Source organism: Delphinus delphis, chromosome 15, assembly GCF_949987515.2.
Source record: "Delphinus delphis chromosome 15, mDelDel1.2, whole genome shotgun sequence".
NCBI classification, from domain to species: domain Eukaryota; kingdom Metazoa; phylum Chordata; class Mammalia; order Artiodactyla; family Delphinidae; genus Delphinus; species Delphinus delphis.
The window spans coordinates 26,777,253-26,849,341 of NC_082697.1; the positions used below are offsets into that span (position 1 = coordinate 26,777,253).

Sequence of the window (72,089 nt, forward strand, 5' to 3'; positions counted from 1 at the left end):
GGACATATATACACTACCAAATGTAAAATAGATAGCTAGTGGGAAGCAGCCACATAGCACAGGGAGATCAGCTTGGTGCTTTGTGACCACCTAGAGGGCTGGGAAACGGAGGGTGGGAGGGAGAGTCAAGAGGGACAATATATGGTGATGTATGTATATGTATGGCTGAATCACTTTGTTATAAAGCACAAACTAACAAACCTTTGTAAAGCAATTATACTTCAATAAAGATGTTAAAAATCAATTAATTAATTAACTATTTTTAAAAAGCTAATGGGTACACATGACTTGAATCTTTGCCCCCTCCCATTTAAAGTATCTTACCAGATACTCCACCAAAAATTTTCTGCTTAATATCATTGGCCATAATCACATCACATTCCACTGCCGTGTGTTTGCAAGGGTTGGAAAAGAAGTTTACGTGGCCATATTGTTGCACTGAGCTATGATTCAGACACAATATGATGTAATAAGGAGCAAATAAATGGAAATGCCCAGAGAACACTCACTCCTCATCAGATCTCAGGTAGCACACTCAGTTCTCCAAGAATGTTGGCACAACCTGCAGGGCCAAACTAATGATCCCTTTCTTCGAACATCAAGATCTAATTGAGCTGATAGCTTGCAGGCATACCACGAGTTTTGTGGAACATCACAGAGGGTCAGGGGAGGAACTGCATGTGCAGACCACAACCTATGAAAGGAGCAGGCTAGAGATGGGGCAAATAGAAGAGCTCAGTTGACAGGTGACCAGTGCCAGTATATTGTTCTAAATCAGTGGACAAAATAAAAAACAGAGAGAGAGAGAAATTTAAAGATATATACAGAGAAATGAGTTCTGTAATTGAAGGTGACCACAAAGAGTGTGATAGGAAAAAGCGAAAAAATAAATAAATAAATAAAATTGACTTCCAATTCAACCAAGCTGGAGTATCCCATTCCTCCCTCTTTCATCCAAAACCTCTGGACTTAATATAACAACCACGCCTCACCAGAGTCTGGGGTGGTGAGGGGACCTTCAAGATGGCAGAGGAGTAACACGTGGAGATCACCTTCCTTCCCACAAATACATCAGAAAGACATCTACATGTGGAACAACTCCTACAGAACACTTACTGAACATGGGCAGAAGACCCCAGACTTCCCAAAAGGCAAGAGACTCCCCACGTACCCAGGTAGAGCAAAAAATAAATAAAGAATAAACAGAGACAAAAGGATAGGGATGGGACCTGCACCTCAGGGAGGGAGCTGTGAAGGAGGAAAAGTTTCCACACACTAAGAAGCCCCTTCACTGGTGGAGATGGGGGCCGGGTGTGGGGGGGAAGCTTCAGCGCCATGGAGGAGAGCACAGCAACAGGGATGAAGAGGGCAAAGTGGAGAGATTCCCACAAAGACGATCAGTGCCGACCAGCAATCACCAGCCTGAGAGGCTTGTCTGCTCACCCACTGGGGTGGGTGGGGGCTGTGAACTGAAGCTCGGTCTTTGGAGGTCAGATCCCAGGGAGACGACTGTGTGAACACAGCCTAAAGGGAGCTAGTGCATCACAGATAGCTTGGAGGGAGTCCAGGAAGAAGTCTGGAACTGCCTAAGAGGCAAGAGACCATTGTTTTGGGGTGCACGAGGAGAGGGGATTCAGAGCACCACCTAAACTAGCTCCAGAGATGGGCGTTAGCAGCGGCTATCAGTGCGGACAACAGAGATGCGCATGAGACACTAAGGCTGGTACTGCAGCCAACAAGAAGCCTGTGTACAAGCGCAAGTCACTATCCACACCTCCCCTCCCAGGAGCCTGTGCAGCCTGCCACTGCCAGGGTCCCGTGATTCAGGGACAACTTCCCCAGAAGGACACATGGCGCACCTTAGGCTGTTGCACTATCATGCCGGCCTCTGCCACTGCGTGACCGCCATTCATTCCATACCCCTCCCTTCCCCCAGCCTGAGTCAGCCAGAACCCCCTAATCAGCTGCTGCTTTGACTCTGTCCTGTCTGGGCGGGGAACAGATGCCATCAGGCGACCTACACGCAGAGGCAGGGCCAAATCTAAACCAGAGCCCCAGGAGCTGTGCGAACAAAGAAGAGAAAGGGAAATTTCTCTGCGGAGCTTCAGGAGCAGCGGATTAAATCTCCACAATAAACTTGATGTGCCCTCCATCTGTGGAATGCCTGAATAGACAACGAGTCATCCCAAAATTGAGGAGGTGGGCTTTGGGAGCAACTATAGACTTGGGGTATCCCTTCTGCATCTAATTTGTTTCTGGTTTTATGTTTATCTTAGTTTAATGTTTAGAACTTATTATCATTGGTAGATTTGTTTATTGATTTGGTTGCTGTCTTCCTTTATATATCTTTATATCTATATATATATAGATTGGGCTTCCCTGGTGGCACAGTGGTTGAGAGTCCGCCTGCCAATGCAGGGGACACAGGTTCATGCCCCGCTCCGGGAAGATCCCACATGCCGCGGAGCAGCTAGGCCCGTGAGCCATGGCCGCTGAGCCTGCGCGTCCAAAGCCTGTGCTCCGCAACGGGAGAGGCCACAACAGTGAGAGGCCCGCGTACCGCAAAAAAAAAAAAGAAAAAAATCGGCAGAAGAGCTAAATAGACACTTCTCTCCATAGAAGATATACAGATTGCCAACAAACATATGAAAGGATGCTTAACATCACTAATCATAAGAGAAATGCAAATCAAAACTACGAGATATCACCTCACACGGGTGAGAATGGCCATCATAAAAAATCTGCAAACAATAAATGCTGGAGAGGTTGTGGATAAAAGGGAAACCTCCTGCACTGTTGGTGGGAATGTAAATTGATACAGCAACTATGGAGAACAGTATGGAGGTCCCTTAAAAATCTAAAAATAGAACTACGATATGAAGCAGCAATCCCACTACTGGGCATATACCCTGAGAAAAGCATAATTCAAAAAGAGACATGTATCACAATGTTCACTGCAGCACTATTTACAGTAGCCAGGACATGGAAGCAACCTAAGTGTCCATCGAGAGATGAATGGACAAAGAAGATGTGGCACATATATACAATGGAATATTAGTCATAAAAAGAAACGAAATTGAGTTATTTATAGGGAGCTAGATGGACTTAGAGTCTGTCATAAGTAAGTCATAAAGAGAAAAACTAATACCGTATGCTAACATATATATATGGAATCAAAAAAAAATGTTCTGATGAATCTTGGGGTAGGACAGGAATAAAGACACAGACATAGAGAATGGACTTGAGGACACGAGGAGGGGGAAGGGTAAACTGGGACGAAGTGAGAGAGTAGAATTGACATATATACACTACCAAATGTAAAATAGCTAGCTAGTGGGAAGCAGCTGCATAGCACAGGGAGATCACCTCAGTGCTTTGTGACCACCTAGATGGGTCGGATAGGAGGGTGAGAGGGAGACGCTAGTGGGAGGGGATATGGAGATATATGTATACATATAGTTGGTTCACTTCGTTATACAGTAGAAACTAAAACAACATTTTAAAGCAATTATACTCCATTAAAGATGTTAAAATAAAAAATATCCGGCACAAAGTGACAAACTAGATTTTGAGAAAGAACTTCCTAACAGAAAGAGAGCTGTTCAATAACCTACAGCCTGCATCTAGAGATCGATTTTGTTCTCTTATAATAGAAGGCTGTTCAGATTGATGGATAAGAGAAAATTAATAATAGTATGAAAGTTGCCTCAGAATATGCTTCTGGTCTACAGTATCTTTGAAATTCTATAAGTTTAGATTACATGATTTCTCTCTCTGCCTCTGGGACATTGATGACATACATCACATACACACAGGGTGTTCTACTTCTAAACTGAAGGCCCTGAGAACACTCAGGTTCCCTTACTAGACAAATACAAGCAATTCACAATTATTCTCTGAGATTAACCAATCCATCCAAGATCTGGTAGCGTTAGAAATGGAATGCTGGGACTTCCCTGGTGGTCCTGTGGCTAAGACTCAACACTCCCAATGCAGAGGGTGTGGGTTTCATCCCTCGTCAGGGAACTAGATCCCACATACAGCAACTAAAAGATCCCACCTGCCACAACTAAAGATCCTACATGCCACAACAAAGATTCCCGCATGCGGCAAAGAAGACCCGGCACAGCTAAATAAATAAATATTAAAATAAATAAATGAACCTTTTAAGAAAAATAAATGGAATGCTTAGGAAGGATATATGGGAGAAAAAAACTCAACAAAACCCAAAAAAATGTGGAACATTAGGAGTGGAAAGGGCAAATATAGACTTGATCTTAGATCTCCATCCAGATTTCCCAGCTGAGGAAAGACACTTGAGTGTCACGTTCATAGAGATGTTTGTGACAGTGAGAAAAAAGTGGATAATAGATGGAGCAGCTGGAAAGGAACTTTTAAGTCCAAGGACCACTGTGGGGAGCCTTGAAGCGTGCAGAAGAATATGAAGAGGAAGAAGAAGAGTCATTAAAACAACAGTTCAACAAATACGTCAAGCTTTTCACCAGCTCATGGCCTTGCAAATACAAAATCCCTTTGTTTTTAACAATTTTCTTCTAACTCTTCACATAGCTGGATCGTTTTCATCTCTCAAGTCTAACCTTGAATGTCACTCCCTCAGGGATAATTTCCTATATCACCCTGTCAGTAGTAGCTCTACTCAGTTACTCTGTGTTACATCACATTATTTCTTTCCATAATTATATTTATATCAATCTGTAGTTATTTATTTTCTTCTTTATTTTCTTTCTCCTCCTTTCTAATGTAAGTGCCTGGCCTTGTCTGTCCTGCTCAGTAGGGACTGATTTCATATATATATATTGAATAAAACAATAAATGGACTCAACATAGAGAAAGGCAAGAAGAGCTCCAACATCTCTTGAAGCCCTTCTATATGTCAAGCCAAGTGATGGGAGATTTTATATATGTATATAGTATATCTATATATTTACAGGCACACCCTGAAGAGTGTCTCTCTGATTAATATATTCCTAGTAAAATGCCTCTTGTATATTTTATTCCTAAAATTACCAAAAATGTGCATATATCTCAACATTATATATAATCCATGTTTATACATAAAAAGTTTATATGTACTTGTCTATCATTCAATACATTTTAATATAATATATAAGGCAAGCATAGAGTTACATTCCAAATGTAATTTGTAAGACCTCACGAACATGTAAAGACCTTTTGAAACTCCCACCAAGTGTCAAAATAAGCCATGTGTGTTTTGGATAATGCTAAGAATCATTACAACAATAATTTAAACATTTTATATTTTAAGATGATAGCTTGTGAGTTCTATCTAGATGTATAAGTGTGTTTTGGTTACAGTTTAGGAAATTGGTTGGGGATTTTGTGTTGATGTGTAATGATGTGTTATATTTTTCCCATGTGGTTAAAAAAAAAAAAAGAGAGAGAAATAGGATTCTGGTGAAAGCTGGCATGCAGAATTCTGATTTCAGGAGTGGTAAGTCCATACATATATCTACATATTTATGTGTGGGTGAAATCTCATTTATTCCTCAGAGGAGGTTTTCACTATTAGAACAAATATAAGAAAGCAACTGGTAAAGACTTGAATAGTCAATGCTCAGAAAAGCTTGTTGGGCTTCCCTGGTGGTGCAGTGGTTGAGGGTCCGCCTGCCGATGCAGGGGGCGCGGGTTCGTGCCCCGGTTCGGGAAGATCCCACATACCGCGGAGAGGCCCGTGAGCCACGGCCGCGGAGCCTATGCTTCGCAACGGGAAAGGCCACAACAGTGAGAGGCCCGCGGACCGCAAAAAAAAAAAAAAGCTTGCTGTTTTAAATTTATTTTGATAAATATCTTTGGCTTAATGATTTATATAATTCCTTCATGCAGAGAATTTACTTTTGAGAAAGTGTGAAAACAAAATCAGATATTGCAAGAAGAAATGCAAAAGTGGAGAGTTTCAGAAAGATCATTTTAAAGGGAAATGTGGCAAGCAGAAGGTGAGCTCTGTTCTGGCTATCAACCACAACTTTAAACCCTGAGCTTCCAGTAATAAAACATCTACCCCACTGTTAGAATCAATTATCAACTAGGAAATGAACCAAAGTAACGATGATCACTGCTTATACTGCTTATATGCCTGGTTCATTAAAGCAAAGGAACTTAATCTGGGGTCAGTCTTCTCTCTATAACCTCTTTCCCATTGTCTCTCCATTCAACAATGTTTGGAAGAGCATCATATTTCCATAGCACCAGCAGTTCCAGGGTAGGGATGAAAATAAAATAGAGGCCAGGCACAAGTGAAGGTTAATCCGAAACACTCATTAAGACTAATGGACAGAAATGGTGTCAACCTTGAAAACAGTTCCCAGCCCATAGGCTCCCAACCTGCCTTAGCAGTATTACCAAACTTTAAAATGCATCAGAAACATCTGTAGGGCCTGCTTTAAAATAAATTTAAAAAAAAGATTTCTGGTCCTCATTTCCAGTTTCTGATTCCATGGTGGAGCCTGAGAATTAGCATTACTCACTAGCTCCCAGGTGATGCTGATGTTGCTGATCAAAGGACCACACTTTGAGAACCGCTGATCTGTAATATAGAATGAGTGAAGGTCTCCTCCTACAGATTGAAGGCATTCGCTACATACTTTTGAAGCGGCTAGTAATACAAAAGCATTTCTACAGAGTGCCTTCATATCCATTCTCTTATTGGATTTCCTACAACAAACTTACCATGTAGATATTGGGACCTCCACTTCAGAGGAGAGAAATATTGATTTTTAGCTATTAGAACTGAGACAGACTTAATTGACGATTAAGAGTACTTTGATATTATGCAATTCTCTTTCCTCCCTGGAAATCTACATTCATATAAATTGCAAACTTAAAGAGGATAGAAGGGAGATCAAGAGTTCTGTACTGTGACTTAAAAGCCGTAGGACTTTTCTCGTAAGAACTCTCCCAACATAAGTCAGAGAAGGTAATCAGAATGAAATATCACCTTCATTTATTCTATCTTCACCAGGAAACAAGCCCTACAGATGTTTCTGATGCATCTCCTTCAAGAGATACATCTATGATATATCATTATCTAGTAGAAGAGATTTGAGGAATGGATTATCTCAACTAGTAGGACATCATGGTCTTTTATACTCATGTCTATCACTGTAGGTAGAACTCCTGAACTCACACAGGAAGGTGGGAGGACAGAGGCAGGTCATTTCAGCAAAGGAGGGTAGTAGAAAAAACCATGAGCTTTTTGGTCAGACATATATGAGGTTATTCATGGTCTCACCATGTATTCAGTCTTGAACTATGGACAATTGATTTCTCATCTTTGAGCCTAAGTTTATGAACTTGAAGAATAGAGAAAACATTTACTCCCACTCAGGGTACTTTGAGATACTAAGGTAGTATATTCAAATTTACTCACATTATAGGGATTTTGGCTGTAACAAGTTGATGATTCCTGGGTGTAAAGCAAAAAGGCAAGTTTCCTGAGGGCCCTGCCCATCTTTGCTCTGCATGGTTATGGGTGATTATAAGCCATTTTTCACCTGTGGGAAAGTTCATTACTATGCAGAGAAGAGTGTGACAGAGGTTTGGCTCATAGGATCTCTTTGAACAGCCAGATGGTGTTTTAAAGGTTCCTGGTAGAACTCACTGTGCTTTCTCCTCAGTAATCACCTTGATCACTACCTTGAAATCATCATAGAACTATGATCACTGAGATTATAGAAGAAGAATATAATCTTAGAGCTATATCTTTACTCTCCTGTCTTCTTGTCTTGTACCATTCTTCTTCATCTCATCCTTGAACTTAGGTGGGAATAACCTTTCCCTGATTTACAGTTTGGGGGAGAAAAGGAAACTACATTGTATTAGAACCCACAATGTGCCAAGCAAATTGACGCACAATCTCTTTATACAAAAGCATTATATAATAATTATGATCACATGATTAAGTCTGACAAAACTGGGCAAAACATATCTAGGTTCTCTCTCTACTACTTTTACTTATGATGTGGTCTCTACTGCAATTTCTTCAATGGTGAAAAAGGTATAATCACACACATACCTCCTAGAATGATTCTAACAATTAAATAAAATAAGGCATATTGAACACCGAGCACAGTCTCTGGCACCTGTGAAACGCTAAGAAATGTAGGCTTTAAAAAGGTATGTGAGGGACTTCCCTGGTGGTGCAGTAGTTAAGAATCCGCCTGCCAATGCAGGGGACACGGGTTCGAGCCCTGGGCCAGGAAGGTCCCACATGCCACAGAGCAACTAAGCCCGTGCGCCACAACTACTGAAGCCCAGCGCCTAGAACCCGTGCTCCACAACAGGAGAAGCCACCGCAACGAGAAGCTCACACACCGCAATGAAGAGTAGCCCCCGCTCTCTGCAACTAGAGAAAGCCTGTGCGCAGCAACGAAGACCCGACGCAGCCAAAACTAAAAAATAAAATAAAAAGGTATGTGAGGTATAGGTTATTACCATTTAAAATATCTAAAATCTGAGTTCGTGGAGGAAAGGATTTTGAACAAGAAGGGACAACCACATTTGGAAGTGGTTCTGCCTGCTCCAAGGCCACATATCTCTAATTCATCTCATGCTAATCCTGAAGATATCTTCAAAGCTGACTTCTAGCTGTTAGCTTTTCATCTTGCATAGCCATACAGTCCTCAAGAATAAGTTCTGCAAACAGAGAGTAGAGGACAGTTACCCAGGGTGGGAGGATGGGGGAGGGGGCAGGAGTCGAATTGGGAAATGTTGGTGAAGGGTACAAACTTCCAGTTATAAGATGGACAAGTTCTGGGGATGTAATGTACAGCATGGTGACTTTAGTTAAGAATACTGTATTGTACACTTGAAAGTTGCTAAGAAAGTAAATATTAAAAAGTTCTCACCACAAAGAAAAGGAGCTGTGAGGTGATGGATGTGGTAAGTAACATTATTGTGGTAATTCTTTTGCAATATATGCATATATCAAATTATCACATTGTACAACTTAAACTTATACAATGTTATATGTCAATTATATCTCAATAAACTTGGAAAAAGGAAGAAAAGAATGAGCTCTGCAAATGGGCATTCATATCTGTGTGCATGCAGGCTCTAGTGCCTTTGAATAGGTTTTGCCTTAAATAAATTAAATGAGAATTCAATTTCAGTGTTCATTGGTATTTGATCCTAATATGATATTTAAAAGTTTGACTCCAAGCCTCATGACAACCACAAAGCAAAAACCTATAGTAGAAAATACACAAAATATAAAGAGAAAGGAATCAAAGGATACCACTAGAGAAAATCATCAAATCACGAAAGAGGAAAAAAGGAACAAAAGATCTTCAAAACACCCAGAAAACAATGAACAAAAAGGGCAATAGTAAGAACCTAATATTCAGCCTTTAAAAAGAAGGAAATTCTACCATTTGCAACAATCTGAATGAAACTGGAGGACATTATGATAAGTGAAATAAGCCAGACACAGAAAGGCAAATATCACATGATCTCACTTACATGTGGAATCTTAAAAAAAAAAAAAAAAAGTTGAATGCTGTAGAATAGAATAGTGGTTGCCAGAGGCTGGGTGTGGGGGGAAAGGAAAATAATCAAAGGGTACAAATCTTCTGTTATAAGATTAATAAGTTCTGGAGGCCTAATGTACAGCATGGTAACTATAGTTAATAATAGTACATTTTATACTTGAAACTTGTTAATAGAGTAGATCTCAAGTGTTCTCATCAGACACACACACACAAATGGTAAGTATGTGTAGTGATGGGTTTGTTAATTAATTTGATTTTGGTAATCACTGCACAGTGTATATATGTATCAAAACATCATGTTTTATACCTTAATAAGAGCAATTTTTATTTATCAATCATACCCAACAAAGCTGATAAGATAAAATCTTCTGAACTAAATTATATTAGAGATATAACATATCAACTAGAGTTCTTTTTTAATTAATTAATTAATTTTTGGCTGCGTTGGGTCTTTTGCTGCTGTGCGTGGGCTTTCTCTAGTTGCAGCAAGCGGGGGCTACTCTTTGTTGCGATGTGAGGGCTTCTCATTGCAGTGGCTTCTTTTGTTGCAGAGCACAGGCTCTAGGTGTGCAGGCTTCACTAGTTGTGGCGTACAGTCTTTTCTAGTTGTGGCACACTGGCTCAGTAGTTGTGGCTTAGTTGCTCCACAGCACATGAGATCTTCCCAGACCAGGGCTTGAACCCATGTCCCCTGCATTGGCAGGTGGATTCTTAACCACTGCGCAACCAGGTAAGTCCCTCAACCAGAGTTCTTAGAGGAAAATTTATACCGTTCAATCCATATATTAGACAAGGACATAAGTTTAAAATAAATTTTTAGAAATTCATATTGAAAGAGTAGAGAAAATTTGGTACATCAAACTTAAATACAGCAAATAAGATAAATAGTAAAAATAAAGAGAAGAAATCAAAATACAACACAAATTTTCAATAAAGCAAGTTTTTTATTAAGAAAGAGATGAGGGACTTCCCTCGTGGTGCAGTGGTTAAGAATCCACCTGCCAATGCAGGGAACATGGGCTTGATCCCTGGTTGGGGAAAATCCCACATGCTACAGAGCAACTAAGCCTGTGTGTCACAACTACTGAGCCCACACTACACAACTCCTGAAGCCCGCATGCCCTAGAGCCTGCGTGCTGCAACTACTGAGCCTGTGTGTTGCAACTACTGAAGCCCTTGCACCTAGAGCCTGTGCTCCACAACCAGAGAAGCCACGGCAATGAGAAGCCCACGCACTAAAACGAAAAGTAGCCTTCGCTTGCCGCAACTAGAGAAAGCCCGAGTGCAGCAATGAAGACCCAACACAGCCAAAATAATAATAATAATGATAAAGTTTTAAAAAGAAAGAGATGAGACGAGAATAGAATATCTAAGCAAACAGAAATTACAGAGACAAAAAAATGGTCCATACACAAGTTAATTCACAATGGCTAATAGAAAAGCAGGACAAGTATATAAAAATACATGAATATATATATGGTCTTTATTCAACTAAACTATAAGTTATATAATATCCCTTATGTCACTCTGTCTTGCTACAATGTCACATTCAAAGAAAAACAGACTGGTAATCAAAAGTAAACAAAATCCAATCTAGTCTTAACTGAGCCTGTGTTGGCCAAATACTTTATCCCATTACATTTCATTATGTAACTATTTCACAAAAAGTTATTAATTCTAAGCCATAGATGTATGTGATGAAACATTTTCAAATATTATTGAATGAAATAAAATATGAAGTAAAAATCCCCTGAAACATCCCTCAAAAGGAAGATTTCCGAAGTTTGATATTCTAATGGTTCTCTTCATGTCTGAATAGTATAAAACCTTTTCTTTACTTACGAAGTTAAAATTGTACCTAGAGCTCCTTGTTTTCACTTATGTAGGAGGTTTTAACTTAGCCCCACTTTTTGTTAGTAATATTATTCTTTAGTTCTCCTATTAGTTAGCTTTATAATATGAAATTAGATATGCAAATATTTTATTACCATCTATTAACTTTAGACGTCACTTTGGATTCCTCATGATGTTAAATACACCTCATCTCCTCAACCCAACATCTCTACCTACATTGTCAATTATTCATTATGCTTACATGGTCAGGGCTGTCATTTCTGTTGTAATGTTAGAAGACGTGTCTCAAGGGATTCTTGGAAGTTGGTGACCTGACTTTCATTTCTTGCTCCTCTACTCTGAATTTCAATGTATCTAATTCTCCTGTGTCAAGGAGCTGTTAATACTTCTGGGCAGGTGCACAGGTAAAGACTTAGCTCTACTGGGCTACAGGCAAAGAGAAATGCTGTGAGGTTTTTCCCCTTGACTGAGGTAGAGAAATTCCTGGCAGTCCTTAAGAATTTCCCAGTTTTCAGAGACCTTTGAAGGCTGTGGAGAGTCAACTTTGTTCCCACATGAGTGTATGAGGCTTATGTCCACCAAAGAGACTAAAAAAGGAGTTGAATGAGTATACCGACCTCTCCCTGATTTTAGTTTGAGAATGCATAGGTTCAGGTAAGCTGTAAAGGTTTCTAACAACAAAAAAAAAATCCACAAAAAACTGGCAGACAGTTTACTCATACATTGCCAAATGGAGTAGAAGGCTGCTTCAAATTCACATGCAGAGAAAAGATTAACTTAATTTTAAAACCATGATTTCCCAAATGAAATATTCAAGGCAAAAATGTATGACCACTACTCAGACCCAATTTAGTAAACTGGATAACAAAGTACTAAAAATGCCTTAAAGCATCAACAAAACCCAAAGGATGGAAATAATGAGGGAGTAGATGAGAACCTGGAGGAGTCATCCAAAAAACGTCAACAGTTTCAGAAGAATGCATAAAGGATAAAAAATTAAATTGAGAAAAAAATTTTAACAAAATAATTCCAAAATTTAAAAATAAGACAAGTCTTGAGATTTAAATGTCATTGGATCCAGGATAGGTTGATGATATGTCACTTTCCTAAGCAAATCCAGGTAAAATTCCTGAAGTCTAGGGTAAGAGAAGAACGTCCAAGCCTCTAATTAGAAAAAACAAATTATTAACAAAGGAAAAAAGTAATTAGATCAACATCTCACACCTTATAGCTAAAATATAGGAGAATACACAGACTTCTGTGAGGAAGTGTTGCACCCAATTATTATATGCCAAGCCAGATTTCCTATTTCAGCCTTAACATGAAAGGAGCTTGGAGGTTGTCACTCCAACATTAAAACAAGAAAAGGAACTTTTCTGGGCATGTGTCCTTCCCTCTGCATGTGTGTAGCTTCCTGAATTCCCAGTATACACATGGATTTTTGAACTCCTTAATTTGTCAAAGCAACTTTTCCTGCTAGGCTTTCAACACCTAAATAAAGGTAGCCTCAACTGTAACTTCTGCCACCAGGAGGCAGCAAATTGTTCATTTTCCTTTCAAAGTTTTCAGCGAGTGCCGGCAGTTTCTGCCTTGAGTGGGTTCTGAGTTAAGTAAAATAATGGTGAATACATTGTGCCAGTCGAAGTATACCCCTGATCGGTTAGAACAAATAAACATAATGCTTTGAGAAGGAGGTCTGCCCTGCTCTCTCTGGAACCAGACACTGGCTGACACACTACAAATCCAGGCTGCCATCTTTCAGACCACTGCTGAGTAAGGAGTTACTGGAAAGACAAGTAAACATGCTGCAAAGTTTTCCTAATATGTTAACATTTCCTTTTTCTTGATTCAGTGTTCACTTGGTTGCTGTTAACCTTTGACTATGTTCCAGAGTTCTGACAAAGTTAATTCTGACACTTTTTGCTTGATTTTTCAATGTGTCGATGTAGGGATGGGCACTTGGAACTACCCACTCCATTATTTTCACTGATAAGACCCATCTTTCCTTTTTCATGAGTGATGCATATATTTACTGCTGAGTAATTTTATCACCTTGTTCTCTGCCAATAGAATTTTGGGAGTCCAAAGGTCTTCTTTCATTTGTTTCTGTCTCTGTTACTTTCAGTACAATACATACATACATATGTATATGTATAACTGATTCACTTTGTTATAAAGCAGAAACTGACACACCATTCTAAAGCAATTATACTCCATTAAAGATGTTAAAAAAAAGAAATTAATGGCAGAAAGCAAATTGTTAAAGTCATGAATTTGTGAAAATTAAACAACACACTCTTGAACAAGGGGTCAAAGAGGAAATCAAAAGAAAAATTAGAAAATATATTGAGGCAAATGAAAACAAAAACACAACACACCAAAACTTATGAGACATAGCTAAAGCCATACTAAGAGGGAAGTTTAGAACGATAGACACTTACATTTAAAAAGAAGAAAGGTCTCAAATAAACACTTAACTTTACACCTCAAGAAACTAGAAAATAAGTACACACTAAGCCCAAATTTAGCAGAAGGAAAGAAATAACAAAGATCAAGCAGAAATAAATGAACAAGAAAACAGAAAAAAAAAAAAACCAATTTAAAAATCAATGAAATTAAGAGATGATTTTTGAAAAGACTCATATTTTTTAAAATGAAAGAAAAGGGATTACATCTGATGCCAGAGAAATAAAAATGATCAGAAGAGACTACTATGAACAATTATATGTCAGTAAACGAATAACCTGGAGGAAATGGATAATATTCCTAGAAACATAAACCTACAAACTGAATCATGAAAAAATAAAAAGTCTGAGTGGACCTATAACTTGTGTAGAGATTGACTCAGTAACTGAGAAACTCTTAACAAAGAAAAGCTCAGGACCAACTGGCTTCACTGGTGAAGTCTACCAAATTTTCAAGAAGAATAAATACTAATCATTCTCAAACTCTTCCAAAAAAATTGAAGAAAAGGAAACCATTCCAAACTCATTTTACAAGGCCAGCATTACCTTGATACCAAAGCCAGTAAAAGAAAAAGTACAGGCCAATATCCCTAACAAACATGGATGCAGAGATCTTCAACAATACTGCCAAACTAAGTTCAACAGCACAATAAAGAGTTGTGCAACATGACAAAGTGGAATTTATCACTGAGATGCAAGGATGGCCCAACATACAAAAATCAATCAATGGGATACACCACATTAACAAATAAAAGATAAAATCACATGATTCATGGGGCTTCCCTGGTGGCGCAGTGGTTGAGAGTCCGCCTGCCGATGCAGGGGACACGGGTTCGTGCCCCAGTCCAGAAGGATCCCATGTGCCGCAGAGCGGCTGGACCCGTGAGCCATGGCCGCTGATTCTGCGCGTCCAGAGCCTGTGCTCCGCAACGGGAGAGCCCACGGTGGTGAGAGGCCCGCGTACGGCAAAAAAAAAAATCACATGTTTCTATCTCTAGATGCATAAAATTCATCTAACAAAATACAACAAACTTTCATGATTAAAATCACTCCACAAAATAGAAATAGAAGGAAATTATCTCAGTAAAATACAGGGATTTGTGACAAAGTAAGACTATTGGAAATCAGGACTTTCACTACCTCTCAGTGATAATGAAACCACTCACACCATGGTATCAGTAGACAATGTTAAGAGCCTGAACTTTCACCCTTATCTGACAGTAAGGGGGCACCCTTCCTACCCACTGCTGTCAAAAAATTTTAGTCATTACTTTCACCACTACTCAGGGGTAATGAGACGAACACACACAGACAAACACACACACAGAGTCAAAGTCAGTTAAATCAGGCCATGTTTGAATAAGTAATGAGATATTTGTCCCCCTCTTAGCCAGAGTTGTATCAGTGGAAGCTTTGTGGGAAGCCTGAAATCCCTCTGTTTCCCAACAGTAATGAGGAGTTCCTCCTGTCCTTCATGTTGACAGAGACCAAGTGAAGAACCTGGACTTCCACCCCCACCAGGTAGAAATGAGACTATGCCAATGCAGTTGTATCAGAGGAGGCCTGATTTGAAAAAAAGATATAATTAAGATCCAGGACCTCATGATATAATACCCAAATTGTCCAAGTTTCAAACTAAAAAATTATTCAAAATACTAATAATCAGGCAGATCTCAACTTGAATGAAAATAGAATCAATGAATACCAACACAGAGATGAACAGATGTTTGAATTATTTGACAAGAATTTTAAAGTAGCCATCATAAAAATGCTTCAACATACAATTACTAACACATTAAAAGGAAAGAAAGACTGTAAACAAATAGAAAGCTTCAGCAAAGAAATAGAAAATATAGGCAATCCACTTTTTATTGCAGTTCACTTTATTGCATTTTGCAGACACTGAATTTTTTTTTTTTTTCCCGGTATGTGGACCTCTCACTGTTGTGGTCTCTCCCATTGCGGAGCACAGGCTCTGGACGCACAGGCTCAGCGGCCATGGCTCACGGGCCCAGCCACTCCGCGGCATGTGGGATCTTCCCGGACCGGAGCATGAACCCGTGTCCCCTGCATCGGCAGGCGGACTCACAATCACTGCGCCACCAGGGAAGCCCAGACACTGATTTTTTTTTATAATTTAAAGGTTTGTATCAACCCTGCATCAAGCAAGACTATTGGCACCATTTTTTTCCAACAGCATTTGTTCATTTTGTATCTCTGTATCACATTTTGGTAATTCTCATAATATTTCAAACTTTTAATAATTATTATATTTTTTATGGTGATCTGTGATCAGTGATCATTGATGTTACTATTGTCATTATTTGGGGGCACCAAAAATCATGCCCATATAAGACAGCAAATTTAAACAGTAAATATTATGTGTATGTTCTGACTGCTTCACTAATTGGTCATTCCCCCATCTCTCTCCTTCTCCTTGGGCCTCCCTACTCCTTGAGACACAACAATATGGAAATTAGGCCAACAAATCACCTTACAATGGACTCTAAGTGTTCTAATGAAAAGAAGTGTCAATCAATGCCTCAAACTTTATTGTTGTCTTATTTTTAAAAATCGCCACAGCCACCCCAACCTTCAGCAACCACCACCCTGTTCAGTCAGCAGCCATAAACACTGAGGCAAGACTCTCAACCAGCAAAAAGATCATGACTTGCTGAAGCTTCAGATGAGGGTTAACATTTTTTAGCAATAAAATATTTTTTAATTAAGGTACATATGTTGTTTTTTAAATGTAATGCTACTGAACATTTAGTAGGCTATAGTATAGTATAAACATAACTTTTATGTATACTGGGAAACAAAAAAAAATTGTATGATTCACTTTATTGCAATATTCATTTTATTGCAGTGTTCTGGATCCAAACCCAGAATATCTTTTATGTGTGCCTGTATAAAGAATCAAATGGAAATTTTAGAACTGAAAAAAATCAATATGTATCCAAAATAAATAACTCAATAGACAGTTTCAATAGCAGAATGAAGGGAACAGAGGAAAAACTCAATAAACTTGAAGATAGAACAGAAGAGAGAAAATAGACTGAAAAATAAATGAACTAAGCCTCAGTAGCCTATGAGATTATAACAAGAGATATAACATTTGTGTCATGGAAATTCCAGAAAAAAAAAAGTGGAAAAGTGTGGGGCTATAAAATGATTCAAGGATATGGTCAAAAGTCTTCCAGTTTGAAAAAAGATAAACCTACAGATTCAAGAAGATGACTAAAATAGTTATCTTAAAAATATGCACCTCAAGACTTATCAAATTAACTTTTCTGAAACTGAAAACAAAGAAAAAGTCTTTAAAACTGCTGGAGAGAAAACACTCATACCGAAAGAAGAAAAGCAATTCAAAGGACAGAAGATTTCTCACATGAAACTACGGAGGCCAGAAGGAAGTGAAACAACATTTTTAAAGTGCTGAAAGAACATTGTCAACCCAGATATCTATATCTAAGAAAATATCATTCAAGAATAAAGAGCAAATAAATACATTCTCAATTGAAGAAAAAAATGATCACAAGTAGACCAACCTAAAAGAATGACTAGAGGAAGTTCTCCACCCAGAAAGGAAGTAAAAAAAGGAAATCTTGGTATATCAGTAAGGAAGATAGAACAGAAAGAACAAAAATATTGGTAAATACCATAGACTTTCCTTCTACTTTGCAGTTTTCCTAATTATGTTTGAGAGTTGAAGCAAAAATTCTAACACTCTATTGTAGTTCTCAACGTATGTAGAGAAGTATTTGTAGATTGTTTTAAATGGGGAAGATCAAAGAGACATAAGGGATATAATGTTTTAAAATTCACCTGAACTGGTAAAATGATGCACCAGTAGGCTGATTAACTGTGGATATAAACGTAATACTGAGAGCAAACCCTATAAAACCTATGTTAAGATGTACACTAAAAAATACTTTAGATATATCAAAATGATATTATAAATAATGTCCAAGTAACTCACAGGAAAAAGAAGACAGAGGAAAAAAGGGAAACAAAATAATACAAAAATATTTAATCCTTAACATATAAGTAATTACATTTAAATTATTATATTTAAATTTAAATGATCTAAATACACAGAAATGGAGATTGTCAGAGAGTATTTAAAAATAACACCAAATATAAGTTGTCTACAAGATACTCACATCAAATATAATGATATAAGTAGGTTGTAAGTAAAAGAATGGGGAAAATAGACCATGCAGACATTAATCAAAATATAGCAGGAGTGACTGTATTAATATCAGATAAAGTAGACTTCAGAGCAAAGAAAATTATCAGGATTATAGATGTCATTACTTAATGATAAAAGGGCAAATACACCAAGAAGACAGAGCAATCCTAATGTGTGTGCTCCAAACAGCAAAGTTGCAAGTGCCTTTATAGGGCACTCTACCCAACTACAGCAGAATAAGAATTTCTTTCAAGTTCCCATGAACCTTATACCAAGACAGACTATATCCTAGGCCATAAAACAAGCCTCAACTAATTAGAAAGAATTGAAAATCATACAGAGTTTGTTCCCTGTATGATTGACCATAATGGAATCTGACTAGAAATCAATAACAGAAACAAAACAGGAAAATCTCCAAACACTTAGAAACTACACAACACACTTCTAGGAAAAGAGAAAATCTCAAGGGAAATAAAATACACACTTAAGTGAACAAAAATGAAAATTCAACTTGTTCAGAATTTGTTCTAAATAGGTGCTCAAGGGGAAATTTAGAGTATGAAATGCTTATATTACAAAAGAGGAAATGTGTCAAATCATTCATCTACGCTCTCATCTGAAGAGATTAGGAAAAGTAGAGCAAATTAAACCTAGAGCAAGGAGAATAAAGGATGTAATAAAGACAGGAGTAGAAATGAATGAAACTGAAAACAGAAAAACTGTAAAGAAAATCAATGGAACAAAAAGCTGCTTTTTTGAAAAGATCAATACAATTGGCAAACTTCTAGCAATTTCAACACAAATTTTCAATATGAGGAATGGAACAAGAGATAGCACTGTAGAAACTGCAGAGAGCAAAATGAGAAGGAAATGCTATAAACAATTCTATATCCTTTCCTTCCCAGCAAAAAACCTACTAAGCATTGGTGCATTGTATTATTTCCATATTGCTTGAATTTATTTACTAATACCAGTTTAAGATGACTGTCTATGATTATAAGGGATATTTATCGGTAGTTTTCATGTTGTCTTTGTCAGATTTTGGTATATGTTATGATGGCTACATGAAACAAGTTAAGAAGTGTTTCCTCTTCTTATCTTTTCTTTAAAATTTCATGAGAAAATCTTCCTTAAATGTTTGATATGAATCACTAGTTGAATTATCTGGGGCTAGAGTTTTATTTTTGAGATTTTGGAAAATTTACTCATATTCTTAAACAGATATGAACTGTTCTGATTTTCTATTTAATCTTTTTTCTGGTCATATTTGTCTTTCAAACAACTTGACATTTCATCTCATGTCAAATGTATTGACATAAAGTGATTAATAATACTTTCAGTATCCTTTTAATGTTGATATGATCTATAATAATAACCTTTCTTTAATTCCTGAAACAAGAAATTTTTCTTGATCAGTCTTGCTAGGGCAATGTTAATTTTCTTAATTTGCTCAAAGCAAATTAAGCTTAATTTTCTTAATTTCTCTTTTGCTAATTTTCTTATTTTTCTGTTTTCTATTTCATTGATTTATGGCCATGTATTTATTAGTTCCTTCTTTCAACTTACCTTGAATGTAATTTGGTTGTCTTTTTTCTTCATTCTTTAGGTAGAAAAATTAGATCTTTGTTTTTAAACCGTTCTTTGATGATACATGCATCTACAGTTATAAATTTCCCTCTAAGCACAGTAATAGCTATATTCTACACATTTTAATAAGTTGTTTATGTTTGATATTTCATTATCATTTAGTTCAAAACATATGTAAATTATCCTTATGATAATTTATATTATATTTATATAAATATAAAATATATTAATATTATATTTATTATGATATATTTAACACATGGCTTACTTAGAAGTATGTTTTTTTGGGTTTTGTTTTGTTTTGTTTTTTATTATTTATTTGTTTATTTACCTTGGCTGCGTTGGGTTTTTTGTTGCTGTGCACGGGCTTTCTCTAGTTGCGGTGAGCAGAGGCTACTCTTCGTTGCAGTGCACGGGCTTCTCATTGCGATGACTTCTCTTGTTGCAGAGCACAGGCTCTAGGCACACGGGCTTCAGTAGTTGTGGCACGCAGGCTCTACAGCACAGGCTCAGTAGTTGTGGCGCATGGGCTTAGCTGCTCCGCAGCATGTGGGATCTTCCCGGACCAGGGCTCGAACCCATGTCCCCTGCATTGGCAGGTGGATTCTTAACCACTGCGCCACCAGGGAAGCCCAGAAGTATGTTGTTTTGTTTCAAAATATTTTGTGTTTTTCTTACCTTATTTTTATTGATTTCCAACTTAATTATGAAATTTTTTCTGGATAACATTTTTAACTTATTTCTACTGCAATACATTGCAATATTTCAATATTTTTACACTTAAAGAACTTAGTTTAAGGATCACCATCTGTCTCCGTGAAGATTCCATGTGTACATGAAAAGAATGTGTATTCTGCAGCTGTTTGATGTAAAGTTCAATAAATATTAATTAAGTTGAGGTGGCTAATAGTATTATTCAGATTTGTTATGTTCTTATTGAATTTTTATCTAATTATTCTATCAGTAATTGTCAGTGAATGATAAAATTTCCAACCATGAACTTGGATTTGTCTATTTTCAATTTAGTTTTGTCAATTTTTACTTCATGTATTTTTCGGATCTGTTATCAGCTACTTCATGTCTGTCTGATGGATTTCATCATTAGTAAATGGTTTTCATTATCTCTAGTAAACACTCGTTGTCTTAGAGTCAATTATGTCTGATATTAATATAGCCACTCCAGCTTTCTAATTCTTACTCTTTGCATAGTATAGCTTTTTCCATGCAAAACTGTTTGTCTCCAATTGTTATCTATCTTGATAAGATATATCTATGTTCTTTTAGACAGTACATACTAGGATCATGCCTTTTTATGAAATTCAAATATTTACTTTTCAGGTGGAGTGCTTAATCCACTAAAATGTAATGTAAATATTAATATTACTGAAATTATGGTCACCACTTGCTATTTGTTTTTGTGTAATATTGATTTTTATTTATTTATTTTTATATTTAAATATAAATAAAAATATTTATATTTTATAAATAAAAATAAATAAAAATATTTATTTTTCTATTTCTCTTTATTCCTGAACAACCATTTTCCCTCTCTCTCTCTCTCTCCCCCCGCAATGTCTTTCACACACACACACACACAGGAACACACACACACACACACACAAATACACACACACGATTAGACAAGTCCATTTGAATAACTTATCTTTGCAATACTGAATGCTTTAATTCATGAACAAATTATATACCCCATTTTGGGGGGTTTTTTATATTCCTCTCAAAATAATTGTTGTTTTCAGTATATAAATTTAGAACACATCTTGTTAGATTTGTTCTTGGGAATTTCATGGTTTTGAAGCCATTATAAATTGTGTTTTTATAAAAAATTCATTTTCTATTTTTTGTTGCTGATACGTAAAACAGGTTGATTATTTTATAATGATCTTATATCTAGCAACCTTACAAAATTCACTTTTAAATTCTAATAATTTCAAATTCTTTTGTATTTTCTGTATATATAACCATGTTGTTAAAGAAACTATGAAAGATTTGTCTCTATCTTTCCAAACATATGCTTTTAAATTATTTTTATTGTATTATTACATAACATAGTATCCCCAATATAATTCTTGAATGATCTTGATATCAAGGAAAAACTTTGAGTAGTTAACCATGAAGTATTATGCCTTACATTATTTTAAGCTATTCCTTACCAGACTAAAAAGTTCCCCTTCTATTCTTACTTTAAGAGATATTTCATCATGAATTGCTATTGAAATTTTTTAATGCTTGAGCTACATCTTTTGAGATAATCACAACATATTTCTCTTTTTTCATTTAAAGTATTGAATTGCATTAATTAATTTTTAAATATTAAGTGATATACTCAAGGAATAAACCCTTTTTAATGATGATGTATTATTCTTTTTATATACAGGTTGTTTTGATTTGTCAATATTTTGTTTACAACCTTTGGTCCTAGGTTGATAAAAAATGAGTTTTAAATGGCCTATTCTTATAATATTATTGACAGGTTTTAGTATTAATATTATGCTGTCCTCATAAAGAAGTTAGAGAATACTTCCTCTTTTCATAGTCTGTGAAACTCTTTGTGTGAGATTAGCAATATTGCTTCCTTAAAGATTTTTAAAAAATTAACTGGCCGGGCTTCCCTGGTGGCACAGTGGTTGAGAGTCTGCCTGCCGATGCAGGGGACATGGGTTCGTGACCCAGTCTGGGAGGATCCCACATGCCGCGGAGTGGCTGGACCCGTGAGCCATGGCCGCTGAGCCTGTGCGTCCGGAGCCTGTGCTCTGCAACGGAAGAGGCCACAACAGTGAGAGGCCCGCGTACCACAAAAAAAAAAAAAAAAAAAAAATTAACTGGCCATCTTGGATTAGGTTATCTCTTTGGAAAAGGTCTCAATAATGCATTTAATTTATGTAAAATACATTGGAGTATTAAGATTTTATATTTTCCTTCTCACAGTTTTCTTAAATTGTTTTTTTGAAGAAATTACCTATTTCATCTAAATTGTCAGTTTCTTAATGTAAAATTTTTCTTAAATTTGTTTTAAATCTTCAAATGTTTGAAGTATCTTTACTGAGACCCTAATTTTCATTATACTTATTTGAAATTTTATCCCTGTTTTATAATCAGTCTTACTAAGGAACTATCAATTTTATTCTTTGTTTAAAAAATTGACTTTATTGATTATTCTCAGTTGTGTTTCTGCTATTCCTTCATTTCTAATTTTATCTTTTATTTCCCCCCACATTTCGTGAATTTAATTTGCTGCAGTTGTTTTTTTTGTTTGTTTGTTTGTTTTGTTTTTTTTTTTCTGGCCCCTTGAAAAGGAAACTCAGATTATTGATTTTTCCACCTTTTCCCCAGGATTTGCATTTAATAAAAACTTTTAATTTCCCTCTAAGGTACTCTTTTAGCTGTGTTCTGCACGTTTTTATGTGTTGTGGATTCATTAGTATTCAGTACAAAATGTTTATTTTATCAATTGTAACTTCTTTAGCACATGAATTATGTAGAAATAAATTTTTCATTTCCAGGTAATTGGGTATTTTCTAGTTATTTTCTTATTTTTTATTTCAAACATCATTCCATTTTGATCAGAGAATACACAGATGATGTACATCCTTTAAACCAATTAGCTTTTTATTTAATTTTTTTTTTTTTTTTTTTTGCGGTACACGAGCCTCTCACTGTTGTGGCCTCTCCCGTTGTGGAGCACAGGCTCCAGACGCGCAGGCTCAGTGGCCATGGCTCATGGGCCTAGCCGCTCCACAGCATGTGGGATCTTCCTGGACCGGGGCACGAACCCGTGTCCCCTGCATCGGTAGGCGGACTCTCAACCACTGTGCCACCAGGGAAGCCCGCTTTTTATTTAATTTTAATCACTGGAAATTGTTGAGATTGGCTTAATGTATGGCCAAGCATATGGTCACTTGATAATGTACCATATGTCCTTCAATAAAAGATTAATTATATCATTACTGAGTGTTTTATATGCCGGTTAGGTAAAGTTTCTTAATCACATTGTTCAGATCTACTGTGCTTTTCTACCTTAATTATTCTATCAACTGTAGAGAGATGTACTAAAAACTCATTATAATTTTGAATTTTCTACTTCTCCTTTTGGTCCTTGTGGGGTTTTCTATAGATATTTTACAGCCATATTGTTAGATACATATGGACTTTAAATTGTGATAGAGTCTAGTTTATTTTCCCCATTTATATTAATGTTTTTTCCTCTTTTTATCACAAGTAATGTTTTGTGGCTTAAAGTGTACTTTGTTCTGGCATTAACATAGATACACCAGAATATTGTTTTCTTTTGTTTCACTTTCAAAGTTTTCTTTAAAGTATGTCTCTTAAGCAGTATGGAGTTTTGTCTTTATTCAACCTTATAGACATAGCCTCTTTATAGGAATATTTATTCTACTTACCTTTGATGTAAGAATTGATACAGTTGATTTATAACTACTATACTACTGGTTTTTTCTATTTGACTTACTTGTTTTTATTCCTCTTATCTTCTTACTTCTTTTAGATTACTCTTTTAAGACATTTTTCCATTTTCCCTTGTATTAACTAATTAGTTATATAACCTTTTAGTATTCTTTAAATATTTACCCTGTGAGTATAACATGTATCCATGACTTATAAGCAACTGATAAAATATCTTTACACCTTCCCATATAATACAACATTAGGACACCTTAATTGTAGTCTTATTGTTATTCTATATTGTAAGTTTAATATACTTAAACACTAGTATTCTTGTACATACTATATTTATTAACACAGTATTCTTATTCTTTCCTGCATTTCTATGTCTCTTTTTTCTCTATTTCTTACTACCTAAAGAATTCCCTTAAATATTTCTTTTTATGCAGGGTCACAGGTAATGAATTCTCTCATTTTTTGTTGATATAAAAATTCATGAATTCACACTCACTTTTAATTCTTTGTTGAAGTATAATACATGTACAGACAAGTGAAGTATGATTACTTGATATTTTACTAAATTTTGACACACTAGATGCTAACAGCTATAAAGGGAAAGTTGACAGTAACACAATAATAGTGGGGGACCTTAACTCCCCAGTTACACCAACAGACAGATCATCCAGACAGAAAAGCAATAAGGAAACACAAGTCTTAAATGACACACTAGCCAGATAGACTTAATTGATATTTATAGGACATTCCCTCTGAAAGCAGCAGAATACACATTCTTCTCAAGTGTGCATGGAACGTTCTCCAAAATAGATCACATCTTGGACCACTAATCAAGTCTTTGTAAATTTAAGAAAACTTAAATACTATCAAACATCTTTTCCAACAACAATGATATGACATTAAAAAACAATTACAGGAAAAAAACTATGTAAAAAAACCAAACACATGGAGGCTACAAAATATGTTACTAAACAACCAATGGAACAGAGAAGAAATCAAAAAATACATAGAGACAAATAAAAATGAGAACACAATGATCCAAAATCTATGGGATGCAACAAAAGCAGTTCTAAGAGGGAAGTTTATAGCTATAAAATATTGCCTCAGGAAACAAGAAAAATTTCAAATAAACAACCTAACCTTATACCTAAAGCAACTAGAGAAACAAAAACAAACAAAACCCAAAGTTATTAGAAGGAAAGAAATCATAAAGATCAGAGCAGAAATAAAAGAAATAGAGATGAAGAAAGCATTAGCAAAAAACAATGAAATTAAAAGTTGGTTCTTTGAGAAGATAAACAAAATTGGTAAACATTTAGCCAGACTCATCAAGAAAAAAAAGGAAGAGGACTCAACTCAATAAAATTAGAAATGAAAAAGGAGAAGTTACAACTGACAAAACAGAGATTCAGTGGACCATAAGAGACTATTGCAAGCAAATATTCGCTAATAAAATGGACCACCTAGAAAATGGACAAATCCTTAGAAAGGTACAATCTTCCAAGACTGAACCGAGAAGAAATAGAAAATATGAACAGACCAATCACAAGAACTGAAATTAAAACTGTAATTAAGAAACTTCCGGGCTTCCCTGGTGGCGCAGTCGTTGAGAGTCTGCCTGCCGATGCAGGGGACACGGGTTCATGCCCTGGTCCGGGAGGATCCCACATGCCGCGGAGCGGCTGGGCCCATGAGCCATGGCCGCTGAGCCTGTGCGTCCGGAGCCTGTGCACCGCAACGGGAGGGGCCACAACAGTGAGAGGCCCGCGTACAGCAAAAAAAAAAAAAAAAAAAAAACAAAGAAACTTCCAACAAACAAAAGTCCAGGAACAGATGGCTTCACAGGCAAATTCTATCAAACATTTAAAAGTTAACACCTATCCTTCTGAAACTATTCCAAAAAATTTCAGAGGAAGAAACACTCACAAGTGCATTCTATGAGGCTACCATCACCCAGATACCAAAACCAGAAAAAGACATTACAAAAAAAGAAAATTACAGACCAATATCACTGATGAAAATAGAAGCAAAAATCCTCAACAAAATACTAGCAAAACGAATCCAACAACATGTTAAAAAGATCATACACTGGGCTTCCCTGGTGGTGCACTGGTTGAGAGTCCGCCTACTGATGCAGGGGACACAGGTTCGTGCTCTGGTCTGGGAAGATCACACATACTGCGGAGCGGCTGGCCCTGTGAGCCATGGCCGCTGAGCCTGCGTGTCCCGAGCCTGTGCTCCGCAACGGGAGAGGCCACAACAGTGAGATGCTCGCGTACTGCAAAAAAAAAAAAAAAAAAAAAGATCATACACTTTACTTTGGTAAAGTAGGAGGATACAAAATTAGTGCACAGAAAACTTTTGCATTCCTATACACTAATGATGAAAAGCCTGAAAGAGAAATTATGGAAACACTCTCATTTACCATTGCAACAAAAAGAATAAAATACCTAGGAATAAACCTACTGCAAGGAGGTAAAAGACCTGCACTCAGAAAACTATAAGACACTGATGAAAGAAATTAAAGATGATACAAACAGATGGAGAGATATAAAATGTTCTTGGATTGGGGGGTTCAACATTGTGAAAATGACTATACTATTCAAAGCAATCTACAGATTCAATGCAATCCCTATCAAATTACTAATTGCATTTTTCACAGAATTAGAACAAAAAAATTTTACAATTTGTATGGAAACACAAAAGACCCTGAATAGCCAAAGCAATCTTGAGAAACAAAAATGTATCTGGAGGAATCAGGCTCCTGGACTTCAGACAATACTACAAAGCTACAGTAATCAAGACAGTACGGTACTGGCACAAAAACAGAAATATAGATCAATGGAACAGGTTAGAAAGCCCAGAGATAAACCCATGCACATATGGTCACCTTATTTTTCATAAAGGAGGCAACCATATACAATGGAGAAAAGACAACCTCTTCAAAAAGTGGTGCCGGGAAAACTGACAGCTACATGTAAAAGAATGAAATTAGAATACTCCCTAACACCATACACAAAAATAAATTCAAAATGGATTAAAAACCTAAATGTAAGGTCAGACACTATAAAACTATTAGAGGAAAATATAGGCAGAACACTCTATGACATAAATCACAGCAAGATCCTTTTTGACCCACCTCCTAGAGAAATGGAAATAAAAACAAAAATAAACAAATGGGACCTAATGAAACTTAAAAGCTTTTGCACAGCAATGGAAAACATAAACAAGATGAAAAGACAATCCTCAGAAAGGGAGAAAATATTTGCAAATGAAACAACTGACAAAGGATTAATCTCCAAAATTTACAAGCAGCTCATACAGCTCAATATCAAAAAACAAACAACCCAATCCACAAATGGGCAGAAGACCTAAATAGACATTTCTCCAAAGAAGATATACAGATTGCCAATAAACACATGAAAGAATGCTCAACATCATTAATCATTAGAGAAAAGCAAGTCAAAACTACAGTGAGATATCATCTCACACCAGTCAGAATGGCCATCATCAAAAAATCTACAGGGCTTCCCTGGTGGCACAGTGGTTAAGAATCCACCTGCCAGTGCAGGGGACATGGGTTCAAGCCCTGGTCTGGGAGGATCCCACATGCCGCAGAGCAGCTGGGCCCGTGCGCCACAGCTACTGAGCCTGCACTCTGGAGCCCATGAGCCACAACTACTGAGCCCATGGGCCATGACTGCTGAGCCTGCATGCCTAGAGCCCATTCTCTGCGGCGGGAGAGGCCACTGCAATGAGAAGCCTGTTGCACTTGCCCCCGCTTGCCGCAACTGGAGGGAGCCTGCATGCAGCAGCAAAGACCCAATGCAGCCAAAAATAAATAAATTTTAAAATCTACAAACAATAAATGCTGGAGAGGGTGTGGAGAAAAGGGAACGCTCTTGCACTGTTGGTGGGAATGTCAATTTATACAGTCACTATGGAGAACAGTATGGAAGTTCCTTAAAAACCTAAAAATAGAATTACCATATGATCCAGCAATCCCACTACTGGACATATACCCTGAGAACACCATAATTCAAAAAGAATCATGTACCGCAATATTCATTGCAGCTCTATTTACAATAGCCAGGATATGGAAGCAACCTAAGTGTCCACCAACAGATGAATGGATAAAGAAGATATGGCACATATATGCAATGGAATATTACTCAGCCATAAAAAGACATGAAATTGAATTATTTGTAGTGAGGTGGATGGACCTAGAGTCTGTCATACAGAGTGAAGTAAGTCAGAAAGAGAAAAACAAACACCATATGCTAACACATATATATGGAATCTAAAAAAATAAATAAAAAGCTTATGAAGAACCTAGGGGCAGGACAGGAATAAAGACGCACATGTAAGAACGGGCTTGAGGACACAGGGAGGGGTAAGGGTAAGCTGGGACGAAGTGAGAGAGTGGCATGAACATATATACACTACCAAATGTAAAATAGATAGCTAGTGGGAAGTAGCTGCATAGCACAGGGAGATCAGCTCGGTGCTTTTTGTCCACCTAGATGGGTGTGATAGGGAGGTTGGGAGGGTGATGCAAGAGGGAGGAGAAATTGGAATATATGTATATGTATAGCTGATTCACTTTGTTATACAGCAGAAACTAACACACCATTGTAAACCAATTATATTCCAATAAAGATGTTTAAAAAATAAAAATAAAAACAAAATTGAAACCTAAAAAAAAAAGATATTGTTGAAAGAAATTAAGAGGACAAAAATAAATGAAAAGATATTGTTGAAAGAAATTAAGAGGACAAAAATAAATTAAAATATATTCCATGCTCATGGATGGGAAGAGTTAACAGGATAAGAATGTCCATATTACCTAAAGCAATCTACAGATTCAATGAAATCCCTATCAAAATCCCAAGGACTTTTTTCACAGAAATAGGACAAAAAATTCTAGAATGTATATGGAACCACAGTAGTCCCCCAAAGCAAAAGCAATCCTGAGAAAAAAGAACAAAGCTGAAGGTATTCCACTTCCTGATTTAAAATTCCTATATTACAAAGTTATAGTAATCAAAACAGCATGGTAGAGCTTCCCTGGTGGCACAGTGGTTGAGAGTCCACCTGCTGATGCAGGGGACGCGGGTTTGTGCCCCGGGTCTGGGAAGATCCCACATGCCGTGGAGTGGCTGGGCCTGTGAGCCATGGCTGCTGAGCCTGTGCGTCTGGAGCCTGTGCTCTGCAACGGGAGAGGCCACAACAGTGAGAGGCCCGTGTACCGCAAAAAAAAAGTTTAAAAAAAAAAAAAAAAACCAGCATGGTATTGGCAGAGAGAAATATAGATGCCTAGATCAATGGAACTGAGTTGTTATCCCATAAATAAATCCACAAATATATGGACAATTTATGACAAAGGAGCACAGAACATACCGTGGAGCAAGAATAGTCTCTTCAACAAATGGTGTTTGGAAAACTGGACAGTCACAAAAGAATGAAACTATAGAAACGCTATCTCACACCATATTTTAAAAATGTACTCAAAATGAATGTTTGGATGTAAACCTGAAACCATGAAACTCCTAGAAGAAAACATAGGCGGTACTCTCTTTGGTATTGGTCTTAGCAATAATTTCTGGATATGTCTCCTCAGGCAAGGGAAACAAAAGTAAAAATAAACAGATGGGACTACATCAAACTAAAAATCTCCTGCACTGCAAAGGAAGCTATCAACAAAACAAAAGGACAACCTACCTATTGGATAAGATATTTACAAATCATATATCCAATAAGGGATTAACTTTCAAAATATATAAAGAACTCATACAACTCAACCAAAAAAAAAAGAAAACCTGATTAAAAATTGAGCAGAGGACCTGAATAGACACTTTCCCAAAGAAAACATACAGATGGCCAACAGACACAGGAAAAGATGCTCAACAATGCTATCATCAGGGAAATGCAAATTGAAACCACAATAAGACACCAGATGTCAGAAAGGGTATTATCAAATAGATAATAATGAGTGTTGGCTAAGATATGGAGTAAAGGGAACCTTTGTTTCCTATTGGTGGGAATATAAATTTGTGTAGCCACTATGGAAAACAGTATGGAGATTCCTCAAAAATTAAAAATAGAATTACCATACAATCCAGCAATTCCACTTCTGGGCATTTTTAAAAGGAAAAAAAAAACACTAATTCAAAAAGATATATGCACCCCTATTTTCATTATTTACAGGATTATTTGCAAAATTATTTACGATAGCCAAGATATAGAAGCAACTTAAGTGTTTATTAATAAATCGATGGATAAAGAAGAAGTGGTATATCTATACAAAGGAATATTACTCAGCCATAATAAGCAATGAAATCTTACCATTTGCAACAAGCCAGATGGGCCTAGAGGGTATTATGCTAAGTGAAATAAATCAGACAGAGAAAGACAAATACCTATGATTTTGCTCATATGTGGAATCTAAAAACAAAACAAATGAACAAACCTAACAAAACAGAAACAAACTCAGATACAAAGAACAAACTATTGGTTGCCAGAGGGGGAGAGAGTTGAGGTGATTAGTGAAATCAGTGAGGGAGATTAAGAGGTAAAAACTTCCGGGCTTCCCTGGTGGCGCAGTGGTTGAGAGTCTGCCTGCCGATGCAGGGGACGCAGGTTCGTGCCCCAGTCCAGGAAAATCCCACATGCCGCGGAGCGGCTGGGCCCGTGAGCCATGGCCGCTGAGCCTGCACGTTCGGAGCCTGTGCTCCGCAGCGGGAGAGGCCACAGCAGTGAGAGGCCCGCGTACCACACACAAAAAAAAGAGGTACAAACTTCCAATTATAAAATAAGTAAGTCACAGGGATGTAATGTACAGACTAGAGAATAATATGGTAATAACTTTGGTGCCAAATGGTAACTAAACTTATCACAGTGATCATTTTGTAATGTACAAAAATATCAAATCACTATGTTGTACACCTGAAACTAATATAATATTGTAAGTCAATTATACTTCAATAAGAAAGAAGGAAAAGAAAGAAAGAAAGAGGAAGGAAGGAAGGAAGAGGGAGGGAGGAGGAAGGAAGGAATGAAAGAAGGAAGGAAGGAAGGATGGAGGAAGGAAGGAAGGAAGGAAGAGCTTCATAAATTTTTTTAAATTAAAAAATGGCAATAAAGCTGTCAGGTTAAAAAAATAGTTCAATGATGTCTTCTGGTCCTATTGAAAGTTATTTGTGTTACTGCCAAGTGATCACCTTCTCAGTAGCCCTGCTTCCTAGAGTCTTGTATAAATTCTGCTAAATTCCAAAATGCTTAGTATATGATTTGATTTTTGTTAGAAGTTAAAGAAGAGTTTTGCATCAGGGAGGGTGGACATTGTGCAAATCAGAGTTAACCTATGAAGACAGAGAATTCTGAAGGCCAGTGTATCCCTGACAATGTAAACATCTCTGGAATTAGCAAAGGTTTGAAAGACCCTAGTCTTTCAAAAGTCATGCAATTGGTGGAAGTTTGAGACAGTTTTACTACAACTTTCCTATGAATCAGGAAAATCCCATAAGCGGATATCTGGGATAAACAATAAAGCAATTTTAATTCAGCTAAAGAAAAAATTTAGAATAGTATACAACGTGTTCCCAGATGTTTTCTTTAGATAGTAGTAATGCTACTCGTTATTTTGTTCCTTCTCTTTTGTTTTGTATTTCCAGATTCTTGTTAATAGTGTACAAGTTACATGATAAAACTATTTTTAAATACCGTTTTTAGTTGACATTAAAAGGAAAATAAAACAAAAAACTTTCAAATAAACATGCTTCCTGGCTGACCCACTTAAATAAATAATTTGCTCTCAACTCCTCAACTCAATAGAGCCTGGTGGGTGAGTTATCCAGAAATTTATCTCACTTACATCCTTTTATAAGTAGTATACTAAAACAATCTGTACTTTTAAAACTCCCGGTGGACTTTGAGGTCCTTAGATTTAGCAATAAGTACTGATTAGTGATTTCTTCCTCTTTAAGAAACATCATGTTCTTTATTCATCCATCTTACTCATGGGAACACCTACTCCCTACTTTATGGGATCAATCTAGGAGATTTTCCAGGCTCAGAGACTCTATGGCAGCAGGGGATAGAATAGACATACACGTATACGTATGCATGCACACATGCAAGCACACACACATTACTGAAGTGGGAGCAACTAGACACAATTTTTTCTAAGATGTTCTTTTAATGTTATCTGTGGGACAAGGAATGTGAGTTTTCTAATCAAAGAGTTGGTGAAGAAGACAGTGCAGGTTAGATATAGAATGTTCTCCTCATTGTAGAGGCAATACATTTTGTTAATATAAATAAACTCTTTCATCTTCAAAACTCAAAGATCAATTTTTCAGCCCTACCCTCTTTGTATTTCTTATCCTATCTAGAATAGAGTCCATGATTTACTTCAATAACTAGAACTCTTTTGTTCCTCTTCTTTTAGTCATTTAAGTCCTTGGGCACACCACAAACCTGTATTGACCTGACTATCTGTTGTGTACATTTCTGTATTTAGATAGACAAGTGTTGCTGGTGGCATTACACATAAAATACATTGATACTATGTAAATTTATGGTAATCAATCTCAACTAGTTCATCTACACTGTCCAGAGGCTATTGTATTGAACTGCTCACAGCCAGAGCCAGAGTGAGAGGTTGTTAAACTAAGATGATAGAGACAGTATAATCTCCAAAAGCTTATTCCATAGATGATATTAGTGTCCTTGTTTGGATCTAAAATGAACTGCCTTGATTCAAATGGATTTCTGGATTGGTCTTAGACATGAAAATGACTGAAAGCAATTCAAAGGAAAGTCTATTAGTCTTCCGTTAATCTTTCAAAAGGAATATAATGCCATAGAAATCAAAGCCTGAGTAACAAAATCATTCACATAGTTTCCTAAACCTGCATTAATAAGAAATGTGTTGTCAAAGTAGAACAATCCCCAGAAGAATTTTCTCCCAACCTTCTCCAAGATATGTCCACTGAAATCAATGGACAAGCAAATCTTCCCAGAGAGCAGACCAGAAAGATACAAACTAACTAAAGAATTCTCTACACTGGCAGGAAATAAACCATTGCTATTTTGGTCCATCAGGATGATGCTTTATGCTATGTTATCTCTGTATTTTCTCCCCTTTTTGCTATTTCTAAATGAAAATTTTATTGTAGTCATCCTTTTAATCTTCCATCATTGTATATTGCTTGTCTGTAAATTTAGCTAGGATATAAGAATAAAAATCGGCTACCATTTGGACTGGCTGAAGTGATAGACACAATACCTAGAGACCTAGACTTAGCCGAATGCAGTCAATGGAATAGGCTTCATTTATTCTATTTCCTTATTCATTCCTAGAAGTGAGTACATGTCTACCTTGGTCTATCTGGGCAGACAGCCAAAGTAGAGAAAGCACAGAGTTTTCTCACCAGCAGTCTACAGCCTACAGAATGGCATCAGGTGTGATGGGATGGAACACACTGTGTCTCTGAATTCCATGTATGGGTAAAGTGGGTAAACATATTTCCTGTGCCTGCCCACGTGATCAGAAGTCCACAGTTCAGAAGTTTAGGGGCACGCTTCGTATCATAGCATCTGTTCTGGTTCAGTGCATAAGAATCTAAGTCTCTGAGGGAGATGACATAGTGGACAAAGAGCCTTGGCTGTCACCTCCTCTTGGAAGCCTGGCCATGAGGCTCCTCCTGATCATTGCAATTCTGCTGTTCCAAAACTTCACAGGTAATCCAGAGATTTCCAAGGGCTGACTCAGACCACGTTGGTTTTATAGAGGTGAGCGTAGCTGCCTTCCAGGGGCTCACTCAAATCAACAATGGATGGAGTACTTTCAAGAACCCAAGAGAATTTTATAATTCACAGTAGGAAGAGATAGGACCCTAAGGATGGCTGAAGTCCATCCAATGTCATCAGAAATTCCCTCTTCCTGAGCCCTTCTCCTATGCTACTGTTTTTAAAAAAGGAGTATTCATAGAGCTGAAATAGGTCATAATTTCCTCTGAGAAGGACTCATTACAGAAAGACATAAGACCAATATCTGGGGATGCCCTTATTTCTTTGGATACAGATTTTACTCTGGCACCCAGCCATATTTTCTTCCAATCTCATACTGTAGATATATTTTAATCTATTTTACTACAGTGTGTGAACAGTGGAAGGAGAACAAACTTTGGATTCAGGTTTTAGAAACATGCCTTCAACATCTACTAGTTTATCGACTTTGGATAAAAGATGAAGACTGGCTGAGCCTTAATTTCCTCATTTGTGGGGATAATGACACCTGGCTCATAGGGGATTTATTAAATGACAAAAACGTGTAAAACATCTAGCACGGGGCTTGGCACATACTAAAAACTTAAAAATTAGCTTCCTTTCCTCTTTCAAAATCAGACCCCTTATATTTGTCCCTTATTATAGGAATAATAATGGTCTATCTGTAGCCCCTTAAACTCCTAAGAATCAAAGGAATCTCTAGAACCTGGTGTTGGAGGCTGCATCTTTGTTCTCAGTCTCATCCTCTGGGGTTTATTCCAGAGGATAGTACAAGCCCCGAAGCCAAAATGTGAACATCCTAAACTCTTAGATTATTGAAAATATTTAGGATCACTAAAGTAGACATATCAAGGTGAGCAAAGGTCTGGAGAAATTCTTTCCTCTGGAGATAGAAAGAGAATGAGAGGTCATAGAGGGATAAAACAAACCCAAGATTGTTGTGATGACATAGAAGCCAAAAGAAGATATGCATTGACAAAAATGTACAATACTGAGAAGTAATGGGGGAGGAATAAAGTTGAGGGTAAAAATATCTGACTGGACCAAAAAATGTCATTCTTGACCATGGTAGCAAGTATGAACCCAAGAGCAGAGTTTGATTCAGACATAAATACCTAGTAACAAATTATTGTATTCCGAGCGGTGGTAGGGAAGTAGTACTCTGGAAGCATTCAAATAGAGGCAGATTTTCTGAGGTTCTCAGATGGAGCATAGATCCATAGCCTGAAATCAAGGATTCAGCTCCTTTATTTTCCCAAATAAGATCTGTTGCTCTTGGTGAAGTCCATCAGATGTAGGATGGAAGCCCAAAACCTTAGAGGAATAAAATATGAGTGATCAGTTAGACATAAACACTGAAGTTCACCCTCTTGGAGAATCCTCTGTGGAATATTACTGGTATATGTTCTCTGGGTCTCCCATATACTTTATCCCTACAAACATTCTCTGTTTTCCCTATGACTAAAGTTGCCTTTTGTTTCAAACAGTGACCTTGGCCTATTGTTCTTTATGTGCACAGTAACCGAACAACTTAAGAAAGGCTGGGGTGAATACTTACAAGGATTCTGCAGGAAAATATGCAAAACAGCACAAATACGTGAAGTACTATGTGAAAATGGGAGATATTGTTGCCTCAATATCATGGAACTGGAAGCACGTAAAAAAATTACCAGACCACCTCGTCCAAAGCCAGTGACATATGCATTTACTTTTCCACAAGAGTATTATGCAGATGAACAGAATTATACAAACTCCAACAAAACGTTTACATAAATCAAGCACAATTTTCTGTTAGTTTATTTCTCAACCTATTCCAATAAACTGAGGTGAAGAGGTCCACATCCTCTCCCTTCTTGTTCCTAGATCTCAGTCTAGTAAATCTCATTGCCAGTTTTCGGACTCATTGTTCTTTAACCAGAGGTTGAACATTCAATATATCAAATGATGAATTGATAAGGACAACTCAGACCTCCCCTTGAAAAGGGGGTACAACCAGTACACTAAAAAATCTATAACATGGAAGACTGGAAGGAGAAACTCAGGAAAGTAGACCTGTAATTCAGGAGAGGGAAATATGAAGCTGAGTATTAAGAAAAATATGTGAGTGAGTTTAGGATTAAAGTTGTGCCTTGTGAAATGTGTAGGATTTCAACAGGTGAGTGTTAGTAGAGAAGGTAATTTGAGTGAAAAAGATGAAATCAACAAATGGAAGGAAATTAGAAAAGACAGGACATTTTAGGAGGATATACATGCATTTTGTTTGGTTTAAGAATAGAGTACCCAAAGTTGAACTATGGGGAAGTCTAATTTCCTTAGCTCCTGTGTAAAAGCAGTGAGCTGGGAAGATAGAGAAGAATAACATTCCACTATTATGGAGCTCACCATATAAGGTGGAGGCAGACATAAATATGTAACTCCAAGACAAAGTTTTTAGTTGTTTCTTTGCTGTTGTCGTTGTTTAATGTGTTACCACTAGTAACGCATCCTTTACTGAGGTGACTGGAGCCCTTAGGTGTTTGGAGGAAATGTAAAGGACCTAGGAACTGGTCTGAATTGCAGTATTGTATGAGATTTTGTTGCTGTCTTGTATGCAAGATGACATAATGACTATCCATTTATATACTCAACCTAATTCTTAAAATTATACCTTTTGGATGTGATTAACATGAAAATTTTCTTTCCAACTACTTTTCACACTTATTTTTCGGTTTTGTTTCTTATATTATTTCACCACTGTAGTATCCATCATGAATTTATGGTATGTGTTCTCTTAATTATCCTCTTATCTCCTGTCCTAGGGCTGGGGCAGGGGAATATACAAGATGAGCCTAAAGTGTCTCGTAGTGCCATAAAGTAAGGACAGGCTTTAAAAATCAGAAGGATGCTAACACACCCTTGTAAAGCAAGTATACTCCAGTGAAGATGTTAAAAAAAATCAGAAGGATGGCACATATTAATGGGACATAGGAGTCACTTTGAAAGAGCTTTGAATGGCCAAAATGGGGACAATTTGAGCAGTAAGATAAATAACATAACATTGGATTATAATACAAGGTAGAAGCGAACATCCATGAGTCCATACTGATATGAATAAATAAATAAATAAATAAATAAATAAATGGATGAGAAGAGACAGATTTTCTGTACAGAAGAATTCCAAGTAATTTATGTAAATACTTCTTGCCCAAGGAGGTGGGGCTTCACCTCCCTCTCCCTTGAATATGGGCTGTGCTTAGTGACTTCCTTCCAAAGGGTAGACTATGGAAAGGAGCAAAAGGGTCACTTTACAATGGGTAAACCTCATAAAATCATGTTTTAGATTTTATGGAAAAATCATATGGATAGCATGAACGTGTGATGTGATGCAAATGGCATTTCACCTTTGTCGTCTTCCTCCCCAAAACCCATAACCCAGTTTAACAATGAGAAAAACCCAAACTGAGTGGCATTCTGCAAAATATCTGACCAATACTCCTCAAAACTGTCAAACTCATCAAAAACAAGAAATTTCTGAGAAACTGTAACAGACCAGAGGAAGATAAAGAGACATGACAACTAAAGGTAATGTGATATTCTGCATGGTCTCCTAAAACAGGAAAAGGAGGTTAAAGAAAAACTATTATAATAAGGGCAGAGCTTAGTTAATAACAATGTACTTACCTGTGACAAAGGCATCATGGTCTTATAAGATGTTAACAATAAGGAAAACTGGATGAGGAGTATACAGGAGCTCTCTGTATTACCTTTGTATTACTTTTCTATAGATAGAAAACTGTTCTAAAATTAAAAGTTTATTTAAATTAAAAAACTAAACACAAAATCAATTTGGCAGGAGTCTCTGTTTTCCTATTTATCCAAGAGCCTTCGTATTATACCGTCATTAAACATTTGATAGAATCAACTAAGATTCAACTCTTTATAGGAAGTATACAAATTATAGGTTGTTTCTTGAAGACTTAAAGGACAATTCTCATTTTCTATTTCTTTTAGTTAGCTTTTGTATTTTTGCTTTATTATTTTTCCCATTTTGTTAAGATTTTCAAATGTATTTCCCTAAAATAATTTGTAAAGTCTTCTTTTTCTTTTTAATGTCTGTAAGATATATAGTGATGTCTACTTTTTCATTTCACCATTGTTTGTGTCTTCGCTTTTTTCTTGATGTCTCACTATTCACTTAATTTGATAAGTCTTTACAAAAACCAAATTTTCTTTATTAATTTTTGTTTAGTTTCCATTTCTTTAATGTCTTTATTAATGTTTTTATTTTCACTTATTTTTCAAACAACTTCACATGCAATAATATCACCTGTTTTAAATGTGTAATATGTCTTATTTCTACTTTGTTAGTTTTAATATGCCCTTTTTTCTAACATTGTTAGATGATGTTTACCTCTCTTATTTTTAGCCTTTCTTCATTTCATACATGAGCATTTTTAAAAATTTGTTTATTTTTTTATTTTTGGCTGCGTTGGGTCTTCGTTACTGCACACGCACTTTTTCTCTAGTTGCAGTGAGCGGGGTCTACTCTTCATTGCAGTGCACAGGCTTCTCATTGCAGTGGCTTCTCTTGTTGCGGAGCACGGGATCTAGGCCCGCGGGCTTCAGTAGTTGTGGCTCATGGGCTCTAGAGTGCAGGCATAGTAGTTGTGACAGCCGGGCCTAGTTTCTCTGTGGCATGTGGGACCTTCCCAGACCAGGGCTCGAACCCATGTCCACTTCATTGGCAGGCAGATTCTCAACCACTGCGCCAACAGGGAAGCCCCACATACATGAACATTTTAAAGCTATAGATTTCCCTCTCTACAAAGCTTTAGCAATATCCCACAAATTTTTAGCATATAATATGTTCATTATTATATTAAAAACCTTCTCATTTTTCTTAGATAAGAGTACATAAATAGAACTTAGATTACATGAGGTCTATGGGGACAAATATTGACCATGAAATTTTCTCAATTGTAATTACAAATACAGTAATGTTGCTTTAATTCTATGTAAACAAAATCAACTAAACATCAAAACTTAAAACAAACAGAACATATCATACACAGAAACATTTACACACTTGTCCTTCATACAGTTTGTTTTCATTATGATCCTCTGTCTTGACATGAACTTTTATGTGGCTTAAAACTGACATTTATGACATAGAGTGTTCTGCTGTGACTTATGTCATAGCAGAACACTCTATGACCTAAATCACAGCAAGATCCTTTTGGACCCACCTCCTAGAGAAATGGAAATAAAAGCAAAAATAAACAAATGGGACCTAATGAAACTTAAAAGCTTTTGCACAGGGCTTCCCTGGTGGCGCAGTGGTTGAGAGTCCGCCTGCCAAGGCAGGGGACATGGGTTCATGCCCCGGTCTGGGAAGATCCCACATGCTGCAGAGCGGCTGGGCCCGTGAGCCATGGCCACTGGGCCTGTGCTTCCGGAGCCTGTGCTCCGCAGCGGGAGAGGCCACAAGAGTGAGAGGCCCGCGTACTGCAAACAAACAAAGAAACAACAACAACAAAAAAGATTGCATTAAAAAAGAAGACCTAACTATTTGCTGACTACCAAAAAAGCTCTTTAAATATTAAAAAAAATGTAGATAAAATTTTTTTAATTACATATAACATTAATTAAAATAAAGCTGAAGTGGCTATATTAATACTGGGCAAGGTAGATTGCAAAACAAGGAATATTAGCAAGGATAAAGAGGGACATAAAGAAGTTAATTTGCCAAGAAAATATATTCACTAAATGTGAATGCAGCTAAGAATAGAACTTCGAAATAAAAACTGGTGGAACTAAAATAGAGAAATAGAGAAATCCTCAATTATATTTGGGGATTTCAACACTCTTCTCTCCTTATATTTCTCAACGTTTTGTTCTCCTCTTAATCATCACCTTCCTCCTGCTTTACTTGCATTTAATTTTCTTTTTAAAAATTTAGGCTTTTTAATCTCAATAATGTACAGCCTCTAAATAAATGCAGGAAAAGTGTTTGAAACATTCAATATCTATCTATGAGAAAACCTACAGACAATGTGTCTCTTTATTGCCTGCACCAAGGCTGACCAATCTGACCAACAGTTTCCCTACTGGTTAATAAAGTGAACCACAAAAAAAGTCATTTTTCATCAAGTTAAAAAAAATGTTAGTACTTTATTGCACAATCTGAACAACCACAGTGCACTGATAAACCAGCTCCCAAGGTGGGGATGCAGACCTGATTTAAAGTATTTGCTAATTTCCTTGTGTAAATTCTCCCACCTAGTTTATTTCAAGCTATAATGTGAAGTCACTGAATATGGAGTTGGAAAGAGATGCTCACAGTGGGCTCTATGTACTCAGTACAAGCCAACACCAGCACACTGCTACCCAGTATGCTAATGCAGCAGTCAGCGCCTGTGTCACTAAGAACCAGGCAGCTGCTGCTGCTGCATGAACATGGCCTCTTGGCTCCTCTGACTGAAGGAGCTTTCCAGAGCCTGGCAGACAGCAGTGTTAACGGCACTCCTACGCAACCTGGATGCCAGGATGCATATCATGTGGTCAGCGCACACAGTCCTCATTCACTCCCACCCCCCAGGTGAGGCAATCACATTAGGTTCCAAGTCTGGAGGGCATGTTGGGAATCAAGCCTCAGGAAACAGTGAGTGAATGAAAGAAGTGACCTCAGAAAACTCCTGGGATGCAGTCAGGACTGGGGACTAAAGTGTGCATAAGCATGTCCATGAATATGTGCAAGTTCTGAATGTGTGTGATCTTGTGTGCAATAATGGGTTGAAAACAACCATCACATGAGGCAGTCTTAGAGGGGAAAGTGTCTCAGAGTCAGAAGATGTCCCTTCCTCCATTTCAAGCCACTAGAGTTATAGTTCTAACCTGCACAGGGAGGTGGAAGGATAAAATCTTTGAACTGGATACAAGACCGGAATTTTGGAAAAGGAAAAAAGTGGACAAAAATTTGTAGAATCCAACCAGGACATAAGTTGTCAGGAAACACTACCCAGCATAAAAGGAGAATTTAATATAGCTCAGCTAGGAAGAAATCATATATATACATATATATAATGACATAAAAACATTTATGAGAAACTTTAATAAACTACCTTTTTTTGCCATGGCACACTCATTATACCTTCCAATAATAATGCAACGTCAACTCCTATTAATGTTCCCTTTGCTTCGTAAAGTCCCGCCAGTCACTGTCTCCACAAACCCTCTTGCTACTAGTTGAGGAAGCAATTAACACATGCTTGAACTGACTTAAAAATGAAAGTGGTGCTTAAGTTAAATAATAAGTAGAGGGTTTTTTAAAGGACTCTATGGGGAAAGGATACAGAGAGAGAATTCAATGCATAGAAAACAACCTGTGCTGAGGCCCTGAATTAGAAGGAATACGGTATATTCCCCAAAAATGAGGCTTGTGGGCAAAGAACAAGAGAAAGGATGATGTTGGAGAGTTACTTATTAGGCTAATAGACCATGTTAAAGCTTTTGATCTTTAACTGAAGAGGAATCGGAAGCCATTAAATATTTTAAGCAGGGAGTGGTGTGGTCAGGTCTGCACTTTTTAAATCACATTATACTGAATGCATAAATGTGTTGAAACTGGGAGTAGCTATGGAGAGAACAGAGAAAAGGTTATCACCATGGGCCAGGTGAGAGGTGGTTTGGACCAGAATCAAGGTAGTGAAGATGGAACAAAGTGGGTAGATTCAAGAGCTATTTAGCAGCAATAATCATTGGATGTGGTGGGAGTGAGGATGACTAACTCCCTGGTTTCAGCCCACAGTGATATGAGAAACTGGGTTATGGTGGTATCATTCACTGAAGGATAGTCTATATCCTTGTGTTTCCTCATTATCACAACTCCAGCTTCTGTTCGAAGCCCCTTAAATGAATTCTGGAAGCTATGGATTGAACCTGTAGTATAGGTTTAACTATTATGGCACATAGAGTTGATAGTGAGTGCTCAGTGAGATCCTAACGATATACCAAGATGGCAGTAGGATCCTACATTTGATGCACATAGTAACTCTGTTGAAATAATAAATACTTTTTTCTTTATTTAAATGACTATAGATGGTGCTGATTCTGCTTTCTTCAATACAGTCACCAAAGTCATCTACTGCCTCTTCCCAGAATCCACTGACCTTGCTACCATTTCATACCCCAATTCACTTTTTCCCCTTATCTAGCCCACTCGTGGACGGAAAGGAGACTGCCTTTTCTATGTCTAGGAATAAGGTGTGATTGGAGATGAATTGGCTCTCTGAAGCTGAGTCAATGCCCTGAGAAATGCAGATTTTTTTCTTTGGACTGTGACCTAAAAGAAGTGTCTCCATTTTTTATCACTAAGTGAGCACTGTAGGTTGTAGTGCAGTGTGTCTTCACAATACACCTGTAGCAGGAAACAGAGTTGCATGCATTATCTTAATGTGTGGATCAGAACAAGTCCACCACGTAATGAATGAATGCTGGTCAAGCAATGCAATAAAAGTGAGTTTCTATGGGACCAAAGTGTTGTACTCCAGATGCATAACCCATTTGTGGTCTTATTTAGTCCTGATATAAATTTTAGTAGAGGCTGTCCTCAATTTTGTCCCAAAGCATTTCTCTTCATCAGTGTTAATGCTGTGTTCCCTCACTGCTCTCAACTACCAGTTTACCCAAATTCCTAGTCAGAATTTCAGAAAGAACCCCCTTGATGGTCTCTGCTGAGTAACACATTCTACACCTGGCAGCCCTTGGATGAACTGCATTGAGTCAGATGCCCATCCCTGTGCAAGGTATAGCCTAATGCTGCCTTCCAGAGGGAAGGCTATGAGTAGAACAATTACAGCTACAAGGAAACTATAAGGATGACAAGCACTGAACTAACACACACACTGGAAGCTCTCTCAGAATCTCCTATTTCCTGAAATATACAAGCATTTACCCAGTGACCCGAGATAGAAACCTAAGAGGAATGCTTAAATCCTCTCTTTCCCATTCTCTGGTTCCAAGTAATCAACAAATTTGGTTGAGTCTATTTTCTAATTATTTTAAAAATCTAGCCTTACCTCCATATATTTTCTAACATTGCCTGCAGACAGGCATGCATCATATCTTACCAGATGATTGCAGCTCCTTCCTGTTCTGTTTGCCTCCAGAAGTCTTTCTCTCATCTGGCCCCTACACTATTCTCTGAACTACATTTATATAATAAAACTTTATGCATTTATCTATTTCAAACCTTTCAAGTTTCCTACAAGGTCAACTCCAAAGATGTTTAAAAGATAAGTCTGTAGTTTCACTTTTCATTTTTTTCCCCAAGCCTGAACATCTTAGCCCATATTCCCTAGTTAGGCAGCTCCCACCTTAGTAGCATCTCTAAGAACAGGCCAATTAGTCTGAATCTGCCCCTGAAAATCTTTAGCTCCAGCAATATTAAAGGAAGAGGTTCTCTGCTCCTGAATTCTTATTTCAAAGCTGGTGTAGTGGACATCTGTCAGGCTTCTCAACACTTTTCCCACACTGTTTTATTTTGGTAGTAGGAATGAGTCTGTACATTCCAAAGTTGCTCCTAGGGTACAGGCATGTGACCAGGCTATTATGAATAATGATGCAATGAACATTTGTGTACAAGCTTTTGTGTGGACATATGTTTTCCTTTCTTTTGCATGTATAACTAAGAGTGAAACACTCAGATCATATAGTATATCTATGCTTAACATTTGAGGAATTGCTAGACTGTTTTCCAACATGGCTGCACCATTTTACATTCCCATTAGCATGGTATGAGGGTTCCAGGTTCTCCACATCCATGACAAAACTTGTTATTATTTGCCTTTCTGATTATAGTGATCCTAGTGAGTGTGAAGTGCTGTACCAATGTGGTTTTTCTTTTTAACATCTTTATTGGAGTATAATTGCTTTACAATGGTGTGTTAGTTTCTACTTTATAACAAAGTGAATCAGTTATACATATACATATGTGCCCATATCTCTTCCCTCTTGCATCTCCCTCCCTCCAACCCTCCCTCTCCCACCCCTCTAAGTGGTCACAAAGCACCAAGCTGATCTTGCTATGCGGCTGCTTCCCACTAGCTGTCTATTTTACGTTTGGTAGTGTATATCTGTCCATGCCACTCTCTCTGTCCATGTCACTCTGTCCCAGCTTACCCTTCCCCCTCCCCATATCCTCAAGTCCATTCTCTATTAGGTCTGCATCTTTATTCCCGTCTTGCCCTAGGTTCTTCTGACCATTTTTGTTTGTTTGTTTGTTTTTATAGATTCCATATATATATGTTAGAATACTGTATTTGTTTTTTTTGTTTCTTGGTGTTTCTTTTGCGGTACGCGGGCCTCTCACTGTTGTGGCCTCTCCCGTTGCGGAGCACAGGCTCCAAGACGCGCAGGCTCAGCGGCCATGGCTCACGGGCCTAGCCGCTCTGCGGCATGTGGGATCTTCCCAGACCGGGGCACGAACCCGTGTACCCTGCATCAGCAGGCGGACTCTCAACCACTGCGCCACCAGGGAAGCCCCATACTGTATTTGTTTTTCTCTTTCTGACTTAACTTCACTCTGTATGACAGTCTCTACGTCCATCCACCTCACTACAAATAACTCAGTTTCGTTCCTTTTTATGGCAGAGTAATATTCCATTGTATATATGTGCCACATCTTCTTTACCCATTCATCTGTTGATGGACACCTAGGTTGCTTCCATGTCCGGACTATTGTAAATAGAGCTGCAATGAACATTTTGGTACATGACTCTTTTTGAATTATGGTTTTCTCGGGGTATATGCCCAGTAGCGGGATTGCTGGGTAGTGGTAGTTCTGGTAGTGGTAGATGGTAGTTCTATTTTTAGTTTTTTAAGGAACCTCCATACTGTTCTCCATAGTATCAATTTACATTCCCACCAACAGTGCGAGAGTGTTCCCTTTTCTCCACACCCTCTCCAGCATTTATTGTTTGTAGATTTTTTGATGATGGCCATTCTGACCGGTGTGAGATCATATCTCATTGTAGTTTTGATTTGCATTTCTCTAATGATTAATGATGTTGAGCATTCTTTCATGTGTTTGTTGGCAATCTGTGTATCTGCTTTGGGGAAATGTCTATTTAGGTCTTCTGCCCATTTTTCAGTGTGGTTTTGATATGTAATTATCTGATGGCTAGTGATGTTGTACGTTTTTTCATTTGCTCAACTCTCCTACTATTACATGAAAGTCTGTTGTTAGATGGTTCAATGTGTTGAATTATATCATTATCTCTAAAGGTACCCAGCTTTCATCCAAATTTTTTTTTCTTTTTTTTTTTTGGTACGCGGGCCTCTCACTGTTGTGGCCTCTCCTGTTGCAGAGCACAGGCTCCAGACGCGCAGGCTCAGCGGCCACGGCTCACGGGCCCAGCCACTCCGCGGCACGTGGGATTCTCCCAGACCAGAGCACGAACCCGTGTCCCCTGCATCGGCAGGTGGACTCTCAACCACTGCGCCACCAGGGAAGCCCTTTTCATCCAAATTTAATCTGTTCCTTTAAAATTTTGTCTCCTGGTGAATTGAAATCACCAGAGCAATACTCAATTTGATGACAGATTTTGGCCTCCAGAGCAGCCAGTTTTTCATTATCACCATGCTTAGCCATTGTGGCTCTTTAAGGTCCCTGTCTTCCAGAGCCATGCCAGGCACGTGATCACTAACAGTAACGTATGGCAATATGTGGACTTCCCAGAGTCACTGCTGGCTAACAAGTGTGACAAAGATGGGGGCCATTTTTGGTTCATTTTTAAATTGGGTTATTTGTCTTTTATTATTGAGTTACAATAGTTCTTTATATATTCTAGATACAAGTCCCTTATCAGATATATGATTTGCAAAAAATTTTCTCCCTTTCTGTAGATTGTCTTTTTGCTTTCTTCATGGTGTCCTTTGAAGCACAAAAGTTTTCAATTTTGATGCTGTCCAGTTATTCACTGCACTCTTTTAAAATAAAGACTTAAAAAATAAAGATAGGCTACATGCAAACTCTGGGGAATGTGATGTGTGTTTGTGCAGGTCATCAACTGTGTTACTTGAAATATGCTCTTTTTTATTCTTTCCCAGCATGGTAAGGCTTACCATGCCACTATTCTTCACTAAAGAATACAGATATTTTGCTAAATTTTTATTTTACTACTTCAAAGTCATTGACTATATTTTAATTTAGTGACACACCATAATTCAGCTACATATAGCCAAGATAACAGGATTATCTACTTTCTTGACAGGGCCCATAGAAATAGATTTGTTACCAAACCAAACTTGGGTCTGCTGACATGGGGTTGTGGTGAAGGAAAATGCAACGTTTATTGAAAGGCCATGCAAGGAGTATGCATAAGATGTTTAAACTCCTTGATTGCCTTCAGGGAAAGGTTTCTAAAGACTGGGTGAAGGAGAGGGTTGGAGGGTGTTTGATCAGCTTTCATGGACATTCTTCTGATTGGTTGGTGGTGAGGCACCTGGGAGTCAACATCATCAACCTTCTGGTTCCAGCCAGTCTGGGATCTACATGCTTGTGGGCAAACTACTGTTCCACCTGGTGGAGATTTCAGCATCTGCAAAACAGCTCAAGAATATGGCTCAGAATATTATCTATAGCCCTTGAGGAAGAATTAAAGGTCCTTGATTTTGTTTAATGGCTAAAATATTATTTTGTCTTGCTTGACTGTTTTCCTTTGTTTCTGCATTTTCCCAATTCTCTGATTAAACTTGCTCTTTGGAAGTCAGGGAAGGCTTAGGAGGCTAAAGTTTTTCTACAAATAAAGGGCAGGTGGAAGACATGGAAGAGGATGTCTGTCCCAGGAAGGCCCCATGAGGTCCTGCTTGGTTACATGTTCCCTGAGGAGGGCTATGAGCAAATTTTCTAAGAAGAGGTGAGTGTGGATAGGAAATGATTAATATCTCTGACAGCTTTCATGAGTATTGTCCAAGACTCCTAGGGAGATGGGTGGTTCCAATTGCTGACACTAAGTAGAAAACTTTACCTAGAACATTTGGCAATTTAAAAGTGTTCTGTGAATAAGATTTTAGAGAGTGCTATAAGACAGATCCAAGAAAAACAAGGTACCCATAATACAGCCTATACCAAAGGGAGCATAACAAAAACATGGGATTTTCATTGAATTTTGCATATAAAAATAGGGCAGACAAGTAAACATGCATCTAACAATACAAACCACATCCACTTCTCCTATGAGTATGGCAGGGATACAAGGAGGATAATAGGGCAAAAGTCAAAGCAAAAAGTAGATCCATCCCGTCAAAATAGAATTCAAGGCTTAATTATCTGTTCTGTTTATTATACCCCACTGTCCCAACTCAGAAGACACTTCACTGGTTGATCTGATACCACCTTAAGCCAAAATAGATTCTCGTATCTAATCTATCAATGGACTTATGCAGAGTAGAGGACACATATAAAGACAATGGGTAAGACCCATCTTCATGTTATAGTGCCCAAATGGACCCTCCCTAAAAATGCCTCTGATGATCCACAGTGACGGAAGACTGAAAAACAGAGGAGCTTGTGGAGTGCTGCCATACAGAAAGGGCTTTTTAAAGCCTTTTTTAAAACTCCTCTGAGAATTAGGTTGATATGGTCATGTATTAGCTTCCATGGTGCTGAAATCAACAAAAAATTCTAAAATTTTATAATCCAGTCCAGTCTTTGTTTGCTACATACTTCTCCAGAATTCTCAAAAGCCACAACTACTAAAAGGAAGGTCCTTGTGGGCTCTTAAAATAGTGACATATCCATCTAAATATTTGTCTCTCTGTCCTCTCAGTGAAACAATTGGTGAGCTGCACATAGAGGGATAAGGCTCATTGATTTCTGTATCCAAGATGAGTAAATGTTAGCTCCATGAAAGTTATTTATGACAAATACTTCAAGCAAGGAACATCAATGGATATCACCACAAAAGTTTCGGTTCTGTTCATTTGGAGAGCACTTCTTATGGTCATGACTTACTGAAATTTTATCTAGTTCCTGAAGAGCTTTTTAAATATGTCCTTCTCAATTTATAAGGCTTTAAATTTCACACTATTTCTTTAATTTTTTAATTTCAGCTTTATTGAGGTATAATTGACTTACAAAATTGTAAGGTGTTTAAAGTGTGCAACGCGATGATTTGATATATGTATACATTATGAAAAGAATCTCCCCCATCTAATTAATTAATACAGCCATTACCTCAAATTGTTTGTTTGTTTGTTTGTTTTGGTGAGAACACTTAAGTTCTACTCTCTCAGCAAATTTCAATTATAGAATACAGAATTGTCAACTATAGTCACCATATTTTACATTAGAACCCCAGACCTTATTCATCTGAATAGCTAAAAGTTTATAAATTTCACACTATTGAAACAAACAGACTATGAAATGATTTCAAAGATCCTACGAGTAATATTTGCCTAATTGTGTCAAATGGACACAACTTAGTTCAAGTTGCTACTAAAAAAGGAGATAAAGCATGCATGTTAAATGAGCTCCAAATGACGTATTGGAATTATCACTAGCTGTCATCACTGCCCATTAGACCAGCCCCAATAACTACTGTGAAAATATTCAAATGTCTTGCCTTCCCCTAATGAATTCTTGGTTGTTAGCCAAACCCTCTGTATTCATGCCCACACACACAAAGCCAGGACGTTCAGATCTGCTTAGACCTAAGAAGCTTCATTAAAAAGAGGAGTAACATGAAATGCTATGAAATATTACCTCAAATAGAAAATGGAGGGGCTAACTGCCACCTCTACTAACGTGTTCACTTCATATCTGTATCACCCATGTTGCTACTATAATGCCTAGAACATGAAAAATATTCACTTATGTTTGAAGTGTTAGAAAATGAGTGACTACATTAACAAATAAAGCCAGGGAAAAGCATAGGACTTTATTACGTAGAGAATCAAGTTCACAAAAGAAGTCGATAAATCTTTTGCCCTTGTCTGTTGGATTAGGTGACACTTTTGGTTTAAGAAGAGTGGAGACCGATGGTACAAGCGCTTGGTTTATAGTGAAATTGTGCTAAGTGTGACAGTGGGTAAGATAGCATAGTCCAAGTTCAGATTAGGCTTCCTTGAAGGTTCAGGTGGCTCTGTGACTTGTTGATATTCTCTCTTTGCATCGTCATTAATACAACATAATTTTCCGTTTACACATGCTATTTCATATGTTTCTCCCAGTTCGCATTTCTTCCTGCAGTAACCTGATATGCTACTAAAGCATCTTCTGTGTCGTGCTTCATCTATGCACAGGAAACAGCAATGAACAAGATTAGTTCCTGAGGCAGAGAAGAAGTTATGTGGTTCCCCACAAACTATGACATCCTGTGGTCCCAAAGTGAACCTTATGCTAAGAGAAAACTCAGAGCCTCCTCCTTGAAAATCATCCCAAGTTAAGACATCCAAAACCCCAGGTTCCTAGCCAATACCCAAAGTCAACATCCTGTCAGCCCTACCACAGTCCAGTGTCCCCAGAGAGTACCAACTTGTCACCATGGCACAATTCAAAGCCAAATTAACTTTTAAAAGAACATCACAGATAGAACGTTTAAAGTTAACAGTGTAATTGGGTTTCACACTCACTGAAGTGGACAGCAGAAAACTCCCTTTGCCAATACCTCAGGGGTCTCAGCATTTATTGCTGTTGAAAACTTCCCTCATTCAGCCTCTATGATTTTTTCACAACCTGACTCCTCCATCTCTTCTCTCTCTCTCTTTCCCTCTCTCTCTCTCTCTCTGTCTCTCTCTCTCTCTCTTTCTCTCTCTCTCTCTCTCCATCCTCCTTTTGATCTCAGATAAACATGTTGTCCAGGGATCAAACTCAATTCCATGTATGCCTGTCTTCCCAGACATTCAAAATATTACCTATTCAGAGCATTGCATTGAGGTCCTAAATCTGCTTTTCCAATTCTTTCTTTACCCTTGTATGCAAATGTGAACAAGCCCACAGAATAAAGATGAAGAAAAAAGACATGGTTCTCCTTATTCTAAATTCCAGAACCAAGGAGCATCTTTGAAGGTTAAAAAGATATATTTTTTAACATCTGTATTGGAGTATAATTGCTTTACAATGGTGTGTTAGTTTCTGCTTTATAACAAAGTGAATCAGCTATACATATACATATATCCCCATATCTCTTCCCTCTTGTGTCTCCTTCCCTCCCACTCTCCCTATCCCACCCCGCTAGGTGGTCACAAAGCACCGAGCTGATCTCCCTGTGCTATGTGGCTGCTTCCCACTAGCTATCTATTTTACCTTTGGTAGTATATATATGTCCATGACACTCTCACTTTGTCCCAGCTTACCCTTTCCCCTCCCCATGTCCTCAAGTCCATTCTCTAGTAGGTCTGCGTCTTTATTCCCATCTTGCCCCTAGATTCTTCATGACCTTTTTTTAGAGTCCATATATATGTGTTAGCATACTGTATTTGTTTTTCTCTTTCTGACTTACTTTACTCTGTATGACAGATTCTAGGTCCATCCACCTCACTACAAATAACTCAATTTCATTTCTTTTTATGGCTGAGCAATATTCCATTGTATATATGTGCCACATCTTCTTTATCCATTCATCTGTCAATGGACGCTTAGGTTGCTTCCATGTCCTGACTATTGTAAATAGAGCTGCAATGAACATTAGAGAAATGCAAATCAAAACTACAATGAGATATCATCTCACACCAGTCAGAATGGCCATCATCAAAAAATCTAGAAACAATAAATGCTGGAGAGGGTGTGGAGAAAAGGGAACCCTCTTGCATTGTTGGTGAGAATGTAAATTGATACAGCCACTATGGAGAACAGTATGGAGGTTCCTTAAAATACTAAAAATAGAACTACCATACGACCAGCAATCCCAGTACTGGGCGTATACCTTAAGAAAACCATAATTCAAAAAGAGTCATGTACCACAATGTTCACTGCAGATCTATTTACAAAAAGATATTTTTAAGACCACAAAAAGACAACCTACCTTCCTACAATAGCAAAGAAGAAGGGATCTCTCACCGACAGAGCTCTCACCATGAAGTTGGTGCTTCACATTTGTAAGCCCATGTAATCCTCACATGAAATAAAATCATTATGAAATTGAGTCATTATACTCACCTGACAGATGAGAAAACTGATTTTCAAAGGGAATAATTAACTCATTTCACACAACTAGACAATGATGAGGACATATTTTAACCTCACATCTACATGACTCCAAAGCTTGTACTATTCACATTACTGTTGTAGTGTAGGCTGAAAATGAATTTGGAAAATGGAAAAAGAGATGGCCAGATTCCTGGGTGAAAACTATGTTCAACATTGTAAAGGTAATTCTAGATGATGGATTCCTTCCTGCCTTTGGAGAGGACTTCTGATAGTACAACCCTGATTTCTTACCTCCCTGGGTGCTGTCTTCTAAGGCACAGACTCAAGTCAGGGTCTGAAGACAGTGAGTACTTTTGATGATACCAGCAAGATATCAATAATCTTGAAGGCCTTGCCCCCATTCCTGTGACTAGTAATATTTCCTAGAATTTCATGGTACATTTAGACACATTACCTTTGGGTACCTCAAACAGCAGAATAATGAGAACCAGAAACAGCTTCATGTTTACAGACTTCCCAAGACAAATAGGCAGCAGAATTTCTTTGTCCAGTGACCTGTGTCACACAGTCACGAAGAGTCTTTCAAGATGAGACAGAGTTTTGGGTGCTATCAGGGTTCTGAGCTCTCATTTTAATCCACATGGAAGGACAGGAAATCCAAGTCCACCCCCACTTTCATTCCCAAATATGGAGATCACCATCACAGAACATTTGATCACATCACACTTCCTCCTTCCTCAAGGATATGAGCTCCCAGAGAGCAGGAACAATGATTTCTCCACCTGCGCCATCAACCCACTTGGGTCACGGTTGGTTGGCCATGTGTCCTGGTTTGTGTGGGACTGTCTTAATTTATTCCTACTTTTCCAATATCCAATCCAGCTAGTACCACTTTTCACTCACAAGGGTAATCCGTTTGGAAGAATAACTGAATCATTAACTAATCCATGTAAACACATAAGCACATCCAATAATCATGTTTTTAATGTATGAGACTTCCAGAAAATCCTCTAAGGGAAAGATGGCTTTTAGGTTTGGCTAGATAAATGGATGTTATTTCGGAGTTTCCCATAAAGTCTTACCCATCCAGTAAAGCTCAATTCCACAACTAAAATCTTTCAAAAGATCAAATCTCTTTAGCACAGTGTCCAACTTACTATGAACTGGTCCCCACTCACCTCTCCTGGGTTTTTATATGGAACCACTTTTATTTCTGCCAAATTAGTGTGGGTGCTGCTACCCAACTTACTTCCATAACATGTTTCTTCGCACATTTAAATCCCTCTTTACAAATATTACACCCCCCATCCCATCTACCTAATTGGCCCTGTTGAGCTCCTAATTTTCCTTCAAAACCAAGTTCAATTATCTCCACATCTGTGAAAGTTTCCCTAACCCAACTAAATAGAGCTGCAAACTCTCTTCTTCGTGCCACCACAGTATCTTGTAAATATTTTTGTTGGTGGTCACACCATGTCATGTTCTAATTATTTGCAATAATCTATGAGCCCCTTAAAGGCAGGCCACTGGTCTACTTCAGTTTGAAGACCTTAACACATGGCACAAAACTCACCCTATATTTGCAGAATATAATTACAGAATGATTTCAAAGTACTGAAAAAATTATTGCTAAATAAAATACCCCCAAGACAGGGGCTTCCCTGGTGTTGCAGTGGTTAAGAATCCACCTGCCAATGCGGGGGACACGGGTTTGATCCCTGGTCCAGGAAGATCCTACATGTCACGGAGCAACTAAGTCCATGTGCCAGAACTACTGAAGTCCACGTACCCTAAAGACTGCTCGCTGCAACTACTGAGCCCACGCACCACAACTACTGAAGCCCACATGCTCTAGGGCCCTCGTGCCACAACTACTGAGCCTGCGTGCTGCAACTACTGAAGCCTGCATACTTAGAGCCCATGCTCCACAACAAGAGAAGCCACCGCAATGAGAAGCCTCACCACAATGAAGAGTAGCTCCCGCTCGCTGCAAATAGAGAAAGCCCGCACACAGAAATGAAGACCCAACGCAACCAAAAAAAAACAAAAACAAACAAACAAACCCAAAGACGGTAATAAAGTTAATTTAGACATTTCCTAAAGAATTCTGTTGACCTTGTTTACAATTTGTGGACACCAGAACCTTGAATTTATAGTAATTAGGGCCCATCCAAATATCTTTTTATGACAGTACCTGGAAGAATTTTGGAATTTGTGAAGGCTATATAAATATTTGTTGATGATGATTAAACTAGTATCATAATACAGGGTTAGGATTAGAAATAAATATTGTATATAGCTTATTATGTTTACCAGTAACCAGAGGGAATTAAGTTTGTCAAGGAGGAAAGAGTGTCAAATATTGCTGATATGTCAACATGAGGAATGAGAATTGACCAGTGGCCCCTCCAGATTAGCCCCACCAGTATCCCACTTGGTCTCAGTTCATTTCTCAGCTCCATAACATTTTTTTTTTTTCTGGCCATGCCACACAGCATTTGGGCTCTTAATTCCCCAACCAGGGATCAAACCTGCACCACCTCCACTGGAAGTGTGGAGTCTTAACCCCTGGGCTGCCAGGGAAGTCCCATTCATGACCTCTTAATGTGTGTTTACTAGATGACAAATGCATTTTATATGCATTTCTTACTGTTATCCTTGCAAGAAAACTATAATGTAGGAATTAATACCACTTCTTTAAATTGTAAAACCACCATTTAGGGAATTGGTAATGTGTCCAATGTCACACAGCTAGTAAGGAATGAGCTAGGATCTACACAGGTCTACATAAACCTTGAAGTAAAGGTCTTAGCCATCGTGCTAACCTACCTCTCCAGCTGCCTCCTTTGGGTCAATCTTTGGAAGATTGAAGACAAAACATCCAAATAAAAGATTTTATTTTGTTCACAAAATTTATTGGTAATACACTTGGCTTGGCATCCTCCCCCCACCCCCTTCTTTACGTCCTACTCATAACTCAGAGAGCTGCTATATTGAGAGAAAAGTCTGTATTGAGAGAATTCATATTTATGATTTCCACAGATGACATTACTATTTCCTGAAAGTAGTATCGCCTGCCTACTTCAATAGATTCCTAAGTCTGTTTGCTTGTCTGTTCATCTGTGTCAACTCTTTAACCTCAGAGAGCCTTTTTGCAATCTTGGCTAGGCACAAGATGCCCACAATCTCCTCATTTTCAAAGTCCTTTGTGGCTAAGCAATAGCCTTTCCATTTTAGTAGGCTGGAATAGATGTTGGAATGGAAATGTTGCTTTTTAGTCATGATCAGTTAAAAAAAAATCACCCATCAACATTTGTTACTGCATCTCCCACTGTGATCCATAGCGGTAAAAATTGCTTTTCATACCTTGCTTATAAATGAACTTTAAATGTGTTTCATTACTTAGAAATATTCTCTGAATTCTACTTAAGATATCATCTTTCCAAACTGTTGGACAGACTGATCCAGGCAAGAAATAAGATTATTAATTCCCTCTTACAAACACTGGGGGAGTCAAGCAAGAGTCTTTTGTTGTTCTTTACTTAGGGATGAGAGGAAGTTGAATTAACATTTCATGCTAGAAAAATTAGATATACAGGTAAACAAAAAGAGAAAACAGAAACCACTCATAATCTCACCTCTCTGTGAACATTTTGGTGTTTAACCTTCTAAATATTCGTCTCCAAAAGTAATTTATTTTGACAGCTGGGTAAGAGGTAAGATGAAGCAAAGTGAGGTAACTTGCTTTTCACCCATTCAGTTTAAAATAAATCCTGCTAATCAACACTCCCTGAGTACACACACCCTCATACATGTAAAGTCTACATTCATCGCTCCAATTCAAGAAAGAGGCCTGTTGGCGAAACAGACATACACCAGTGCAGAGGAACCCCATATGAGCTGCCTTTACTAATCTACCTTTATGTCTAAATATATATCCCCAGATAGTTTCAGGAAAATAAAAAATATAAAAGAGGAAGACTTAAATAAACCATAAGAATAAGTGACTTCAAAGGAAATAAAGCTAATGCTGAAGACAGAAAAGAATTATTAAAAATGTTAAGAGTGACAGATTTGACTATATAAAATGCATAACAACTTTATAATAAAATGCATGCAGGAGAAGGTGCAAGCCAGTATGGAATTTAAAGGCAATCAAAGTTCAATAAAATTTATAAATGCATTATATACCATGAAAGGATTAATATCCATAATATATAAAGAATGTTTACCAATCAATAAGAAAATGACAAATGACCTATTATAGTAACAAAACATGTAAGCACCTCATTCAGCAGGTTGATATAAATTCAGAAATATAGTATTCTTTTAAGAGAATCTGCTTTTTATCCATAAATTGTCTCACAAAATGGATTTGTTAGGTTAAGATTGAGGGACCCAGTTAGGGTTGCAATCTGCTCTCCATTACTGTTCCTTCTCATTCCACTGTGTCCCTGAGACCAAAGTATGCTAGGCATGTGTCTTATACTTTATGAAAAGTATGTTTAGACCTCTATTTTTGTGTTTGGACAATAATTGTAAAACACTACACAAAAATATAAAAATGTCTAGGGTGAGAAATAATATTAGCTTATAAACTGTATTTGCTTAAACACTAAAGAGGTAAGCAAATTAGCTTTAAGTATGCCATTTAACTATTGCTCTCCTTTTTTCCAAAGCAATTAAAAAATTAAACTTTTTGAAATAAACAATGTCATGGTCTTGTCTCCTCGCTGCGGTGTTTCAGATTCTTTTATAAAATCAAAATGAATCAGAGGTTTTATTTGTTTTTGATATTTTTTTGATAGTTAAGTAATACCATAATAGGTGGATCTAAAATAGAAGAGGTAGCACCTCTGGCCTTGATTCAGCATTCCAAAGCATAACAAAATGAGAATTTTTGCCAGATAAGATGAAGTGTATGTGTGTGTGTGTGTGTGTGTGTATGTGTGTGTGTGTATGTGTGTGTCTTCCCATGTCTGCCTCATACTTACTGTTTCTGGTGGATGAAAACTGCCAAAGAGAAAGATAATATGTTAGTAATGAGAAATAAATGGTTAATTCATACTTAGTGAATCTGGTTTCAGCAGATTAGCCTTAGAGATGGTCAGAACAGGTCTCCAGTAATAACTAAGGATTGAAAACCTCAAAGTGATTTTTTTAAGTTAAGCTCAAAGAGTCTTGGGTGACTCAGACTGACTCTGTTTATGGTATGACTTGAAGAGAAAAATCACATATAGGTCCATGAAGGGTATGCTGTGCCCAAGGCCAGTGGTCTAAATACTCTTGTATTTTGGACTCTAGTTAAACATGAAGAAAGCAGACCTGTCAATCAACAAGTGACATGCCAGATGCCTTCATGTTTCAGCCTCTATACATCTAAACCAAAGTTGAGCTCAGTTAAATATTTTTCTTTTCCTTCCTCAACAATAAAAAATTTATAACAGTAAAAACAAATAAATTATATGTACAGTTTTGAGCCAGTTCTAAAGGTAGAAAACAAAGTGTGTTAATATTTGTGGTAGGTGAAATAATGGTCCCCCAAAAATGTTCACAGTCTAATACACAGAACCTGTGAGTATGTGATGTTACCTGGCAAGAGAGAATCAAGGCTGTAGATGGTATTATGGTTGCTAATCAGCTGACCTTAAAATAAGGAGATTGTTTTAGATTATCTGGATGGGTCCAATGCAATAACAAGGATCATTGGGGAGGTAGGAGAGTCAGTATCAGGGAAAGTTTGACAAGGTTACCTGGCTAGCTTTGAAGATGGAGGAAGTGTCCATGTGCCAAAAAATTCAATCCCTTAGAAGCTGGAGAAGACAAGGAAAGATTTTCCCCTAGGACTTCCAAAGGGAATACAGCCCTGCTGACATCTTGCTTTTAAACCCACTGAGACTCATTTTGGATTTATAACCTTCAAAACTATAAGAAGATAAATTTCTGTTGCTTTAAGCCACTAAATTTTTTTTGTAATATGTGGCAGCAGCAATAGGAAACTAATACAATATTCAATATCATACCAAGATGTCAGCACTCCTTACAATGATCTAGAAAAATTTCATGACTTGGCCAAATAATAGTAAAAAGGCATGTACTGTCAGAAAGGAAAATACTTTCCCAACAAGCTTTCAAACCTGAACTGAGACTCTATTCACAGAGGACAACTGATATCTTCTAGCCCAGAAAATAAAACGTGTGATAACTCAGTTTCAGGGATTTTTCTTGAGAGTTTTTCAAGGTTTTAAAATCTAAACCAGAGATGCATTTCATTCTTTGATAAGACACTCCAGAGAGATCAAAGTTATCTGTAAGCCAAATTACAGCCAGTTACCAAGTGAGGAAAGCTTATGTTCCCAGAAGGACCGCATACACCTTCAGATGTCCGGAAAAATGAAGAAAAATTTTTTCTATAAAAATTTTAGTGTAAAAAGAGTATTTTGAAAATGCATCCATTGAGAGAAAACTAAGTATGTAGGGAAAGGCTCAACAAAATACTTACCTCATTTAGACTTACTCCTGATTATTTTAGGTATAAAGCAATAGTTACAGATAATTTAAAATGTTTGGAGCAATAAAATTGATATACCTCATAAATGATGGATAAACTTTCAGGTTAGTCAAAAGTGTGTTCTTAACTATTCCCATCATATCAGACCAAGAGGCAATAGAAGATATTAGGCATATTTTTCCCCTTTGAAATACTCCATTTGATATTCCTGCAGCCTTTGAAAAAACCCATTGCAGCCATGCATCTTTCTCCTTTTCTTCAATCATAAGCCCTGGGAATGGCTAGCCCCGGTTTTCATTGTCTTCCATTCAAGTGTTAAATTCAGGTATTCTGGATTTCAAGTACCACCTAGTGGACAAAGCAAATTTTCTTTCTAGCTGTCATAATATTCCAAATTCCAAAACTTCAAGATAGCTCCCAGGAAATGATGAACATCACACTTCTGTAATTGTTCTCTAAGGTCCATATACATCTAGAGATTTCAAAATATTGACCAAAGAATTCTCTAGTATCAAGGAGAACCTTAAAAATTCAAGAGGAATTAGAGACTATTATAGTTTTTACCTTGTGCAGGCAACTCTCAAAAAGTGTATGTACACAATATCTTCCGAAATTAAAAATCACTTCAGGAAATTCCCTGGCGGTCAAGTGGTTAGGACTCAGCACTTTCACTGCCGAGGGCCCGGGTTAAATTCCTCGTTGGGGAACTAAGAACCCCCAAGCCATGTGGTGCAGCCAAAAAAATAAAAAGTAAAAAAAAAAAAGTCACTTCAATGAAGAGGCAAGTTTTCCCAACCACACTTCTTGACACACCTCTGTCAAGCAAATGCGATGTTAAAAGAAAGCTTCAAATTGACTGGTCCTGGAGTGAATTTTAGTTTGAACAAAGCAGCTGTTAAAAAAAGAAAAACACATTGGAACATTAGAGATATTTGAAAATAGACTGAATAGTAACTGTTAAATATAATGGAAATTTTATTAATTTTGCTAAGTGTGATAATATTATTTTGGAAAATAACAGTTTTCAAAAAATGTTTACTAAGATATATAGAAATGGAATATCACAATGTTTATAATTTACCTTGAAATATTTCAGCAAAGAATAATGGGGCAAGTTCCAAAAAGAAGGGTAAAAAAAGAAAATATTCCAACCAGCTGAACACTTTTTGAAATATTGTGCCACCATTTATTTAGAATGTTATTTTTTTACTGAAATCTTATCTGTCATAGTCCTAGAAATGTTATTTTAAAAATGGACTATTTACTGGACACAATGTATGTATCACAAGCTATATTAGAGACATTTTACTTGGAGATAAGAAATATATATCTGAGGCCAAATAAACAAAGCAGCTTCAAATTAACAACAAAAAGCATATACACTAAAAGGGCTGGTTAAGGAAAAAATAATAAATGGAAACAAAATTAAGGAGAAGGCTGACCTGACTGTACAATAATGTAAATCTTTTAGAAAACAGACATTGAACATGCTTCTCAGAAAAATCTGAGTGCACTAAATTCTGTTTCTTGTTGCCGCTGGTAATGGTGGTGGTCTGCTTTTTTTAAAAAGAGCCTTGTGTAAAAAAAAAAAAAAGAGGCTTGTTAAAATATAATTGACATACAATAAACTGCACTTATTTAAAGTTCACAAATTTATAAGTATGACATATGTATACATCTGTGAAACCATCATCATCATCAAGATAATGAACATACCCATCCCTCTAAAAATCTTCTCCCTGCCCCTTTGTTATTCCTCTCTCCTGACCTCCCCCACCTTCCATCCAGTGAACCACTGATCTTCTTTCTGTCATTATAGGTTAGTTCGCATTTTCCAGAATTGTATATAAATAGAGTTGTACAGTATGTATTCTTTTTTTAATTAATTTGTTTGTTTATTTACTTATTTATTTTGGCTGCGTTGGGTATTTGTTGCTGCGCACGGGCTTTCTCTAGTTACTGCGAGCAAGGGCTATTCTTTGCTGTGGTGCGCGGGCTTCTCATTGAGGTGGCTTCTCTTGTTGCAGAGCATGGACTCTAGACGTGGGGGCTTCAGTAGTTGTGGCACACAGTCACAGTAGTTGTGGCTCACGGGCTCTAGAGCGCAGGCTCAGTAGTGGCACACCGGCTTAGTTGCTCCGCGGCATGTGGGATCTTCCTGGACCAGGGCTCGAACCCGTGTCCCCTGCATTGGCAGGCAGATTCTTAACCACTGTGCCACCAGGGAAGCCCTATATATTTTTTTAATATGGTTTCTCTAACTCATTATAATTATTCTTAGATTCACCCATGCTGTGGCCCATATTGATAATTCATTCCTTTTTATTACTAAATACTAAATTTATTTCTCCATTCACCTGTTGATGGACATTAGGGTTGTTTACATTTTTTTACTATTATAAATTATTATAAGTTATTGTTATAAATTAAAGTGTGGTAAACATTCATGTACATAAGCTTTTGTTTTTCTTGGGTAAATAACTAGGAATATATTGGCTGGGGCAAATGAAAGGAGTTTGTTTAATTGTTAAGATACTGTCAAACTATTTTTCCAAAATGACTGTAACACTTTAGATGTCACAAATAGTGTATGAGATTTTCAGTGGCTCTATATCCTGGCATGATCAATCTTTTTAATTTTAAACACTCCAGTAGGCATGTAGTAGTATCTCATTATGGTTGTAATCTGCATTTCCCTAATGAGAAATGATAATGAGATTCTTTTCCTGTTCTATTTACCACTGTAATTCTTCTTTAGTGAAGTATCTATTCAGATCCTTTGCCCATTTTATACTTGGGTTATTTTATATTGTTATTTGTAGTTCTTTTACAGATTAAAAATATTATTTGGGAGTTCTTTATGTATTCTGGCTATAAGTTCTCTATCAGATATGTGATTTGCAAGTATTTTTCTCCCAGTCTGTTGCTTGTCATCTCATTCTCTTAAGAGTATCATTCAAAGAGGAGGCTTTTTGTCCTGATGAAGTCCAATTGATAATTTTTTTCTCTTATGGATTATGCTTTGGCTGTTGAATGTAAGAAATTTTTGCCTAGCTCAGATTCACAAAGATTTTCTCGTATGTTTTCATTTAGAAGTTTTATAGTTTTAGGTTTTATATTTAGGTCTATGGTCCATTTGGAGTTAATTTTTATATACAGTATGAGGTGGACCTAAGGGAGGCTTTGCATATGAATATCCATTTGTTCCAGCATCATTTGTTAAAAATTATTTCTCCTCCAAATTGCCTTTCCACTGTTGTAAAAACTCAGGTGACCACATATATCTGTGTCTATTTCTCAATGCTTTATTCTATTCATATCAACTGGGGATATACAAAATATATAATCGTATATATGTATTTTTTCTTATGTATATAATGGAGACTTCCACATAAAGATGACAGATTGAACATTCACACACATACTTTCATCTATCTAGAAACAAAACTAAAAAAATAATTCTTAAAAAGTATTTTTAAGGCACTAATTCTCAAGAAAGGAAAATCAAAAGAGAAGATTATAGCAATAATTTTTTGAATCATATTATTTGAGCACATAGAGGTAAATTACCCCCAAAAAATCAGATAAAAGATATGAATGCAGTTGACTCTGAGTAGGCAGTATGAGAGATAAAAGACTTGGAGGAAACTCTCTTTAATGAAAATTTCAGAAGCCACTTGAATCTCTAAACTATGTACCTAATTAACTTAATAAACAGCAAAATCAGGAAGAGATGAAGTCAAAAAGACAAGAAAGATAGGAAAGAGAAGGAAGAACAAAGAAAGGAAAGTAGATGGATACATACTGTGGAGTGCTATGTACCTTTTATATAGAATAATGTGTATGTAGACTACACAGACACAGGGACTTCCCTGGTGGTCCAGTGGTTAAGACTCCACACTTGTATTGCAGGGGACACAGGTTCAATTTGATCCCTGGTCAGGGAACTAAGATCCTGTATGCTTCACAGCATGGCCAAAGAGGAAAAAAAAAAAAAGACCAAAAAAAATTGGAAGGAAAATACTCTTAAAAAATATATATATATATATAGACACAGAATAATTAATGGTATTCTACTTCCAGACATGACAAAGACCATATCCTCAGAGAAAACAACCATAAAATCTGAACATATTACAAAAATAAACTGTCTGAACATACTGAACTGAATAATGGTAGAAAGATTCTGGTTAGAAGCTCATGCTTGTTGGAAGAGGGATGTCATGGATTTATACAAGTCTCTAGCTCTGCGGTTTTTAGCCTGGGGCTAAATGAAACCATGTGGTATGCATGGTGGTGACAAGAATGCATGTGGGAAAACTCACAGTATTTCTGGTATGTGTAATGAGAAAAATAAAGCCAGAAAACAATGAATGCTGATGTGAGGGGTCAAATCCTGTGATAGAAATGGCCAGAAAGGGGAATCCCCAAACTCTGTTTGATGGATCCTTGAACCATCCATGCATGAAACAAACTCAGAATAGCTCAGCTAGAAAGAGAGAGGAAAAGTGGGGCGAGAAATGAAAAAACAGAAAAGAGTCTAGAGCTACTGCACAAGAAACAGTTTGCAGCTCAAATCCAGCCAGGAAAATTACTGGTAAAATAAAGAAAAATTACTCACTGAAGAAAAATTAAAAGTAACAGAAGGCAAAATCTCCAAAATTTAATACAATAATGTGCATAATACAATCCAAAATTGCCCAGCTTATAAAGAATTTTAAAAATACAACACATTCTCAAGAGAAAATAAAATCAGCTGGAACAAGACATGAGAAAACCAGACATTAGAAGTAAAAGGCAAGGAGTTTGAAACAATTATTATAACTAATCACAAGAAAGCAAAGCAAAATATGTTTTCAATGAATGAAAACCTCAGCCACATAATGGGAAGTCTCAACATAAAAAATTAGAAACTACCAAATAAAAACCAAATGGAATATTAGAATTAAAACTTCAATTTATGAGGTTAAAAAAGGTCCTAAATAACCTAACAGCTTTATAAATATAATAGGGAAAGAGAAGTGAACTTGAAGATGATAGATCAATAGAAATTATCCAAGGTGAAAAAACAGAAAGAAAAATATTTTTAAACATGAACAAGCTCATAGACCTGTTAGATGTTACCAAATTATGAGGCATTTATGCAATTGAAATGCCAGAAGTAGGAGAAAGAAAATATGAGGAAGAAAAAAGTTTTTAAGAAATAATGGGTGTGAGACATTGGTTCAAGATGGCAGAACAGAAGGATGTGCACTCACCTCTTCTTGCAAGAGCACCGGAATCACAACGAACTGCTGGACAATCATTGATAGGAAGACACTGCAACTCACCAAAAAAGATACCCCGCATCCAGAGAAAAATTAGAGGCCACAATGAGATGGTAGGAGGGGCGCAATCACAATAAAACCAAATCCCATAACTGCTGGATGGGGGACTCACAAACTGGAGAACACTTATACCACAGAAGTCCACCCACTGGAGTGAAGGTTCTGAGGCCCATGTCAGGATTCCAAACCTGGAAGCCTAGGGGGATTTGATGGCAGGACTTTGACAGGACTGGGAGAAATAGAGACTCCACTCTTGGAGGGCACACACAAAGTTGTATGTGCATTGGGACCCAGGGGAAGGAGCAGTGACCCCATAGGAGACTGAATCAGACCTACCTGCTAGTGTTGGAGGCTCTCCTGCAGAGGCGGGGGGTGGCTGTGTCTCACTGTGAGGACAAAGACAGTGGCAGCAGAAATCTGGGAAGTACTCCTTGGTGTGAGCCCTCCCAGAGTCCGCCATTAGCCCCAAAAAGAGCCTGGGTAGGCTCCAGTGTTGGGTCACCTCAGGCTCAACAACCAACAGGGAGGGAACCCAACAACACCCATCAGCAGACAAATGGATTAAAGTTTTCCTGAGCTCTGCCCACCAGCACAACAGCCAGCTCTACCCAACACCAGCCCCTCCCATTAAGAAAATTGCTCAAGCCTCTTAGATAGCCTCATCCACCAGAGGGCAGACAGCAGAAGCAAGAACTACAGTCCTGCACCCTGTGGAACGAAAACCACATTCACAGAAAGATAGAGAAAATGAAAAAGCAGAAGGCTATGTACGAGATGAAGGAACAAGATAAAAACCCAGAAAAACAACTAAATGAAGTGGATATAGGCAACTTTCCAGAAAAAGAATTCAGAATAATGATAATGAAGATGATACAGGAGCTTGGAAAAAGAATGGAGGCAAAAATCAAGAAGATGAAAGAAATGTTTAACAAACACCTAGAAGAATTAAAGAACAAACAGAGATGAACAATACAATAACTGAAATGAAAAATACACTAGAAGGAATCAATAGCAGAATAACTGAGGCAGAAGAAAGAATAAGTGACCTAGAAGACAGAATGATGGAATTCACTGCTGCAGAACAGAATAAAGATAAAAGATTGAAAAGAAATGAAGACAGCTTAAGAGACCTCTGGGACAACATTAAATGAAACAACATTCGCATTATAGGGGTCCCAGAATGAGAAGAGAGAGAGAAAGGACACGAGAAAATATTTGAAGAGATTTTTCAAATTTCCCTAACTTCCCTAACATGGGAAGAGAAATACCAACCAAGTTGAGGAAACACAGAGAGTCCCATACAGTATAAACCCAAGGAGAAACATGCCAAGACACATAGTAATCAAATTGGCAAAAATTAAAGACAAAAAAAATTATTGAAAGCAGCAAGGGAAAAATGACAAATAACATATAAGGGAACTCCCATAAGGTTAACAGCTGATTTCTCAGCAGAAACTCTACAAGCCAGAAGGGAGTGGCATGACATATTTAAAGTGATGAGAGGGCAGAACCTACGACCAAGATTACTCTACCCGGCAAGGATCTTATTCAGATTCGATGGACAAATCAAAAGTTTTAGAGACAAGCAAAAGTTAAGAGAATTCAGCACCACCAAACCAGCTCTACAACAAATGCTAAAGGAACTTCTGTAGGTGGGAAACACAGGAGAAGAAAAGGACCTACAAAACAAACCCAAAACAATTAAGAAAATGGTCATAGGAACATACATATCGATAATTACCATAAATGTGAATGGATTAAATGCTCCAGCCGTGAGAACAGGCTCACTGAATGGATACAAAAACAAGACCAATATATATGCTGTCTACAAGAGACCCACTTCACACCTAGGGACACATACAAACTGAAAGTGAGGGGATGGAAAAAAATATTCCATGCAAATGGAAATCAAAAGAAAGCTGGAATAGCAATACTCATATCAGATAAAATAGACTTTAAAATAAAGTTACAAGAGACAAGGAAGGACACTACATAATGATCAAGGGATCAATCCAAGAAGATACAACTAATATAAATATATATGCTCCCAACATAGGAGCACCTCAATACATAAGGCAACTGCTAACAGCTATAAAGAGGAAATCAACAGTAACACAATAATAGGGGAGGACTTTAACACCTCACTTACACCAATGGACAGATCATCCAAACAGAAAATTACTAAGTAAACACAAGCTTTAAATAACACAATAGACCAGATAAATTTAATTGATATTTATAGGACATTACATTCAAAAACAGCAGATTACACTTTCTTCTCTAGTGCACACAGAACATTCTCCAGGATAGATCATATCTTGGATAACAAATCAAGCCTCACTAAATTTAAGAAAATTGAAATCATATCAAGCATCTTTTCTGACCACAACGCTATGAGATTAGGAATCAATTATATGGAAAAAACGTAAAAACACAAACACATGGAGGCTAAACAATATGTTACTAAATAACCAAGAGACAACTGAAGAAATCAAAGAGGAAATCAAAAAATACCTAGAGACAAATGACAATAAAAACACGATGATCCAAAACCTATGGGATGCAGCAAAAGCAATTCTAAGAGGGAAGTTTATAGCAATACAAGCCTACCTCAAGAAACAAGAAAAATCTCAAATAAACAATCTAACCTTACAACTAAAGGAATTAGAGACAGAAGAACAAACAAAACCCAAAGTTAGTAGAAGGAAAGAAATCATAAAGATCACAGCAGAAATACATGAAATAGAAACAAGGAAAACAATAGCAAAGTTCAATAAAACTAAAAGTGGGTTCTTTGAGAAGATTAACAAAATTGATAAAACCTTAGCCAGATTCATCAAGAAAAAGAAGGAGAGGACACAAATCACTAAATTAGAAATGAAAAAGGAGAAGTTACAACAGACACCACAGAAACACGAAGCATCCTACGAGACTACAAAAAGCAACTCTATGCCAAAAAAATGGACAACCTGGAAGAAATGGACAAATTCTTAGAAAAGTATAACCTTCCAAGACTGAACCAGGAAGAAATAGAAAATATGAACAGACCAATCACAAGTAATGAAATTGAAACTGTGATTTAAAATCTTCCAACAAAGAAAGTCCAGCACCAGATGGCTTCACAGGTGAATTCTATCAAACATTTAGAGAAGAGCTAACACCCATCCTTCTCAAACACTTCCAAAAATTGCAGGAGAAGGAACATTCCCAGACTCATCCTATGAGGCCACCATCACCCTGATACCAAAGCCAGATAAAGATACTACAAAAAACGAAAATTGCCATGGAGCAGATGAGCCCATGAGCCATGGCTGCTGAGCCTGTGCATCCGGAGCCTGTTCTCCACAACGGGAGAGGCCACAACAGTGAGAGGCCTGCGTACCCCCGCAAAAAAAAAAAAAAAAAAAAAGGAAAATTAAAGACGAATATCACTGATGAATATAGATGCAAAAATCCTCAACAAAATACTAGCAAACATAATTCAACAACACATTAAAAGGATCATACACCATGACCAAGTGGGATTCATCCCATGGATGAAAGGATTCTTCAATATATGGAAAACAATCAACGTGATCCATCATATTAACAAATTGAAATTAAAAACCATATGATCATCTCAGTAGAAGCAGAAAAAGCTTTTGACAAAATTAACACCCATTTATGACAAAAACTCTCCAGAAAGTGGGCATAGAGGTAACCTACCTCAACATAATAAAGGCCATATACAACAAACCCACAAAACATCATTCTCAATGGTGAAAAACTGAAAGCATTTCCTCTAAGATCAAGAACAAGACAAGGATATCCGCTCTCACCACTATTATTCAACATAGTTTTGGAAGTCCTAGCAACGGGAATCAGATAAGAAAAAGAAATAAAAGGAATACAAATTGGAAAAGAAGAGGTGAATTTGTCACTGCTTGCAGATGACATGATACTATACATAGAGAATCCTAAAGATGCCACCAGAAAACTACTAGTGCTAATCAATGAATTTGGTAAAGTTGCAGTATACAAAATTAATGCACAGAAATCTCTTGCATTCCTATATACTAATGATGAAAAATCTGAAAGATAAATTAGGGAAACACTCCCATTTACCATTGCAACAAAAAAAAAAATAAAATTCCTAGGAATAAACCTACCTAGGGAGACAAAAGACCTGTATGCAGAAAACTATAAGACACTGATGAAAGAAATTAAAGATGATATAAACAGATGGAGAGATATACCATGTTCTTGGATTGGAAAAATCAATACTGTAAAAATGACTATACTACCCAAAGCAATCTACAGATTCAATGCAATCCCTATCAAATTAACAATGGCGTTTTTTACAGAACTAGAACAAAAAATCTTAAAATTTGTATGGAGACAAAAAAGACCCCGAATAGCCAAAGCTCTCTTGAGGGAAGAAAAGGAGCTGGAGGAATCAGACTCCCTGACTTCAGACTCTACTACAAAGCTACAGTAATCAAGACAATATGTTACTGGCACAAAAACAGAAATATAGATCAATGGAACTGGATAGAAAGCCCAGAGAAAAAACCCACACACCTATGGTCAACTAATTTATGACAAAGGAGGCAAGAATATACAGTGGAGAAAAGACAGCCGTTTCAATAATTGGTGCTGGGAAAACTGGACAGCTACATGTAAAAGAATGAAATTAGAACACTCCCTAACACCATACACAAAAATAAACTCAAAATGGATTAGATACCTAAATGTACGACCGGACATTATAAAACTCTTAGAGGAAAGCATAGGAAGAACACTCTTTGACATAAATCACAGCAATATCTTTTTAGATCCACCTCCTAGAGTAATGGAAGTAAAAACAAAAATAAACAAATGGGACCTACTGAAACTTAAAAGCTTTTGCAAAGCAAAGGAAACTACAAGCAAGATGAAAAGACAACCCTCAGAATGGGAGAAATGGTTTGCAAATGAATCAATGGACAAAGGGTTAATCTCCAAAATATATAAACAGCTCATACAGCTCAATATTTAAAAAAAACAACCCAATCCAAAAATGGGTAGAAGACCTAAATAGACATTTCTCCAAAGAAAACATACAGATAGACAAGAAGCACATGAAAAGCTGCTCAACATCACTAATTATTAGAGGAATGCAAATCAAAACTACAATGAGGTATCACCTCACACCAGTTAGAATGGGCATCCAAAGAAAATCTACAAACAACAAATGCTGGAGAGGGTGTGGAGAAAAAGGAACTCTGTTAAACTGTTGGTGGGAATATAAATTGATACAGCCACTATGGAAAACAGTATGGAGGCTCTTATAAAACTAAAAATAGAGCTACCATGTGACCCAGCAATCCCACTTATGGGCATATACCTGGAGAAAACCATAATTCAAAATGATACATGCAGATTTAGATCAAGATGCACAGTAGAAGGACGTGCAATCACCTCTTCTTGCAAGAACACCGAAATCACAACTAACTGCTGAACAACCATTGACAGGAAGAGAGAGGAACCCACCAAAAAAGATACACGACATCCAAAGAAAACAGGGAAGCCACAATGAGATGGTAGGAGGGGAAAAATCAGGATAAAATCAAATCCCATACTCTCCAGGTTGGTGACCATAAAATGCAGAATAATTATACTGCAGAAGTTCTCCCACTGGACTGAAGGTTCTGAAACCCACGTCAGGCTTCCCAGCCTGGGGGTCCAGCAATGGGAGTAGGAATCCCCAGAGTATCCAACTTTGAAGGTCAGCAGGATTTGATTGCAGGACTTCCACAGGACTGGGAGAAACAGAGGCTCCACTCTTGGAGGGCACACACAAAGTCTTGTTCACACCAGAACCCAGGGGAAAGGAGCAGTGACCCAATAGGAGGCTGAACCAAACCAACTTGCTGGTGTTGGCAGGTATCCTGCAGAGGTGGGGGGTGGCTGTGGCTCACCGTGGGGACAAAGGCACTGGCAGCAGCAGCTCTGGGAAGTACTAATTGGCGTGATCCCTCCCAGAGGCTGCCATTTGCCCCACCATACAACCTGTAAGCTCCAGTGCTGAGTCGTCTCAGGCCAAACAACTAACAGAGAGGGAAAATAGACCCACCCATCAGCAAACAAATGGATTAAAGTTTTAACTGCCCACCAGAGCAAAAGCCTGTTCTACCCACCACCAGTCCCTCCCATCAGGAAGCTTTCACAAGCCTCTTAGATAGCCCCATCCATGAGAGGGCAGACAGCAGAAGCAAGAAGAACTACAATCCTGCACTCTGCAGAACAAAAACCACAATCACAGCAAGTTAGAGAAAATGAAAAAGCAGAGGATTATATCACAGATAAAGGAAAAAGATAAAACCCCAGAAAAACAACTAAATGAAGTGGAGATAGGCAACCTTCCAGAAAGAGAATTCAGAATAATGATAGTGAAGATGATCCAGGATCTCAGAAAGAGAATGGATACAAAGATTGAGAAGATGCAAGAAATGTTTAACAAAGACCTAGAAGAACTAAAGAACAAACAAACAGAGATGAACAATAAAATAACTGAAATGAAAAAATACACTAGAAGGAGTCAATAGCAGAATAACTGAGGCAGAAGAACAGATAAGTGACCTGGAAGACAATGGTAGAAATCACTGCTGCAGAACAGAATAAAGAAAAAAGAATGAAAAGAAATGAAGACAGCCTAAGAGATCTCTAGAACAACATTAAATATTGAACAAATGTTGAACCAACATTTGAACTATAGGGGTCCCAGAAGAAGAAGAGAAAGGGAATGGGCCTGAGAAAATATTTGAAGAGATAATAGCTGAAAAATTAATTAACATGGTAAAAGAAATGGTCATCCAAGTCCAGGAAGCACAGAGAGTCCAATACAGGATAAACCCAAGGAGGAACATGCCAAGACACATAGTAATCAAATTGACAAAAATTAAAGACAAAGAAAAAATGTTAAAAACAAGAGGAAAACAACAAATAACATACAAGGGAACTCCCATAAGGTTAACAGCTGATTTCTCAGCAGAAACTCTGCAAGACAGAAGGGAGTGGCACAATATATTAAAGCAATGAAAGGGAAGAACCTTCTACCAAGAATACTCTACCCTGCAAGGATCTCATTCAGATTTGACAGAGCAATAAAAAGTTTTACAGACAAGCAAAGTTAACAGAAGTCAGCACCACCAGACCAGCTTTGCAGCAAATGCTAAAGGAACCCCTCTAGGGGGAAAAGAGACTAACAACTTAAAAAAAAAACTCTTGTACATATATAGACTGCTATATCAAAACCTCATGGAAACAGCAAACCCAAAAACTGCAATAGAAACACACACAATAAAGAAAAAGCAACCCAAACACAACAATGGTCATCAAACCAAAAGAGAAGAGAACAAAAGAGGAAGGGAAGAAAAAGACCTACAAAAACAAACCCAAAACAATTAAGAAAATGGCAATAAGAATACACATACTGATAATTACCTTAAATGTAAGTGAATTAAATGCTCCAACCAAAAGACATAGACTGGCTGAGTGGATACAAAAACAAGACCCATATATATGCTATCTACAAGAGAACCACTTCATACCTAGGGACACATACAGACTGAAAGTGAGGGGATGGAAGAAGATATTCCAAGCAAATGGAAATCAAAAGAAAGCTGGAGTAGCAATTCTCATATCAGACAAATAGACTTTGAAATAAAGACTGTTATAAGAGGCAAAGAAGGACACAACATAATGATCAAGGGATCAATCCAAGAAGAAGATATAACAATTGTAAATATATATGCACCCAATATACGAGCACCTCAATGTGTAAGGCACATACTAACAGCCATAAACGGAGAAATCAACAGTAACACAGTAATAGTGGGGGACTTTAACACTCCACTTTCATCAATGAACACATCACCTAGATAGAAAATCAATAAGGAAACACAGGCCTTAAATGACACATTAGACCAATGAACTTAATTGATATTTACAGAGCATTCCATCCAAAAACAGCAGAATACACATTCTTATCAAGTTCACACAGAACATTCTCCAGGATTGAACACATGCTGGGCCACAAGCTGAGCCTCGGTAAATTTAAGAAAATTGAAATCATATCAAGCATCTTTTCCAGTCACAATGCTATGAGATTAGAAATATACTACAAGAAAAAAAACTATTAAGAAAAACACAAACACGTGGAGGCTAAACAATATGCTACTAAACAACAAATGGATCACTGAAGAAATCAAAGAGGAAATCAAAAAATACCTAGAGACAAATGAAAATGAAAGCACAATGATCCAAAACCTATGGGATACAACAAAAGCAGTTCTAACTGGGAAGTTTATAGCAATAAAATCTTACCTCAGGAAACAAAAAAATTCTCAAATAAACAACCTAATCTTACAACTAAAGCAACTAGAGAAAGAAGAACAAACAAAACCTAAAATTAGTAGAAGGAAAGAAATCATAAAAATCAGAGCAGAAATAAATGAAATAGAGACAAAGAAAACAATAGGAAAGATCAATGAAACTAAAAGCTGGTTCTTTGAAAAGATAAACAAAATTGATAAGCCTTTAGCCAGACTCATCAAGAGAAAAAGGGAGAGGACTCAAATCAATAAAATTAGAAATGAAAAAGGAGAATTTACAATGGACACCACAGAAATACAAAGGATCATAAGAGACTACTACAAGCAACTGTATGCCAATAAAATGGACAACCTGAAAGAAATGGACAAATTCTTAGAAAGGTACAGCCTCCCAAGACAGAACAAGGAAGAAATAGAAAATATGAACAGACTAATCACAAGCACTGACATTGAAGCAGTGATTTTAAAACTCCCAACAAACAAAAGTCTGGGATCAGATGGCTTCACAGCCGAATTCTATCAAACATTTAGAGAAGAGCTAACACCTATACTTCTGAAACTGTTTCCAAAAATTGCAGAAGAAGGAAAACTCCCAAACTCATTCTATGAGGCCACCATTACCCTGATACTAAAACCAGACAAAAATACCATAAAAAAAGGAAATTACAGGCCCATATCCCTGATGAACATAGATTCAAAAATCCTCAACAAAATACTAGCAATCCAAATCTAACAATACTTTAAAAGGATCATACACCACGATCAAGTAGGATTTATCCCAGAGATGCAAGGATTTTTCAGTATCTGCAAGTCAATCATTGTGATACACTACATCAACAAAATGAAGAATAAAAACCATATGATCATCGCAATATATGTAAAAAAACTTTTGACAAAATTCAGCACCGAGCTTTG

At 37.3% G+C, this 72,089-nt stretch overlaps 2 protein-coding genes across 2 annotated transcripts; one reads left to right on the plus strand and one right to left on the minus strand.

Annotated features, from left to right (window-relative positions):
• The first annotated feature begins 33,757 nt into the window (after nucleotides 1-33,757).
• On the plus strand, nucleotides 33,758-35,627 carry DEFB127 (defensin beta 127). Its single transcript, XM_060032808.1, has 2 exons — nucleotides 33,758-33,806; nucleotides 35,374-35,627. Exons 1-2 carry the CDS (start codon nucleotides 33,758-33,760, stop codon nucleotides 35,625-35,627), a joined length of 303 nt encoding a protein of 100 aa, XP_059888791.1.
• A 13,263-nt stretch (nucleotides 35,628-48,890) lies between these two features.
• On the minus strand, nucleotides 48,891-51,485 carry DEFB128 (defensin beta 128). The gene is made up of 2 exons (XM_060032809.1): nucleotides 51,437-51,485; nucleotides 48,891-49,126 (listed from the first exon to the last, which is right to left on the minus strand). Exons 1-2 carry the CDS (start codon nucleotides 51,483-51,485, stop codon nucleotides 48,891-48,893), a joined length of 285 nt encoding a protein of 94 aa, XP_059888792.1.
• Nucleotides 51,486-72,089: the final 20,604 nt, after the last annotated feature.

Coding starts and splice junctions, on each gene's coding strand:
- DEFB128 (XM_060032809.1), bottom strand. CDS start 51,485: ATGAAGCTGTTTCTGGTTCTCATTATTCTGCTGTTTGAGGTACCCAAA. Junction 49,127..51,436: donor GCTGTTTGAGGTACCCAAAG/GTAATGTGTCTA, acceptor TCCTGTGCATAG/ATGAAGCACGACACAGAAGA.
- DEFB127 (XM_060032808.1), top strand. CDS start 33,758: ATGAGGCTCCTCCTGATCATTGCAATTCTGCTGTTCCAAAACTTCACA. Junction 33,807..35,373: donor GCTGTTCCAAAACTTCACAG/GTAATCCAGAGA, acceptor TTATGTGCACAG/TAACCGAACAACTTAAGAAA.